Genomic DNA, 72,089 nt, shown 5'->3' on the forward strand with positions numbered 1-72,089 from the left:
ATTATGGTTCATAAAATTCATGTTTCTGAATGTGACAGAAGGGAGTAACAAACGAAGAGGGAAAGGCTAGAACTTTCCCTGCAAAGAGGGACGGCTAGAACTCTATGATTTTTAATTGGAATAGGAGGCATCAGCATAAACTCAAGGCTTTCAAGATAGACAAATGACAGAGGGAAGGACGGATGGGTAGATATGTAGATAAATAATTCCCTGCCTCTTTCTGCTGAAGGAACCAAGAAGCAACTACATCTCAGTTACATAGTTTACACTTATGCCCCAATTTCTAAATGCCATTCTCTACTAAAAAAGATTCAAGAATCCTTGGAGAAATGACGATTTCAGGATTAGAACAGGAAAAGTACCGTATAAGGCTGGAACATCTTATTGTGTTGATGGGATAAGCTAAAAGAACATAAGAGGCAACTTGATGTGCTCCCAGTGGCCAAATTTGGGGCAGCTGAACATCAAAACAGACCACAATAACAACACATTAAATTCAATAGCTAAAATAAGACTCCATAGTCCAGGCATGCTAAGTTGCTTCAGTTGTGTCCAACTCTTTTCAACCCTTTGGACTGTAGCCACCAGGCTCCTCTATCCATGGAATTCTCCAGGCAAGAATACTGGAGTGGGTAGTCATTGCCTTCTCCAGGAGATCTTCCCAACCCAGGTATTGAACCCACGTCTCTTACATCCCCTGCATCGGCAGGAAGGTTCTTTACCATTAGCACCACCCGGGAAACCCATAGCCCATATACTGCTATATAAATGAATGAGTGAAGAAACAAAAAAGACCAAGTTCTTCCTTAATACAAAATTCCAACTAAAAAATATACAAAGAATGGTGAGAAAATTACTATCTGGCAACCACCATAGTAATCATTGTTGCAGGCAAGAATATTACTACTATGAGAACAAGTGAATATACAGGAGAATACTTTGTACTCGTTGTACAATTTTTTATAAATCTGAAATTATTTCAAAATAATAAGTTTTTAAGGAATGGCCTGGTTGGACATTTTTTCATCTAATTGACAAAGTATTTTTTAATTAGTTGCTTGCTCAAAATTTTTTCTAGAGGGTTATTTTCTATGTCTATTTCACTAATACACTGCTTGATCTTAAAGGTCTTGTGGTGGTCCCCAGTCTCTTAACAGACTGACTCTGTCTAGTTATGAACCTGATCTTCTCCTCACTCTTTCTCTTTCCTCTCTCCCTAGGTGATTTCACCTAGTCTCATGACCATAAATATAAGTTATATATGTTGATGTGTTTTAAATCTTTGTCTCTAGAACTCAGTTCTTTCTGAAATATTCAGCATAATCAAAAGACATCCCTTGATCTCCTAGTTTCTAATCAGATTAGAAAATAGATCAGAAACTCAGTTTTCTGACCTGAGTCTCAGCCATCTCAATAAATAGCACCAATTACCCCATAATATATATATATATATATATATATATATATATATATATATATATATACACATATATTTGACGCTTACAACTGGAATATACATTCTTCCTTCAGCAAAGAGATACCGATTTTTCTAAGTGAAACCAAACCACATGCTTCAAAATGTCTTTTGAAAACTTCCTACTTTAGGTCCCCACTATAATCTCTTCATACTTCTGTTACAATATTTGTTGTATTTAACTGAATATAATTATTTACATTTTTTAATTCAACAAGCATTTATTGAGTATCCACTATTGGTACTCAATAACATAGTTGTTAAAGACACAAAGATGTTCAAGCAGAAGCAATTCCTAGCCTCAAAACTAGAAAATAGAGCACTGTAATGCATAAAAAGATCAAGGGAATATCTAAAACAATGCGCTAAGTAAAATAATAAAAATAAGCAGTGTATTAACATAATAGGAGCAAATAAGTCATCTATCCAAACCCATTGGAATAGGGTAGACTTCCTGGAGATGATAACTGAGCTGAAGTAGAGACAGCCAGGTAAAAGGCAGCATGGATGGTGAGAGGATGTGCCAGGCAAAAGCAGTGTGGTGAGAAATGATATATTTCCCCAAGGATGAATAAGCCAGTCCGTGTTGGTGAAGCATAGGACATGATAGAGAGCGTGGCAAGAGGAGAGCCAAGAGAATAGGTGGGAGTCACATTACAGAAAGGTTTGCATGCAAATTAATTCTATACGTTACGGGAAGCCATTGATGGCTGCTATAGTCAAGGCAAAAGATGGAGGCCCAATCTAAGGCTAGGGCAAGAAGAGGACTAATTGGAAAAAATATTCATAGCATTCAGAGACTAATTATATGGCAGGTGGGCAGTGGGAAAGGTGGAAAAAGAAGTTAAGACACTGGTGCTTCAAGCATGAGTGACTGGATAAATAGTGATAATTAGAATAAAGAATAAAGAGGAATCAGTTTCTTCTAAGAAACTGATTAGTTCATTTTTTCTGACATGTTGAATTTGAGGTATTTGTGCATCAAAATCTATGGGAGTCATCAAAATAAAAAAGGTACTTGAAATCAGAAAAGAAGAGAATCATCGAGGAAGATTCAAGGAAAGAATAGCAAGCCACAGTCAGACAAGGAAGAGAAACCCATGAAGATGACAGAGAAACAATATTTAGAGAACCAGAAAAATAAGTATAAGGGCATTTTAAAGAAACAAATATTGAGCAGTGTCAAAAGTCAGCTAGAATTGTCACTATTTCTTTTTTAGCCATTCTAATGGGTATGTAGTGATTAACTTGTCATAATTTTAATTTACATTTCCCTAATAGTTAATGCTATTGAGCATTTGGTGTGCTTATTTGCCATCCATATATCCTCTTTGGTAAAATGTCTATCCATGTCTTTTATTCATTTTCTAATTGGATTATTTTTATACTGTTGAGTTTTGAGAGTTCTTAAATATTTTAAATTCAAATCCTTTGTTGGATATGTGATTTGTCAAAAAGTTACTGCAGTATGTAGCATGTTTTTTTCATCTTCTTAACAGTCTTTCACGTAGAATAGTTTTTAATTTTGATGACAGATGTTGATGTTGTTTTAGTCACTAAGCCGTGTTCAGCTCTGCAACCCCATGGACTGTAGCCCGCCAGGTTCCTCTGTCCATGGAATTCTCCAGGCAAGAACACTGGAGTGGGTTGCCATTTTCTTCTCCATGATGACATATAATTTAGTGGTTTTTCCATGGATTGTGCTATTTAAAACTGAGGTATAGTTGATTTACAATATATATTAATTTCAGATGTACAACATAATGATTAAAATTTTTATAGATTACACTCCATTTAAAGTTTTTAACAAAATATTAGCAATATTCCCTGTGCTGTACAATGTATCCTTATAGCTTTTTTATACACAGTACTTTGTACATCTTACCTTATCTACCCTTATCTACCCCTATCTTGCTCCTCCTCCCTTTCCTTTCCCCACTGGCAACCACTAGTTTGTTCTCTGTATCTGTTTCTGTTTTGTTATGTTCCTTCATTTGTTTTATTTCTTTAGATTGCACATGTAAGTGAAAACATACAATATTTATCTTTCTCTGCTTGACTTATTTCACTTGGTGTTGTAAAAGGAAATTTTTCATTCTTTTACATGGCTATCATAAATAATACTATTGTGAACATTAGAGTGCATTTATCTTTTTGACTTAGTGTTTTGTTTTCTCTACCTATATACTCAGAAATGGAATTGCTGGGTCATATGGTAGTTCTATTTTTAGTTTTTTGAAGAACCGTCACAGTTTCCCATAGTGGCCACACCAATTTATGTTCCTACCAGCAGTGTACAAATGTTCCCTTTTCTCTACATCCTCACCAACATTGGTTGGTTGTGGTCTTTTTAATGACAGCCATTCTGACAGGTATGATGTGATATCTCATTGTGGTTTTCATTTATATTTCTCTGATGAGTGAATAATGAACAAATGTTGAGCATGTTTTCATGTGCCTATTGGCCATCTGTATCTCTTCTTTGGAAAAAAACATCTATTCAGGTCTTCTGCCCATTTTTTAATCAGGTTTTTTAAAATATTTGTTTATTTGGTGGCATCAGGTCTTAGCTGTGGCATGCGGGCTTAGTTGCCCCACTGCATGTGGGAGTTAGTTCTTGGCCCTGGGATTGAACTCATGTTCCCTGCATTGGAAAGCAGATTCTTAACCACTGGACCAGCAGGGAAGTCCCAGGCTGTTTGTTTTTTTGATATCGAGTTGTATGAGCTGTTTATATACATTATCAGTCATATAATTTGCAAATATTTTATCCCATTCAGTAGGAATATTTCATTTTGTTGATGGTTTTGCTGTGTAAAAGTTTTTAAGTTTAATTAGGACCTATTTGTTAATTTTTGCTTTTGCTTTCTTTGCCTTAAAAGATAGATCCTAAACATCCTATTGATGTTATTTATGTTAATGAGTGTTCTGCCTATATTATCTTCTAGGAGTTTTATGGTTTCCAGTCTTACATTTAGGTCCTTAATATGAACTGTGTTTTTGATGTCATGTCTAAGAATTCTTTGCCTACTCCTAGATATTCTTCTAAAAGTTTTCTTAATAGTTCTGTTTTACATTTAAATCTATGATCAATTTTTAGTTAATTTTTGTTCAAGGTGCAAAGTTTAGGCTGAGGTTTGAAGGTTTTTGTCGTTTATTTCTGTTATTGTTTTTTTTAATGAGTGTCCAATTGCTCCACTCCATTTGTTGAAAAGATTATCCTTTTTCCATTGAACTGATTTTTTGCACTTGTGTCAGAAACAATTGTTTATAGCTGTGTGTGTCTATTTCTGAGTCATCTATTCTGTTACACTGATAACAGGTATTCAATTATGTAAAAATAAAAGGTTTTAACAAGTTACCTGGAGGTCTAGGGAGAGAAATATTGGAAAAACATCCTTTCGTTTGGCAACTAGTGGTCATTAGTGAAATCAGTGATGAAGTGGTGAAGTTCCTAGAAGCCAGATTGCCAAGAGCAGTGGCGTTAAGCGTGAATGATTATTTTATACCCAGCTACCTACTTTGGATTGTAAGTCAGTAAAGGCAAAAACTGTAGAGGAAAAAATGAGGATGCTAAACACATACACCCAAAAATAACTTGTCATTCACCCAGCCTCACATTAAATATTTATAAATGTTTTGGGGTTGTTTTTACTAGAGTTCTTAAACCTAGTAAAGGGACAGATCCACAGCCAAAGTCTCTAGAAAAGTTGGGAGGCACAGGGAGGAGAAGAAAACTTTAAAAGACAGAAAAACTTGGAATAGCTAAAATGAGGTTCTTCCAAAGATATGCAGTTGGTAGAAAAGTACCCTTAGTCCTCTATCCCAAGAGGGAAATTTAAGGGATTTAGAAAGCCTGCAGCCACATTTTGGAATATGCTTCATATATTCCTCTTTTGTGTAACCAGCTCCATAACTTTCCATATCCTTTACTGCTAAATAAATTTTACTTGTTATCACCTTTCCAACAAGCACATCACGGTTCCACTTTGTCACCCATGCAGTCAGTGTCTTTTTTTTTTAATTTCTATCATCTAGCATATGTAGCACACAACAGATTCTAAATAAGCAGACATCCTTACATCAGTATCAGCACGATAAAAATGGAAATGCATTTCCTTTATTACTACCACTTTGAATATTTTTTTCTTTGGGATAAGAACAAAAAAAATATTTACAATTAATCCTCAAATAATGAATGGCAACAGGAATGTAACTTGTAAAACCTGCATTGTCTCATGACATGCTTGTTCTCCTAGGCAGAGGAAATAATCTGCTTCTAAATTTCTTCTCTAGGATGGAATATAGCAGGTGGTCTTAGAAGGAACTACTTTGTAACAGTTTGAACATTTTCAAAACAAGAAATATAAAAAATTCAACTCACTCCTTTCTTTTTAATTTCACTGGTCATCTGTCAAAAGCAAACAAATAAGATATAATTAAATCAAGAAAGTTTTTAAAATAATTTTACTATTTTTAATAAAAGTATAAAGTTTTAAATATATGCATTATTCTTTAAAAACACTAGTTATATTGAGATCGACTTAAAACAATAGTTAAAATAGTATATCATTACAGTTTTTAAAGAGAAAATATAAACCTACAGTTGGAGGATAATCTGGCTCTGGTGATGGAGATGTTCTTTTACCCAGTGTTCTGTCTAAACTCCTTTTGGCTCCTTCAATTCTGAAATTTACAGTTAGAAAAATGTATGACTCTCTTGAATATAACATTAAGATATATTAAAACATTATTATTTGAATATTTTTTCAATTATACTTGAGAGATATTCAAGAGTTCTTTATCTTACTTAAATTTCTATAAAAAATAAATCTTAATTACCATTATCAATGAGTCCTTAATTTTCATATTATTCATGTGTAATATAAAAGGAGACTATAAATAATAGCCCATAATTTTCATTTATAACATCACAATTTTTAAGTTAATCTGATATGGGCCCTTATATGTATTATCTCTATTCAAACGTCACCCTGTCAGAGATTTCCCTTACCCTTTATACTAAGTAGCACGTCCTTCACTATCCATCCCTTTTATCCTCACTTTCCCTGCTTCATACTACTTAGCACCATTTGATGTATTATGTGTTTTATTGTTATGTGTACTATTCATTCCCTTATCCTCAATACCCAGAATAGTATTTGCACATAATCAGTCAGTTCAGTCGCTCAGTCATGTCCGACTCTCTGCGATCCCATGGAATGCAGCACGTCAGGCCTCCCTGTCCCATCACCAACTCCTGGAGTTTACTCAAACTCATGTCCGTTGAATCGGTGATGCCTTCCAACCATCTCATCCTCTGTCATCCCCTTCTCCTCCTGCCTTCAATCTTTCCCAGCATCAGGGTCTTTTCAAATGAGTCAGTTCTTTGCATCAGGTGGTCAAAATATTGGAGTTTCAGCTTCAGCATCAGTCCTTCCAGTGAATATTCAGGACTGATTTCCTTTAGATTTGACTGGTTGGATCTCCTTGCAGTCCAAGGGACTCTCAAGAGTCTTCTCTAACACTACAGTTCAAAAGCATCAATTCTTCGGTGCTCAGCTTTCTTTATAATCCAGTCTCACATCCATAGATGATTACTGGAAAAACTAGAGCATTGACTAGACAGACCTTTGTTGGCAAAGTAATGTCTCTGCTTTTTAATATGCTGTCTAGGTTGGTCATAACTTTTCTTCCAAGGAACAAGCATCTTTTAATTTCATGGCTGTGGTCTAACCATCTGCAGTGATTTGGGAGCCCCCAAAAATAGTCTGTAGCTATTTCCCCATCTATTTGCCATGAAGTGATGGAACCAGATGCCATGATCTTAGTTTTCTGAATGTTGAGCTTTAAGCCAACTTTTTCACTCTCCCCTTTCACTTTCATCAAGAGGCTCTTTAGTTCTTCCTTGCTTTCTGCCATGAGGGTGGTGTCATCTGCATATCTGAGGTTATTGATATTTCTCCTGGCAACCTTGATTCCAGTTTGTGCTTCATCCAGCCTGGCTTTTTGCGTGATATACTCTGCATGTAAGTTAAATATGCAGGGTGACAATATACAGCCTTGACGTACTCCTTTCCCTATTTGGAACTAGTCTGTTGCTTCATGTCCAGTTCTAACTGTTGCTTCCTGACCTGCATACAGATTCCTCAGGAAGCAGGTCTGGTATTCCCATCTCTTGAAGAATTTTCCACAGTTTATTGTGATCCACACAGTCAAAGGCTTTGGCAGAGTCAACAAAACAGAAGTAGATGTTTTTCTGGAACTCTCTTGCTTTTTCAATGATTCAATGGATGTCGGCAATTTGATCTCTGATTCCTCTGCCTTTTCTAAATCCAGCTTGAATATCTGGAAGTTCACAGTTCGTGAACTGCTGAAGCCTGGCTTGGAGAATTTTGAGCAATACTTTGCTAGCATGTGAGGTGAGTGCAATTGTGCAGTAGTTTGAACATTCTCTGGCATTGCCTTTCTTTGGGATTGGAATGAAAACTGACTTTTTCCAGTCCGGTGGCCATTGCTGAGTTTTCCAAATTTGCTGGCATATTGAGTGTAACACTTTCACAACATCATCTTTTAGGATTTGAAATAGCTCAACTGGAATTCCATCACCTCCACTAGCTTTGTTTGGAGTGATGCTTCCTAAGGCCTACTTGACTTCGCATTCCAGGATGTCTTGTTCTAAGTGAGTGATCATACCATCGTGATTATCTGGGTCATTAAGATCTTTTTTGTATAGATCTTTTGTGTATTCTTACCACCTTTTCTTAATATCTTCTGCTTCTGTTAGGTCCCTACCATTTCTGTCCTTCATTGTGCCCATCTTTGCATGGAACATTCCCTTTGTAGTTCTAATTTTCTTGAAGAGAGCTCTCGTCTTTCCCATTCTATTGTCTTCCTCTATTTCTTTGCACTGATCACTGAGGAAGGCTTTCTTATCTCTCCTTGCTATTCTTTGGAACTCTGCATTCAAATGGACATATCTTTCCTTTTCTCCTTTGCCTTTTGCTTCTCTTCTTTTCACAGCTATTTGTAAGGCCTCTCAGACAACCGTTTTTTTTTTTTTTTTTTTTTTTTTTTTTTTTTTTTATATGGAACGCTTCACGAATTTGCGTGTCATCCTTGCGCAGGGGCCATGCTAATCTTCTCTGCATCGCTCCAACTTTAGTATATGTGCTGCCGAAGCGAGCACTATGTGCTGCCGAAGCGAGCACCCGTTTTGCCTTTTTGCATTTCTTTTTCTTGGAGATGGTCTTGATCCCTGGCACATAATAGGTGCTCAATAAACAGTTTTGAATGTAATAATTTATTATTCATAAAATATAACTTCTTTAAATGAAATTATATTATCATATAATCCATTCATCTGTCACCAAATAGATACTTACTGAATGTTTATATATGCAAGATATCCTACTAGGCCTTATTAAAATATTGCAGTGAGAAATTTCAAGAAATTTACAAGCTGAAAGGGTGGGAGGATAAAATCAGGACACCATATAAAAAGTATGGGCGGGGGGGGAGGTATGAGACACTGATGGTTCAGAGGAGGGACAAGTTCACTCTACCAGAAGGCATCTCTGAGGGTTATGTGAACCAGTTAGCATTTGCTATAAGCTTGAAATGAAGAAGAGGATCATAGGTGATGCAGTTTTCTTGGGCAGGTAGATCTGAGCAGACAAAGACCCTAAGAAACAGGGAGACAAGGCATCAATCAAAGGCAAAAGCTGAGAATAAGGAGTTGTCCAATCTGCCCAGAAGTTATGGAACAGATGAAGATAAGTTTGCAGAAGTGGATTGGAATATCTAGCTAAGAGTATCAAATAGCAAGCTTTTTAATTTAGTAGGCAATGGGGAGTTACTGAGATTTTCTTTTAAAGCATCAGAACATATTTAGGAAGACAAATCTGCCAGTTTATAAAGGCTAAATACACTAGAAGAGAGGGCCAAAGCAGAAAGTATACGAGGAAAAGAAAAGAGACCCAAGTAAGAAGACTGGGGGATGTCAAGCATGACAGGGATGATGAAGAACAATTCAAGATGGCAGAGCAGTCATGGTCAGAGGCAAAAGGAGAACCAGAAATTGAAGGAAAGGGTGACCACCAGAACCACATAAGCCGAAACTAGTAAACGCCATAGACAAATATCTGTTCTGTTCACGGCTCTATCCACACCACTTAGTGTCCATCAAGGTCAATAAATACCTGTTGAATGGATGATCAGAATAGTGGATTTGGGAAAGATTCCACATGTCTAGTTCAGTACCTTATTTGCTGTGTGAATACTCTCAAAAATATCAAACTGTACCCCAGGATGATTGAAGGGAGATGATATTCATCATTTTCTAAGGTAGCCCAACTTATTGCCATATTCTTAGAAACAAATTTCTTGTATTTAGCTGTATGCTTTTAACTTCTATACTCTGGAGCTATATATACAAAAAAAAAATCACATTCCTCTTCTATATTACCCCTCCCAAACTTAGCGATACCTATTCAGTTCCTTTGACCATTCCTGTCAATAAGTTACCATTTATGATGAGTTTATCACATCCTAGGCATTGGCTTCATTGACTGTGCTAAAGACTTTAACTGTGTGGATCACCACTAACTATGGAAAATTCTTAAAGAGATGGGAATACCAGACCACCATACCTGCCTCCTGAGAAACCTGTATACAGATCAAGAAGCAACAGTTAAAACCAGACATGGAACAAAGGACTGGGTCAAAACTGGGAAAGGAGTACATCAAGGCTGTATATCGTCACCCTGATTATTTAACTTATATACAGAGTATATCATGTGAAATGCCAGGTTGGATAAATCACAAGCTGGAACCAAGACTTCTGAGAGAAATATCAACAACCTCAGATACGCAGATGATACTACTCTCATGGCAGAAAGTGAAGAGGAACTAAAGAGTGTCTTGATGAGGGTGAAAGAGGTGAGTGAAAAAGATGGCTTAAAACTCAACACATTAAGAAAACTAATATCATGGCATCCAGTCCCATCACTTCATGGCAAATAGATGGGGAAAAAGTAGAAACAGTGACAGATTTCATTTTCTTGGGCTCCAAAATCACTGCAGACAGTGACTGCAGCCATGAAATTAAAAGACGCTTGCTCCTTGGAAAAAGAGCTATGACAAACCTAGACAGCATATTAAATAGCAGAGGCATCACTTTGCTGACAGAGGTCTGTATAGTCAAAGCTATGGTTTTTCCAGTAGTCATGTACAGATGTGACAGTTGGACCATAAAGAAGTCTGTGTGCTGAAGAATTGATGCTTTCAAATTTTGGTGCTGGAGAAGACTCCTGAGAGTTCCTAGGACAGAAAGGAGATCAAACCAGTCAATCCTAAATGCAATCAACCCTGATTATTCACTGGAAGGACTGATGCTGAAGCTGAAGCTCCAATACTTTGGTCACCTGATGTGAAGAGCCGACTCACTGGAAAAGACTCTGATGCTGGGAAAGATTGAAGGCAAAAGAAGAAGGTGGCAGAGGATGAGATGGTTAGACAGCATCACCGACTCATGAATTTGAGCAAACTTGGAGGCAGTGAAGGACAGGGAAGCCTGGCGTGCTGCAGTCTGTGGGGCCGCAAAAAGTCGGACACAACCTAACGACTGAACAACAACAGACCCTGATTTAAGATCTTTATAAGAGTGGATTTCATTTAACTCTCACAGAAACCCTATAAGACAACCACTATATTCCCATCTTACAGATAGGGAGAATAAGAAAAGTAAAGTTACTGACTTGCCAAATTTACATTGCTAATAAGCTGCGGAGATGGGATATGAATTCAGGCCTGTCTAATGCCAGAGTCTATACTCTTCCCCACTAAACAAGTCAGTTCCCTTCAAATTAGGCAGTTTCAAGACTTCTCACTCTCCTCAGTAGCTATGATGGTTTATCAATGTCCCTCTTAAAATATAAGCCAAGAATTCAAGATGTTGCTTGACCAGTGCAGAGTGAAAATTTTTCTCTTCCACATTCTAGACATTCTTCATTTATTAAAACAGTGTAAGACTGAATTAGATTTCTTGAGTAGCTTCATTTCCCTGTTGAGTCTTATGAAGCCTGACTAAATTAAATTCCAAAGGCTTTCTCACATGGAGTAGAAAACATACTTGGAATATCCTTCTTCCTATTTTCTTTGTTAATTGTCAAGGCCCAGGCCAGACTTCCCTTTATCTGTCACTATCTCCCTGAGCAGCCTTGCTCTCAGTAATCAATACTTTCAAGGAATTTGCCTTATCCTTTGATATGCCAGTTGGCACTAGCTACCTTGCACTGTAACAATCTCAACATAAATATGTCTAACTTCCTTGAGCTCTTTATATATAAATACCACTCTTTAATATAGCAATAATTTTCTGGAGTATGTTTTCTCCTTCTGCTATAAATAATCAATAAAAAAGAGCTGAGAAGAATACAAGAAGGAGCCTTTTCACTCCCTGTTTTTCCTTTTTGTGTTAACAATCAAGAGCAGATAAATAAAACTGGATTATTTCAAAGGACTGTGTGAGAGACTACGTGTGGTAAAGAAGAGAAAGGTTGGTCTGAATCAAGAGGGAGGCGGTGGCCAAGGAAGAAGTGGCTCATCCCTGGGAAATCTGGAAAGCTACAAAATAATTTTCTATCTTTGCTCAGTCAAGTGTTCCCAGGACCTGCTCCCAGCAGGGGACCCAGTTTTGCCCAGGTCTCCGTATATCCCATTTTATCCTGGAACTCTATCCACAGACCTCACCTGATTTCTACTCTCCCCAGGTCCCTGATACTCTAGTGCCACTGACAATCTGTCAGTTCCTAAAACACACTGCAATCATTCCCATTTCAGGGCTTTCATGCTTGCTATCCCCTTTGCTGGAGTGGTGTTCCCATGTTTATTTAAATGACAAGCTTCTTACTCTTAAAATCTCTAAATATCATGCCCACAGGAGTTACCTGCAATGTTCCTAGAAACACCTTCTCTATCCCACTGTTTTATTTCTTCACAGTATCTATCACCATCTAAAGGATTAATATAATCTTTTTATTTTTTGCTTTTATTGTGTTTACTATCTGCCGCCTCCCACCAGAATATAAGCTTCTGAAAAGACTACAGTCCTTTATGTTGTGTTCTCGATGGTCTTTCTAGTAACAAGCACAGTGTCTGTGAAACAGTAAATACTTAATATCTGTTAAACATATGTAAGAGAAATATGTATTATAGAAAGGGTTAAAGCTGCACAAAAAGGATTAGGAGAAGGATTTCCAGAGAAGGTAATTCAAAACCTAAGCCTTGAATAAACAGTATAAGTATTCAGGCAGAAAAATAATCTTCAGTGAATAAAATGTGAGGAAGCAACTGTGAAATTCTTTTTTCACTAAATGTAAAAAATATAATATATTTATGGAACTTCAAGTGGTTCAATATGACACTCTCGAGATTATGGAAGGTTCTGGAGCAAGAACAACATGTAACTCCTAAGGAACTCCTTTTTTCTCTAGTCTAAGTCTACTGAAACATTGATCAGAGTCTTAGACATGAAAGGGGTAAAAGGTATCTAACAAATCTATACTACCATTAATATACCTTATACATTTGGATTTAAATATGATTAGAAGGTTGACTGACTAATAAAAATGTAATTCTAAAGAAGTTATATGACTAATGCAGTGGTGGTTTAGTTGCTAAGTTGTGTTCAACTCTAGTACCATCGACTGTAGCCCACTCTTGCACCATGGACTGTAACCCACCAGGCTCCTCTGTCCGTGGGATTTTCCCGGCAAGAATACTGGAGTGAGTTGCCATGCCCTCCTCCAGGGGATCTTCCAGACCCAGGGATCAAACTTGAGCCTTCTGTGTCTCCTGTGCTGCAGGCAGATTCTTTATCTGTTGAACCATCAGGGAAGCCCCTAACTTATTTTAACTAGCAACAAAATGATCATAACAATAACAGAGAGAAAAACGTAGTCAGTTGTGAAAATATATATAAAGGAGGCAGACCAAAAAGGGAAAGAGAATTCAGAAGGATAAGCAGAAATCCACCAGAGAGAAATTCCCTGTTTTATATTTCAGTGTTAAGCTTAAATCTGACAGGTGAGTTCAACGACTTTTTCTTATTTATTCCCAGAGCCCAGCAGAGTCAGGTACCTAGGGAATTCTCAGTAAACGCTGAATTGACTCAACCATCCTTATCACAGCCTTTGGTAGCTGGTGCCTACATTAGATGTGTTTTTTGTTAGTTTGTTTTTTGGCTGCGCTGGGTCTTCGTTGCCATGCCCAAGTTTTCTCTAGTTGTGGTACGTGAGCTTCTAGTTGTGGTGGCTTCTCTTGTTAAAGAGAAGAGCTCGTGAGCTTCACTAGTTTTGGTGAGTGGGCTTAGTACTTGTGGCACACAGGCCTAGTTGCCCTGCAACATGTGAAATCTTCCCAGACGAGGGATCAAACCCATGTCCCCTGCATTGGCAGGCGAATTCTCAACCACTGGAAGACCAGGGAAATCCCTAAATTAGTTTTAATTTCCACTAAATTGGAGGGGAAAGGGCAGGATTTTAGACTCTATTTTCTTCTGTATAGAAAAAAATGTTAAGTACAAGTAGTTTCAACATTTTTTACTAAGTGTTTGCTCAAGGGCAATGCTATTTGTAGAGGCCCAGTTACTTGTTTTTACTTTCAGGGACCAATATGGTTATCATATATCATGAGGAGGAATAGTGTGGTGTTCAAAGTATGTGAACTCTAGGACTAGACTGTCTGGGTCCAAACCCAAGTTGTGAGGCCTTCGGGCAAGTTACTTCTCTGCGCCTCGGTTCACTCATCTACAAATAGCGGTAACAACAGTACCCATCTTATAGGGCTGTTGTGAGAAGTATAAGTAAAACAATAAAAACAATGCTTAGAATAAACACTGTAAGCGCTGTACAACATTCATGCTCATTACTATTACTTTTTCAATTGTTTTCCTAATTGAATTTGATGACGGTATTTTGCTCATGAACAACTGAAATAGTTAAGACGTTTTATGAGTGTGCACACACTGATTATTTCACTCAAATTCCAAACAAGGATTATTTACTAATATGCTACTTACACTAACTGATTAATTGTCTTCTGCTGCTCCTTGGATCTTCTGTAACTCAGCAACTTACTTTGTGCTGGTGTGTCAACACCTATGTCTTCAGAGGGACGAACAATGGGAGGTAACTTCAAGTTCAGAGCCTCTTTTTCTGCTGCAATGGCAGCTTTGTTTGGATCTGACATCTTGGTCCCCTAAAGATTAAAATACTCTGTACTGTGAAGAGAAAAAGTCCATAAAGTCATTATTGTAAAAGCTAGTCTTGATCTATTTATTACATATCTTACATATCACTATCAAAAGTTCTAGGTCTCTTTATATCTTCCTCCCAAGAATGGCAGCTGAGATAAATGGGTAGAGATTCCTGTTAGAGTCCCACCATTCCCTGCTGTAAAGAAATGAAGCTGTCACTTGCTGTGAGTGAGGGCTTCCTCATGGATGAAATTAGGGAACTGGATTAGATGCTCTCTAAATACCCTTACAGTTCTGAAATTTTGAGTTCAAATTTTCCCTAAAATGCAAATCACAACAACAAAATCCAGCAGTCGAGGTATAATCCCTTTCCCCCAAAAGCTGACACTTTACATCGTTAATATTTTTAAACATCAGTATTTTATCTTAGCTTTTCCTCCTTCCTAGAAAGCAACACTATGATCAAGCAAAACATAGGCATACTAAATGCCTAAGAAATCAGAAATGTCATATAAGTGCTGAACAATGAACTGTGATAGCAACTATATTTGCCGAGGATGCCCACAAAACTCGGGGAATCCTGCCTTGAAAAAGAGACGATTTGGGCGGGTATCCAATTCAAAATCTCCTGCCCTGGGAGGAGGGTGAAGAGAAAAGTTGAGGACAAGAAAGTACCTGTCTGATTGCTTTCACTTCTTCCGGCTGTTCGGGTAAGAGGGAAACGTTCAGAGAATTTCTCCAATGGTGAAAGGAAAAAAGAAAACGATGAGTGAAACGTCTGGAACCCCACAGGCTCCTGCCGAGCTGGGCAGTCGCCGCGTAGAAACAAAGTTGTCGCCATGGAAACCGTCGCGGTCGCAACTGGATAGAAGGGTAAATGTTGCCTGGAGAGGCAGTTGCTGAGCTGCGACAGATTAGGATTATCATAACAATAATTCATTACTCGAGTAAATGGAAGGTGGGTGAATGAGATTTTTTACTTAACTGCCTTCCCTTGGAAGGGGCGGTGGAATTGCTGGAAAACAGATTTATGTAAAACACTCACTGTCAAGGAGGAGCAAGTCTTCAAGTGTCCCATAGCGACTTCCCTGTAAATATTATAACTAATCAAGAATTTAATTTATCTTCTTTCTCTATTTGCTATTTGTTTAGACCGCACTTTTCCTTCAGGAAATTCTTGGCAGAAAAAGTGTGCACATTATTTGAATATGCGTGGAGAGAGAAACGTGAAACGTTGCTATTTGAGACTGCACAATGGATATTCCATCTAAGTGATGATAGCCTACACAAATACCATGAGGATAAATAAAATCGGTAGATGAATAAAATCTAGTGGTGTATTGATGGCATAGTCATTCAATAAATATTTGAGCATCTTCTATGTGCCAGTGAGCATGTAAAGAATTTCATTTTTTAAATGAGAGTACAGCCTATACTGGCACACAATAGTTCCTCTAAAAAGCATCATTTAAGTCAGTGAATGAACAAATTGAAATTCCTCAGACCTTGTAAAAGCAGCCTATCTTTTTGTAGAAAACAAAACACTTGGGTTTTTCTTGTCACAGTCTTTTTAAAAATTTTATAATGAAATATAGTTGATTTACAATGTTGTGTTAGTTTCAAGTGTACAGCAAACTGATTCAGTTATATATCTGTATATAGTCTTTTTTTAGATATTTTTCCATTATAGGTTATTAAAAGATAATGAGTACAGTTTCCTGTGCTATACAATAGGTCCTTGTTGGTTGTCTATTTTATATATAGTAAATGTGTATATTTTCATCAGACTCCTAATTCATCCTACCTCTTTACCTTTTGGTAAGCGTAAGTTTGTTTTCTGTATGTGAGAGTCTATTTCTATTTTGTTAAGTTCATTTGTATCATCTTTCAGATTCCACATACAAGCACTATCATATGATATATGTATTTTTTTTTTAACAAAAACTTGGTTAATTTCATGTGGTTTTTTAGTTGGGAAAGACTTTTTCTTTTTATCAGTATTGGTTTTATAATTATTCTTATTTATTTTGCTGCTCAGGGTTTTAGTTGGGGCATGCAGGATTTTTAGTTGCAGCATGCAGGATCCAGTTCTCTGACCAGGGATCAAACCCACTCCCTCTGCATTGGGAGCACAGAGTCTTAGCCACTAGACCATCAGGGAAGTCCCCTCTGTGATGGTTTTTTGACATGTCATCTGGTTAGGGTAAACTACAAGGACCGAAAGGAGGACAGTAGCCTTTTATATTCTGCACACACCTTCGTCCAGTTATTCAAACACTAATCTACTGCTGTGATGCAGAGATTTTCCAGATGTGATTCAAGTCCCTGACGTTACACGAGGGAGATTATGAGGGCCTCACTCAATCAGTGGAAGTTCTTTTAAAAACATTTAGACATGCCCTGAGTTAGACTCCAAACAGCAGCTTGGTCTACAATCACTCTCCCCTCTCTGGCTCTCCTCTTCCTGACAGCCTATCCCTACAGATCTTGGACTTGCTTCACTAGCCCCCAAAGTTGCATAAGCCAGTTAGTTTCCTGTAATAAACCACATATATAAACATACAAATACTGGATATGTATAAGGCATATATATAATCTACTTGTTCTGCCTCCCTCATTAAATCTTGACTAATACAATGCATATCTTTTTTCAAACAGCTTCTTATAGGTATAATTTAAATACTATAAAATTCACCACTTTAAAGTATATAATTCAATGGATATTTTTAGTGTATTTATAGTTGTGAAACCATTAACAGGATCCAGTTCTAGAACATTTCTATCACTGCAAAAAGTTCCCTTCAGCTCATATGCAGTCAATTCTCACTCCCACCTCCAGTCTTAGGCAACCACTGATTTGCTTTTGGTTTCTATCGGTTTACAATTTCTGAAAAATTTCATATATATGGAATCTTATATTATGTGTTTTTTTGTGTCTGGCTTTTTTCACTTAATGATGTGCTTGAGGTTCATCCATATGTAGTATGTGACAGAAATTCACTCCTTTTTATCGCTGAATAGTCTTCCATTACCTGGAGGAGGAAATGGCAACCCACTCCAGGATTCTTGCCTGGGAAATCCCATGGACACAGGAGCCTGGTGGGCTATAGTCCATGGAGTCAAAAAAGAGTCGGACACAACTTAGCAACTAGCCAAACAACAACAGTCTTCCATTAAATGAGGATATCACATTTGGTTTATTCATTCAGAAGCTGATGGACATTTGGATGGTTTCCTCTTTAGGGCTACTATGAATAATCCTCCCATGAACATTTGTGAACAAATCTTTGGATGAAATACACTTTTATTTCTCATTGGTAGGAATTCCTGGGATAAATAATAAGCCTATTTGATCTTTTAAGAAAATGTCCAACTGTTTTCCAAAGTGGCTGAAAGATTTTACTTATCAAAAAAAAAAAACAAACCCAATGATTCTAATTCCTCCACTTTCCTTGTCAACATTTGATATTGTCTGTCTATTTTATTACAAATATTGGAATGGGCATACAGTGATATCTCATTATGGCTTTAATTTACATTTCCCTAAACACAAATAATGTTGAATATCTTTTCATGTGCTTATTATCCATTAACATATTTTTTTGTGAAATGTCTATTTAAATCTTTTATCCATTTTTAAGTTGGGCTATTTAGCTTTTCATCATGAAACTTTAAGAGCTCTTTATATTCTGGATACACATTATCAGATATTTTGCAAATATATTCTCTCGGTCTGTAGCTTGTCTTTTCATTTTCTTAATTGTCTTTTTTTTTTTTAATTTTTATTTATTTATTTATTTTTTTGTCATACATTGATATGAATCAGCCATATATTTACACGTATTCCCCATCCCGATCCCCCCTGCCACCTCCCTCTCCACCCGATTCCTCTGGGTCTTCCCAGTGCACCAGGCCCGAGCACTTGTCTCATGCATCCCACCTGGGCTGGTGATCTGTTTCACCATAGATAGTATACATGCTGTTCTTTTGAAACATCCCACCCTCACCTTCTCCCACAGAGTTCAAAAGTCTGTTCTGTATGTCTGTGTCTCTTTTTCTGTTTTGCTTATAGGGTTATCGTTACCATCTTTCTAAATTCCATATATATGTGTTAGTATGCTGTAATGTTCTTTATCTTTCTGGCTTACTTCACTCTGTATAAGGGGCTCCAGTTTCATCCATCTCATTAGGACTGATTCAAATGAATTCTTTTTAACGGCTGAGTAATAGTCCATGGTGTATATGTACCACAGCTTCCTTATCCACTCATCTGCTGATGGGCATCTAGGTTGCTTCCATGTCCTGGCTATTATAAACAGTGCTGCGATGAATATTGGGGTGCACGTGTCTCTTTCAGATCTGGTTTCCTCAGTGTGTATGCCCAGAAGTGGGATGCTGGGTCATATGGCAGTTCTATTTCCAGTTTTTTAAGAAATCTCCACACTGTTTTCCATAGCGGCTGTACTAGTTTGCATTCCCACCAACAGTGTAAGAGGGTTCCCTTTTCTCCACACCTCTCCAGCATTTATTGCTTGTAGACTTTTGGATAGCATCCATTCTGACTGGCGTGTAATGGTACCCCATTGTGGTTTTGATTTGCATTTCTCTGATAATGAGTGATGTTGAGCATCTTTTCATGTGTTTGTTAGCCATCTGTATGTCTTCTTTGGAGAAATGTCTGTTTAGTTCTTTGGCCCATTTTTTGATTGGTCATTTATTTTTCTGGAATTGAGCTGCAGGAGTTGCTTGTATATTTTTGAGATTAATCCTTTGTCTGTTTCTTCATTTGCTATTATTTTCTCCCAATCTGAGGGCTGTCTTTTCACCTTACTTATAGTTTCCTTTGTAGTTCAAAAGCTTTTAAGTTTCATTAGGTCCCATTTGTTTAGTTTTGCTTTTATTTCCAATATTCTGGGAGGTGGGTCATAGAGCATCTTGCTGTGATTTATGTCGGAGAGTGTTTTGCCTATGTTCTCCTCTAGGAGTTTTATAGTTTCTGGTCTTACATTTAGATCTTTAATCCATTTTGAGTTTATTTTTGTGTATGGTGTTAGAAAGTGTTCTAGTTTCATTCTTTTACAAGTGGTTGACCAGTTTTCCCAGCACCACTTGTTAAAGAGGTTGTCTTTTTTCCATTGTATATCCTTGCCTCCTTTGTCAAAGATAAGGTGTCCATAGGTCCGTGGATTTATCTCTGGGCTTTCTATTCTGTTCCATTGATCTATATTTCTGTCTTTGTGCCAGTGCCATACTGTTTTGATGACTGTGGCTTTGTAGTAGAGTCTGAAGTCAGGCAGGTTGATTCCTCCAGTTCCATTCTTCTTTCTCAAGATTACTTTGGCTATTCGAGGTTTTTTGTATTTCCATACAAATTGTGAAATTCTTTGGTCTAGTTTTGTGAAAAATACCGTTGGTAACTTGATGGGGATTGCATTGAATCTATAGATTGCTTTAGTTAGAATAGCCATTTTGACAATATTGATTCTTCCAATCCATGAACACGGTATGTTTCTCCATCTGTTTGTGTCCTCTTTGATTTCTTTCATCAGTGTTTTATAGTTTTCTATGTATAGGTCTTTTGTTTCTTTTAGGTAGATATACTCCTAAGTATTTTATTCTTTTTGTTGCAATGGTGAATGGTATTGTTTCTTTAATTTCTCTTTCTGTTTTTTCATTGTTAGTATATAGGAATGCAAGGGATTTCTGTGTGTTAATTTTATATCCTGCAACTTTACTATATTCATTGATTAGCTCTAGTAATTTTCTGGTAGAGTCTTTAGGGTTTTCTATGTAGAGGATCATGTCATCTGCAAACAGTGAGAGTTTCACTTCTTCTTTTCCTATCTGGATTCCTTTTGCTTCTTTTTCTGCTCTGATTGCTGTGGCCAAAACTTCCAACACTATGTTGAATAGTAGTGGTGAGAGTGGGCACCCTTGTCTTGTTCCTGATTTCAGGGGAAATACTTTCAACTTTTCACCATTGAGGGTGATGCTTGCTGTGGGTTTGTCATATATAGCTTTTATTATGTTGAGGTATGTTCCTTCTATTCCTGCTTTTTGGAGAGTTTTAATCATAAATGGATGTTGAATTTTGTCAAAGGCTTTCTCTGCATCTATTGAGATAATCATATGATTTTTATCTTTCAATTTGTTAATGTGGTGTATTACATTGATTGATTTGCGGATATTAAAGAATCCTTGCATTCCTGGGATAAAGCCCACTTGGTCATGGTGTATGATTTTTTTAATATGTTGTTCTTAATTGTCTTTTGAAGAGTAAAATTTTTTCATTTGTATAAAGTCAAACAAGATATTTTTTCTTTAACAGATTATGACTTTTAGGTTGTTATCTATGAAAGATAGGTAAGATCATGAGGATTTTCTGTGTCTTCTAGTTTTTGGTTTTACATTTAGGTCTATGATACATTTAGAGTCAATTTCTGTATGTGGTAAGAGATGCAGATTCAAGGTTTTTTTTTGCATATAGATATACAGTTGTTCCAGTACCCTTTGTTGAAAACGCTGTCCTTTTCTTACTGAATCGCCTTGACATCTTTATTGAAAAATCAATTTACCATAATGTAAAGGTTTATTTCTGGACAATCAATTCTGTTCCTTTGATCTATGTGTCTATCTTTATTTCAGTACTACAATGTCTTGGAAAAATGGTTATACAGTTGACTCTTAAACAAGACAGTTTTGAACTAGCCAGTTATATACAGATTTTTTTCACTAAATGTATGTTACAGTACTATGCACAATCATTGGTTGACTGAATCAGCAGATGCTAAACAGGATCTGGAGAACTGACTATAAAGTTATACACGGATTTTCATCTGTAACAGGGTATGGAATTAACGGTGCCCTTAATTCCACATGTTGTTCAGGGGTCAACTATAGTTTTAAATTTGAATAGTGTTAGTCTTCCAACTTTGTTCTTCTTTTACAAAAAGTAGTAATTTGGACTATTCTAGATACTTTGTATTTCCATATAAAATTTAAGATGAGCCTATCAATTTCTGCAAAAGGTAAATCTGGAATTTTATTACATATTTTGCTTTGAAAGAAAGGAAAAAACATGTTCATTATCTAAACATATTTAATTTGCAGCTTAAAATGCTTCCTTTAAAGGCTCTACTTCTGAGTCTAAGGCTTAGAACTATTATTTATAACCAGATAATTATATTTCACAAAACCTTAATTATTTAAAAGCACCAATGTAATGACACTAAAATGTGATTCTCCAATACTACACAAAAAAATTTTTTTCTATTTCTTAATAGAAATGTTGGCGATGCTAAGAGAACTTATGAAACTTACTATGAGTCTAACTTATGAGACTTACTTATGAGACTAACTTACTTTAACCTATGTATTGTTCATTTCAAAATTTAAAATGGGTGTGCAGGAAAAAGAAAAGAGTCTATATGCTGAAGAGTTCTTTATGGAGCTAAACTGTGTTGTTTTACATAAGTTCTTTGATTTTTCCCTTCAAAATAAGTTTTTCTTTACTGTTACATTAAGATTAGTTATACTTATATTAGGGGCTTCCCTGGTGGCTCAGACAGTAAAGAATCTGCCTGCAACGTGGAAGACCCAGGTTTGATCCCTGAGTTGGGAAGATCCCCTGGGGAAGGGAATGACTACCCATCCTAATATTCTTGCCTGGAGAATTCCATGAACAGAGGAATCTGGCGGACTATAGTCTGTGGCGTCTCAAAGAGTCAGGCACAACTGAATGACTATCACTTTCACTTTTACTATACTTACATTAATTGATATAGCTGCATCTCAATTTTAAAAATGAAAAAAGATACAACTGTATTATGTATTATACATACTATGCTGTATAGTATTATTAATATATAATATAATCATTATAAGTTACACTAAATATTTTTAAAAAATAGCATTGTTGGTGGGAATGTAAAGTGATACAGCCACTCTGGAAAACAGTACAGAAATAAAAGTTACTCCAAAAATTAAAAGAACTACCGATTCAGCATTCTACTTCCAGGTATATATACCCACAAAGGAAACAAAATCAAGATCCTAAAAAGGTATCTGCATGTTTAGTGTCTAGTGCAGCATTATTTGGGCTTACCAGGTGGCGCTAGTAGTAAAGAACCCACCTGCCAATGCAGGAGACATGAGAGACCCTAGGTCAATCCCTAGGTCAGGAAGATCCTCTGGAGGAGAGTGTGGCAACCCGCTCCAGTATTCTTGCCTGGGGAATTCCCATGGACAGAGGAGTCTGGCAAGCTACAGTCCACAGAGTCGAAAAGAGTTGGACATGACTTGAATCAACTTAGCATATATGCCCGCAGCATTATTTACAATAGCCAACACATGGAAACAACCTAAATGTTAAGTGTCCATCAATGGATGAGTGGGTAAAGGAAATGCCAGATATATAGATATGATATGGATGTATAGATATATTTAACAGATATATAATATAATATTATTTTTCAACCATAAAAAAGGAAATCCTGCCATTGTGACAACAAAGGATAGACTTCGAGGGCATTATGCTGAGTGAAATAAGTCAAACAAAGACAAATACTATATGACTTCAATTATATGTGGGCTCTAAAAAAATTTGATTCACAGATACAGAGAACAGATGGAGGGGGATGGGTGAAGAAAATGGGTGAAGGTGATCAAAAAGGTAAAAAGTTCCAGTTGTAAGATAAGCAAGTTCTGGGATGGAATGAACTGTACAGCATGGTGACTACAGAATATGTGAAAATTATAAAAGGATAGACCTTAAAAATTCTCGTTACAAGAAAAAGTTGTAACTACTGAGGTAATGAATGTTAATTAAACTTACTGTGGTAATCATTTGGCAATATACACATATGTCAAATCATTATGTTGTACATCTTGGACTAATACCATCTTATATATCAATTATATCTCAAAACTCAAAAAAATTTTAAAAGAAACAAGTAGAAATTGACCCATTAGAAAGCAAATAGAAACTATTAAATTTTGAATATATAAGAAAATAGATTATCATGTAGTGATTATCACCAAGTACTACTCAAAATTTCTGAGTGCTATCACTCAAAACTACAGTTTCATGTTGACCTTAAGTTTCTAAAAAATAGAAATATATTAATGATTTATGCCAATTTATTAACTGAAGGTAATGACAAGAAACTGTCTTCACATGCTAATCTCTGCAGATATATTTATAAGTAACAAAAATAATTCCATCAACCATAGCTTTTGATTAGTAAAAGTTAGCTTGGTATGTTTCTTGGTATGAATTGAGAATGTATGAATAAAATGTTATTTTTTACACTTTTTTGGTATCAGGGAAAACATACTGGTTCAGTCTTCCCATCTCAAATTTCAATTATGTAATTATAACTACGCTACTATTTAGCCTCATAAAAATTTAGCTTCAAACACACCACTTATTACTTTTAAGTCTTTTGAGTTCAAATTAAACTTTCTATGTGAATTCGAGACACTTACAGGAAACTTGCAGAAACTTTCTCTTGAAAGAAATAACAGCAGATAATGAAAAGCGAAGATACTGAACGATGGGTACACTACATTCCTTTTGTGTAAAAAAATTGGGGGAAAGGCTATAAATTCATAAATGTTTGCATATGTATAGGAGTCAGAGTGGGAATATTACCATTTTTCACTGCGGATATGTTTTTACTCTATGAAAAATGTTTTTTAACTCAAAAAACAAACAAAAAAAACCCTGAAAGTATGACACTTCAAAATATCTGTCTCAAACTGGGATTAAGACTCTGCTACAGAGTTAAAATAGATCAGATTACTCTAAGGAAAGTCACATTTTCAAATAGGGTTTTTGTTTCGGGGTTATTTTTGTTGTTGTTTTTGGCGCACCTCACAGCTAGCAAGACCTTAGTTCCTTCATCAGGGATTGAATTCAGGCCCTCAGCCCTTAAGGACTTCCCTGGTGGCTCAGACGGTAAAGCGTCTGCTTACAATGCGGGTTCAATCCCTGGGTCGGGAAGATCTCCTGGAGAAGGAAATGGCAACCCACTCCAGTATTCTTGCATGGAAAATCCCATGGACGGAGGAGCCTGGTAGGCTACAGCCCATGAGGTCGCAAAAAGTCGGAAAGGACTGAGCGACTTCACTTTCAGCAGTTAAAGCGTGGACTCCTAACCACTGGACTGTCAGGGAATTCCCACATTTTCTAACAGGGCTCTTATCTTTCTTTAAATAGACTTGATATTCTTTAAATGTCTTTCTTTAAGGTTGACTGAGTTCTGCAAAGTTGCATGAATAACAATGCCAGTTCGAAGTTTGTATTTGCTAATGTGGGTGCTACGAACTGGAGTACTGAGACTTTCTTCAGGTAGTCAGCTGATATAATGTAATGACTTTTATCCTTTCAGTGTAGCTCCACATTACATACCATCAGGTATCCAGTCACCTTGGCAAATGCTTGCTGCCTTGGGAGAGGGGAGGACCAGAATATAAATTTCAAACTACTGCAAAATTCATACTTCTTTTAGAAAAAAGGCTTATTTTCCTCACTGTAAGCCAGGGGAAAAAGAGTATGGCTTATTATTAGACACTCAATAAACATTCTAGTGGTAGGAGACGGGAAAGTGGATGCAAACAAATCCTTTGCCGTGACGAGAGAACTCTCAATTTCTTCTTTGAATCATGAGGGGTTTTTCCCCCCCCCCCCCCCTTCAGTTCATCACTTAATTATACTTAACACAAAATTTGTCCCTTGAAATACTTTTTTCATGTGGTTTTCAAAGAAACTGCATATTTCTCATTTCCTTTTACTCACTGGCTATTCTGTCTCCTGTCATTCATTCAACAACGCCTCTTTGGCCTTGAGCATGTAACTTAATCTCTTTGGACTTCCTATCTGTATGTTTTTCAGCACAGTCACTGCTCCCTAATTGGGAGCTATTATGTATCGTTCGTAGTTACTACCACAAAAGCTCTGCTTCGCGCGTCGGCGCTGGCTCGGTCAGAGGCGAAGCCACCACACCTCAGAAGAGAGTGAGCAACGTTGGGAATGTTGCTGAGAACTAAGCAACACTTTCCACACCTGAACACACGCTGGCAATGGGTAGAGTTCCCTACGCCCTAGCACAAGGCAGCACCAGAGAGCACCAGAAGACAAGCGGTTAAAACCCAGGGACCACGCCTATCTCCTCCCGGGAAGCGAAACCCGTGACATCACCCCCACCACTTCCGGTTTGAGCGCGCCTTCTCTTCTGCCTGCCAACTGCACTTTCGATAAAATCGTGGAGTCTAATATTTCCTTCTGGAACCTCTATATTTTCTTCTTTTTTTCCATCCTTATGACTCTAGTTAAAGATAAAATTAAGCCAGATGGATTCGAAAAAAGCGTGGCTGTGGAGAAAAGGAGCAGGTGAGCTGCCCTGGCGAAAGTGCGTGGCGGGAGCTCAGTGGGCCTTCTCTTCGCTGGCCGGAAGTTGAGGCACTGAATGGATCCCGGAACCGGTGGCTGCGGCTTCTCCGTCTTTACTTGACACTTGGCGGTTGCTTAGCCGCAGGTCTTGACAGCCGCTGGGCCGCCAGGTTCATGTGGAGGCTCCCAGGCGTCCGCGCCGCGCTTCGTGGGGTCCGCACGGCGGTGGAGCGGCGCAGTCGGACCGAGGCGGCGTCTGAGACCTCGGTGGGCGCGATGGAGCGCGCTGTGGTGCGCTGTGTGCCTTCCGAGCCTAAGCTAAGCCTGTCATTCGCGCTGGCCGACGGCAGCCACAAGAACATGCAGCGCGACCAGAGCGAGCCGCTGGGTCGGGCTCTCAGCCGGATTGCTACCAATGCCCTTAAAGGCCACGCTAAGGCAGCCGCCGCCAAGAAGATCAGGAAGAACCGGGCAAACGCAAGCAGTGGCGTGGCCTGTGCTGGGCCTGGGCCTGAGCCGGCTGCAGCCTGCGAGCCCGTGGTGAAGCTGTACTACCGGGAGGAGGCAGTAGCTGAAGACGTGCTCAATGTGGACGCCTGGCAGGACGGTGCGGTGCTGCAGATTGGTGATGTCAAGTACAAGGTGGAGCGCAACCCACCCACCTTCACCGAGCTACAGTTGCCGCGCTACATCATGGCCGGCTTCCCGGTATGCCCCAAGCTCGGCGTCGAATTTGGGGATCCCACCGGCTCCCTCTTTCGCTGGTACAAGGAAACCAAACCCAGAGCGGCGGAGCCTGAGGGCGGAGGCCCCTCGTCATCGTCTCCCTCTTCGCTCTCTCCTGGTTGGACCGAGACGGGTGTAGACGAGCGCGTCTACACCCCGTCTAATGCCGACATCGGGTTACGGCTCAAGCTTCATTGCACTCCGGGCAATGGGCAGCGCTTCGGGCCAAGCCGGGAGTTGGAAAGTGTGTGTCCAGTGGAGGCTGGGCCCGGCACCTGCACCTTTGACCACCGGCATCTCTACACAAAGAAGGTGACGGACGACGCTCTCATCCGCACAGTCTCCTACAACATTCTGGCTGACACATACGCCCAGACTGAGTTCTCGCGGACGGTCCTGTACCCATACTGTGCCCCTTACGCTCTGGAACTCGACTACCGCCAGAATCTTATCCAAAAGGAGCTCACGGGCTACAACGCCGACCTCATCTGTTTGCAGGAAGTTGACCGCTGCGTGTTTACAGACAGCTTGGTGCCGGCCCTCGAGGCCTTTGGGCTGGAGGGCGTGTTCCGAATCAAGCAGCATGAAGGCCTGGCTACTTTCTACCGAAAGTCCAAGTTCAGCCTCCTTAGCCAGCATGACATTGCTTTCCATGAAGCCCTGCAGTCCGACCCACTTCACAAAGAACTGCTGGAGAAACTAGCTTTGTATCCAGCAGCGCAAGAAAGGGTGCTCCAGAGGTCTTCTGTCGTTCAGGTAAAGTGACTCCGCCAGTCTCTGTACATACTCGTTCTGGAAGGGGTGCCGGGGTGGGGGTGCTTATAATAGAGATGAAACTAGACCAGACTACTGAAAAGTGTTTGCTCTTGAATCTTAAGCACGTCATTTAGCCTTCATTCATTCATTGAGCAAATACTGAGTACTTGAAATGCGCCCTGCACACTTCAGGTTACCTGGAAAAAAGACGTGCTTACGATTTCTTGTATCTAGCTAAATAAGACAATTTGGTAGCTAATATTTTCTTATTGGAGAAGGCAATGGTAACCCACTCCAGTGTTCTTGCCTGGAGAATCCCAGAGACGGAGGAGCCTGGTAGGCTGCCGTCTATGGGGTCGCACAGTCGGACACGACTGAAGCGACTTAGCAGCAGCAGCATTTTCTTATTACTTACCAAACACTGTGGTGACACATTTTGAAGAACTTTAAATTTAAGTCTCCAGCATCTTTTACGAAGAGCTCCATAAATATTAGCTTTTAATTTTGGCTCATAGTAATCGTGCTGTTCCCGTTTTATAGATGTTACTCTACAACTCTGTCCATTTTTTAGGTAACTGGTTTTGTTCATATTAAGAAGAGTAGCTTCCATTTTTTGAGCACCTACTGTGTACCATGCACCTCTGAGTAAGCTCATTTAACTGAATTCACACAATGAAGTGTTCTCTTTGAAGTGGGTGATATTGCTTCTTTTTCACTCATGATGAAGCTGGTTTAGGAAAAAGAAATGTCACTTTCCAGGTCACACTGCTATAAATGGTACAGTGGGTATTCAAAGCTACTTCTGCCTGACTCCTATGCCTACACTTACCACTTAAAAACATCGTCTCCAACCTTAGGGTTACCATCTGAACTGTATTCATGCTACCTCTATATGCTGGGTTGTTATTAAAATATTATAATATTATATAATATCAATATATAAAAATATGAATCCCATTCATGTATATTCCAAAATTTTAAAGTTAAGTTTCATAATTTCGATCATACTTCATCAGCAGGGAAGGATTTGGAATAAAATGTCAGTTCATCATATAGTCTTAGATTAAAAAAAAAAAAATTTCAGAACAGGAAACAGAAACTGAAGTCAGCATTTTCTGTTTATCTTAGGTTTCTGTTCTTCAGTCTACAACAGACTCTTCTAGAAAGATATGTGTTGCTAATACCCATCTCTACTGGCACCCCAAAGGTAGGTTTTGTTGATTTTCACAAGTGGCTTGAACATGATAACTTAAAGTTGGTAAAAGCTGTTTTACACAAATACATCTTTTTTTTCTTTGTTTTGTCAAAATATAGTTTACACACAGTGCTGTACAATTTCAGGTATATGGCATAATGACTTATGTGTATTGCAAAATGATTATCACAATAAGTTAACATCCATAATCTCATATAAACACCCCAAAAAAGTTGTTTTTCCTTGTGATGAGAACTTCCGGGATTTACTCCCTTAGTAGCTTTCAAATATACCATACAGTGGTATTAACTATAGCCATCATGTTGTGTATTAATTACCCAATATCATTAATCTTGAAACTTGAAATTTTACATTTAACCACCTTCCTCCAGTTCCTCCCCAGACATACAAATAAATATCCTGAATGTTACCCAGATATTTGTGGGGTTTTAATTTTTTTTAAAGGCAGGTTAACATTAATGTTTTTTATATTCCTAGGTGGGTACATTCGTCTCATTCAAATGGCAGTAGCCTTGGCTCACATTAGACATGTCTCTTGTGATCTGTATCCTGGCATACCAGTTATATTTTGTGGGGACTTTAATAGTACCCCATCAACAGGAATGTATCACTTTGTCATCAATGGCAGCATTGCAGAGGATCATGAAGACTGGACTTCCAATGGGGAAGAGGAACGATGCAACATGTCTCTTAGCCATTTCTTCAAACTGAAAAGTGCTTGTGGTGAACCTGCTTACACAAATTATGTTGGTGGCTTTCATGGATGTCTGGATTATATTTTCATTGACTTAAATGCTTTAGAGGTTGAACAGGTGATTCCATTACCTAGTCATGAAGAAGTTACCACCCACCAAGCCTTACCTAGTGTTTCCCATCCCTCTGATCACATAGCACTTGTATGTGATTTAAAATGGAAATAGATTTGTGTCTAATAGAATTTAAATCTGCTTTAGTAGGAGATTTAATATGAATCAGAGTTTATGTATAACTTTCAAAGAGGAAAATTAGACACTAAGGTACAATATTCTTATCCTATTAGTTATGTTCTAGTGTCTTCATTACATGACTATCATAATGTTTGCATAATAGTTTCTCTACCCTTTTTTCCTACACTTGGAGGAAAAACAAAAATATTTATGGCTAGTAGGAAGAACACTGTGTACATTTTATAAGTACTTTTTTTTTTTGCTAATTAAGAATTTTGTAAAGAAAAAAAATACCTGAATAATCTTGTAATTTTTCTATCATAACACACTTCAGATTAAATGATGTATATATAATTAGGGGGAGAGCACATACAAGTTGAAGTGAGAGGACTAAGTTCTAACACAAGGAAGGAATAACATTAGGGCCTATCTCTACCTCAGTTTGGATGGCAATTTCATACAACTTCAGAGCTTTAACAAAAAAGTACACCATAACCAATTCCTATTGGTTTTCATCTTTTGTTTTTCAATTAACATAAGGTATTTTCACTGTCTTATTTTTAGGATTTAGTTTTTAGTGTATGGCATAAATGGACATACTTATGGTCCCATCCTTACTGCAGCTTATCTTAACTTTTAGGATGCAAGCACAGTTAGTATTCAAAGTGAACAGTAACATTATCAACTTGATCGTATTGTCTGTAACACTCTTACCCATGGAAAATGTTCATAAATCAACAGGGTATTTGACCCTATCATATTAGGTATTAGGAGAATAGCACAATGCATTATGTTTGAAGAACTGCCTACTGATATGGGCTTGAAATAGTGGATGAACCATGGAGTATTTCTGTGCTGCAAGTATTATTGAAATTCTTGGTTTTTCTAAATAGGAGAAGGGAGAGTAGTAATGGGGTTTTTGAGCATCTCTGGAATAAACTTATAGACTTGAACATTATATTATAGCTTGAGTTACAGGAAAACATTGTATATGTAATTTATATACTGTAAAATTTTTTAAAAATATGAAGCCAAATTCTTGAAAATTACAAATTATAGTTTTACTGATTAGAGTCTAGCTGATTAGTAACTAAGTTTTTCTAACTCAGTTATCACCATACTTTATTTGTAATGCTTTAGCTGCAGCCTCATGTTCAGGATAACCATAATGTCATCTTGTATTTCTGCGTTTAACTTAGACAGCTAGAGCTCACTTCAACCAGAGCTCTGATTTTCCAGTCATGAAGCCCTTTGTTCCACCTTCTTTAATCTCTAAGCCTGTAAGAACTTTCCTCTTTTGATGAAGTAGCCTGCATTTTCATATTCTGCTCACTGTCCAGTGTATTGTTTACTCTTAGTAATTTTGAAAATGAGAGGGTTTTACCTGCACTTCAGATTGAACCTTGAAGTGCTTAAAAGTACTTGAAGCAAAAAGTTAAGGTGGCAGTTTTTGGGGATCTTGTTTAGAAAAAGCTATAAATGAGAAATTGAAGCTACCAAATTGTGCCTTCCTAAATAGCATTTTAAAAGCATTTTAACATCAGTTTACAGATACACAATATATTGAAGCCAGAATCTGATTTTTTTGCAATTTTTTTTTCCGTTTAAAATTTGGTTTTGCTTTCGTTTCAAACAAACGTATTGACAGGACTTTGACAGTAAGCTGAGAAAACAAAAAGCTGAGAAACATAAAGTGTAATATGACGTCCTCATGCCCATGAGAGAAACATACAAGTCCTGTATTATTAATAACACTACAGCTAGCTATATTGAACTCTGGTCACAAAAATTCTACATACTATTAAACATCCACATCCTGATTCTTCAAATTTGGTATTTGCTGACTAGACAATGATCATGCAGGCATTTCAGAATATTAGAATATAGAGTATTATTTTGAAGTGCCATATACTCTGTTCAAGTCTCTAGTACACAGCTACGTTCATACGGTTACTCCAAAGTTGTGCTGTCACGGTGGTGTCCCACTCTGACCCCCATGGACAGGCTCCTCTGTCCGTGGAATTTTCCAGGCACTACTACTGGATTGGATTGCCATTTCCTTTTCCACGGTATCTTCCTGGCCCAGGGATCAAACCTGCATCTCCTTCATTGGCAGGTGGATTCTTTACCACTGTGCCACCTGGGAAGCCCAAAGTTAGGGAATGCTAAGAAAACTGTATAAATAGCATACCAAAATGTCCTTGTATATGAGTTAGAATAAAGTGTTATTTCAGAAATTTTTTAAGTGTTTAAAGCCATCTCTGTGATTGAATTTTTCTATTACATTTGGGTTTTTTAGTACATGTAATTAAATATGAAAAGTTGAGCGATTCTGGTGAATCAGATTGTACTATGTAACCAGCAAGGTACAGTGTACTAGCAAGAACTTGTTTTTGCTATAGGAATTAATGTTTTGAAATTTTATATTATTGATTACAAACTATAATACTTAAGAACACTATAGAATACATTATTCCTGTTAAATGAATTCGTAAACAGTTGCCACTCAGACATACAAACTGGTAGTTTATAATTTGTTAGCAAACAAACCATTTCTGACTATAATGTGATGTTCTTTAAATTCTAGAAACTAAAATCAGTTGTTAAAAATTTTCAAGAGTTTTACTCATTGGTGACTTTTTTGAGTCATCAAAATGTGGTTTCAGCTCAAGGTGGATCTCTGAGGAATAGAACTCAATTTAGAGAAGTCCAAAGAACGCTACTGTGGGGAAATCTCCCTGGGGGAAACTGATAGCTTTAGATCTCGTATTTTCCAGCTATGAAATGCAGGCAGAAATTTCTTACAAACTAGTCTGAGACAAAACCAAAACCCATATATAATGAAAAACAGAAGTTTGCACTATTAGTTTATTGTTAAGACCCACATGACAACTGAATAGGGAAAATCTTTTCTCTAAAAAAGAGCCAACTAGTTTTCCAAACGTAATACAAAATTTAAATCCCCACCTTTAAGTGTGGGAATTTGCTGGTGGTCCAGTGGTTAGGACTCTGGGTTTTCACTGCTGAGGGCCTGGGTTCTAGCCCTGGTCAGGGAACTAAAATCTTGCAAGCCAGGCAATAAAAAGAAAAAAAATGGAAAGTTTCAAAAATTTTAACATTTTGCTCAGTATAATACTATGGAAATGCAATTTAGATTTCATTTTGGAAAGGGAAACAATATTAAGAGGTTTAACTGATTTTGGTAATATTCAAATTCTGTTGTCCCACTTTATGAGAAAGTACATGCTTTAACATTGAAGGTTTAAGAGCTATTATTAACTTGGGTGATTTTTTTAGACACTAACTTCAAAATAACAGTACTACATTCTGAGATGATAATACCAGAACATTCTTTAAACTGAGGTGAAATTCATGTAAGACTAACCATTTTAAAGTATATAATTCCATTGTATTGAGTACATTCACGATGTTGTGTGGCTACCATCTGTTAACTACTTTCAAAACATTTTCATCACCCCCAAAAGAAATCCCATACCCATTAATTTATCCTTACCCTCTAACCCCTGGCACATACTAATCTGCTTCCTGCCTCACTGGACTTCCCTATTCTGGATATTTCATATAAATGGAATCATATGTTACATGACTTTTTGTCTGGCTTCTTTCGGTTAGCCTGTGTTCATCCATGTTGTATGCATCAGCATTTCATTCCTTTGTATGGTGGAATATTTCATTGTATGGGTACACCATATTTTGTCTGTACAAATGGACATTTTGGTTGTTTCTACATTTTGGCTATTGTGAATAAGGCTTATAAACATTTGTGTACAAGTTTTGTTTCAACAGCTATTTCAGTTCTTTTGGTTATATTCCTACCGAGTAGATTGCTGGTTCATATGGCGGTTCTACTTAGAAACTTTCTGAGAAAATGCCAAAATGACTTCCAGAGCAGCTGCAACGTTTTTTACATTCCCACCAGCAAGCAATCCACAAGTTTCAGTTTCTCCACATTCTCATCAACCCATTTCACTTTTTAGTCATGCAAGTGGATGTGAATTGGTATCTCTACCATTTTTAACTTGTTTAGTCTAATGATGTTGCTTCAGTCATAAACTAATCACAAGTGTATCACCCAATCTGTAATTTTTTCCCAGAGGACTCATCTTGAACTTTTAAAACTTTGTCAAGCAAGCAAGATCAATCTCATTCTTTCTTTTGAAGAAATTTGGAAAAACATTTAAAAAAAGTCTGGAATATATATAAATTAGAAAAAAGCAGCCTAAGATAACCAAAAAAAAAAAAAAAATCACTTGAAAAATGTGAGTCTACTTCAGTAAGTTCAGAGAATGAACTTGCTTTCTCATGTTGTCTTTTAAACGGTTTAGCCTTGCTCCACTCTTACCTACTGCTTTTTAAACCCCAGTTTTGGTTCACAGTAGTAGATAGTAAATGTCTAAATATCAGTTCCTGAGAAACTGAGATGGCCATTGCTGAATGTAATTTACCAAGTTTATAATACATAATCATTAAAAAAAAAAAGCCTAAACTCTGCTTATTAAAAAAAATCTCAAGTTTTGAAAAGAAAATCTTAAATTCAAGGTAAGCTTTAAACACACATTAAAAATAAAACACTGAACTAATATGACACTGAAAATTATATGCAAAAAACTATTTTGCAAGTTGGCCATCTTCAGTGTATTGAATCACTGAAGCCAGATGATAAAATAGTATTTTACATATAAATAATAATTTAAAAAATGTAGGCCTTAAAAATACTAAATCAGCTTATTGGCTGATGCCACCCTCAACAGCAACTGCCAGCTGAATTCATTCTATGATAAGACTCAAGGTCATTCAAAATTGCTGTTAACATTGTGTTAAGCTTTTACTCACAATTTTCAGTTTGCTTAAGAAACTTCACTAGAAAACAAGCTTAATCACTAATCTCCATCTTCTGCCCATTTTGTGTTGATTGTAGGTCACAGGTTTCATATAATGTAATCCATTCTTTGCCCAGTAACTCACTTTAATGATGTTACACTAGTGTTGTGTATCTCCCTAAGGTACTTATTTCTAGTTGGCATTTTTGCTGGTTTCACTTCATTTGTATTCTTTTATAACAGAACATGGTTCAACAGGGAATTGGATAGGATTTAGTTGGCTTTCTTGTACTGAATGAACAATATACATACTTCTAAAATAATATGTTGCATTTAAACTTTATTTTTCTTATAGAGTAATTTGAAGAAATAGTGTATCTATCCAGGGATAAAATCATTTAGAAATAACCCCACTTTTTGGAAGAAAACCAGCTTTAAGTGTGGTGTTTTAAATAATTAAGGCAAAGAATATTTATGCTAAAGCTGTAGAATTTTTCTTTTCTTTTTTTTTTTTTTAAAGATTTATTAAAGTATGAAAGAGAGAGAGACAGCTTCTGACACAGACATCGGAAGGGGGCAGAAAGAGGGCCCCCCTGCTGCTGCTGCTGCTGCTGCTAAGTCGCTTCAGTCGTGTCTGACTCTGTGCGACCCCATAGACGGCAGCCCACCAGGCTCCCCTGTCCCTGGGAGTCTCCAGGCAAGAACACTGGAGTGGGTTGCCATTTCCTTCTCCGATGCATGAAAGTGAAGCCGCTCAGTCGTGTCCGACTCTTAGCGACCCCATGGACTGCAGCCCAGCAGGCTCCTCCGTCCATGGGGTTCTCCAGGCAAGAGTACTGGAGTGGGTTGCCATTGCCTTCTCCTGTAGAATTTTTAAGTACTGTAAATAATTATGTTATCCCTTTTCATATCCTTTCATTACATACCTAAAGAAATCTGGCTTTTTACATCCTGGCTTGGGTCCCTTTTTTTCATCCTAAAGAATCCCACAATGCTTTGCTCTTCCAATACAAAACTGATCTTTTTCTCTTGAAGAATTTTTTGTCACTGCATGTCAAGTCAATTGACAAGGACTGGCTACGAAAAGAAACCCCATACTCATCAGCAGACACTCCCCAAGCCCCATCCCAGGTCCTGGCAAGCACTTAGCTTTCTGTCTCTTCGGATTTGCCTATTCTATACATCCCACATAGATGAAATAACAGGTGTCTTTTTTAACTGGCTTCACTTATTTTTAAGGTTCTTTCAAATTGTAATATTTATCAGTACTTCACTACTTTTTATGAGGAATAATATTCTTTGAATGGACATAACCACATTTAATCTATTCATCAGCTGATGGATAGTTGGATTGCTTCTACATCTTGGCTTCTATGAGTAATACTGTACATTTGTATTCAAGTTTCTGAATGGACATGTTTTCATTTCTCTTGGACATATATCTAGGAGTGGATCTGCTGGATCATATTAAGTGTTTTAACATTTTGAAGAACTGTCAGACTGCTATCCAAAGCAGTTGCAGCATTTTGTATTTTCACTAGCAATGCAAGAGGGTTTCAATTTTTCCACATCACTGGTATTTTACTGTCTTTTAATTACAGCTATCCTAGTGAGTGGCATGTTACTGTGATTTTGATTTGTGTTGCACTAATGGCTAATAATGTTGAGCATCATTTTATGTGTTTACTGGCCATTTTGTCTGTCTTTGGAGCCCATTTTCAAGAATTGATTTTCTACTGCTGATCATCCTTCTTTAAAAAAAATCATATTTCGAGAGTTCAACGGCAGATTCTGGAAATGCCGCCGAAAGGAAAAAGCGGTTCTGGAAAAGGGGGAAAAGGAAAAGCAGCCTCTGGGAGTGAGAGTTCTGAGAAGAAGGCTCAGGGTCCCCAAAGGTGGTGGCAATGCAGTAAAGGTTAGACACATTCTGTGTGAAAAACATGGAAAAATCTTGGAAGCCATGGAAAAGTTAAAGTCTGGAATGAAATTCAATGAAGTGGCTGCACAATATAGTGAAGATAAAGCCAGGCAAGGGGGTGACTTGGGTTGGATGACCAGAGGGTCCATGGTAGGACCATTTCAAGAAGCAGCATTCGCCTTGCCTATAAGTGTGCTGGATAAGCCTGTGTTTACAGACCCTCCAGTAAAGACAAAATTTGGGTATCATATTATAATGGTTGAAGGGAGAAAATAAAATTGTATGAAAGACAAAAAAAAAAAAAAAATCATATTTCACCTCTCAAGGCCTATACAGAAGAAGGCAAACCTTGCTCAGTCTGTGCTTAATATATCCCTGTTAGTAGAATGGCACTCAACTCAGCTTAAAGAGAAATACTGCCATCAAAGTACTTGGTCAGTTCCTGAGAGCCAGCTCCCTGCCTGCAGATGGAAGTGCTAAGCCCCACACCACCAGTCCATTGTTAACAGGAAAAGCATACCAGGAGCACAGCACAGAAATCCCTGACTACCAGAATATAACATTTTAAATAGTTTGTGGAAATAACTAAGATAAAGGGATATTTGTCCAAGAGTAACACAGTGAGAAACAAAAGCAGCCAAATAACTTTCCATAGCAGTAAGTTCTGTACCTAAATACAATGTCACAATGTATATGCTAGAAGGAATTTATCAAATGTATGTCTGAGCTTAAATAATTCTCAGGGTAAATGTTAACACTAAGTCCTAATCAATTATTAATGTTCATATTACTGTAGCCTTTAAAGTAAAATATTTAATTACTTTAATGAGATTAAAAATGTAAAGCTAGGGAATTCCCTGGAGATTCAGTGGTTAGGACTCCTTGCTTCCTCTGCAAGGGGCATGGCTTCATCTCTGACTGGACACCTAGGATCCCACATGACTTACATGGTGCAGCCAAAAACAAAACAGAAACCAGTGACATTAAAAACAAGAAGTCAGCAGACAAAACCAACTACACCAAAAGCTGGTTCTTTGAAAACATGAATAAAATTGTTAATTTTCTAGCCAGACTGAGAGGGACACATTACCTATCAGAAGTGAAGAAATTAAAGTGCGATCATCACTTCCCAGCAAGTATCTGGAAATAATTATTACTACATATGAGTAATTCTGTATACACACTAAAGAAAATGAAGTCTCAGTAAATGAGACACTGATAATCTGGAAAATTAAAATGTTCACTGAATTATTTTCAATGACTACCTAAGGTAAAGGGGGAAATCCATGGAAATAAATCTGCAACAAAATAACAATATCACCACAGAAAAGCAAGTGAATGATAGGGTAAGATAAAAGACAATGGGGAATATCACTGACAGAAAATGGTTCTATCCTCAACTAATGCTGCTAGCCAGCTTTTAAAGGAACCACAATTCCTCTTGTTTCTGTTAACATACTTAACAATTACTAGATAGAATATAATCTATGGGTATAATCAACTGTTCTGTATAAGACGAGGGTCACAAAGACCTCTTTTTGATTGATTAACACTAAGTTTAAAATCTATGTAAACAGTAAGCACTGAATATAGGTACTGATGATGTCAGTAAACCACGACAGTGAAAAGTGATTTTGTAAGCCTGCATTGTTTTAAAAAAATGTTAGCACAGTGAAAGGCATTTTAGGGATTCTTTCAATTTACACTTCTTCCCAATTATTTACTCACTTCTAATGGAAAAAAAAAAAAAAAAAAGAACTCAATTTAAAAACAAAACCAAGAAACTACCACCAAGACTGAAGAAAAACATATTTCTTAGGGTAAAAATATGCGAAGTTGGCAAGTTAATGTTTTCTTTGAAAAGCAAAAAGGGGACTTCCAACTTTGGTTGGTCCACACTTCCAACACAGGGGGTACAGGTTCATATTCAGGGAGCTGTGATCCCACACGCTAAGCAGCACAGTCAAAAAGTAAAATAAGTAAGAATAAGCAATCACACAAATCTTTATAAAACCCATTTAGTGAAAACTAGGCAATTTTAGATTCCTAGTGCAGTCCTTTTCAACAATGGTGTAGTAAGAGCTGCCATATGCCGAAAGATTATATGGATTCTCTTTATTCTGTCTTCAGAGTTCATTAAAGCACCCATATGCCGAAAGATTATATGGATTCTCTTTATTCTGTCTTCAGAGTTCATTAAAGCACCCTTGACTTAACTTGGTTTAGTTTTTAATTAATACAAGTGTTAATTTAACTATGATCCCATCACTGAACCTACTGTAGTTTTGCATCTCCTAGTTGAGCCCCATAAAACCACTCACACTATTTACCCTGTCCAAGTTTTATTCAAGAAATAAGACCTTTCTTATTCAGAAGGAAGAAGTTAGAGAAGTTAAACTTACAACAAATGACACAAGTTTAGCATACATTTTTCCTCCCAGCAACCCGTTTGACAATCACCAACTACTTTTTTCTAATTTTCTTTCACTTTGTCCAGTTTTTTTTTTTAATGACTCAAAAATAGGCATTATTTTACAAGCATGTATTTGGTTTTGAAAATAAGATTCCAATACATAACTTTAAGCCATTAATAATCATACAAATGCAAGCTCTATAAAATATATAAATTATAGTAAAAAACCCAGTTACTCATTGGGTTACCAAGTTGAGTTCTTAGTAACTTCATAGATTAAGTTCATGAGGTATATACCTTATGACAGAATTAGTCACTTTCTGCAGAAGTTCTGAAATTTGTGATGCTAAAAAAGAAAGTGCTTGTGAACTCTGTTCTCCTACATAGGAGAGCAGCATCACTAACAACCTATGTATTATGCCATGCAAACAACACTTGGATGTTTTTTAACTAATGTGAGCTGTGAAACAAATACATGCATATATACTTTGGGGGTAGTTCATTTTATTACAGGTTTTTACTCTTGATCTGACTTTAGAAATGTACAGCATCAAAATGGTATTTTATCAAAGAACACTAAATTTTTGAAGTTGCTCCCCACTCTGTTATACACATGATTAGCAACCTGTATTTTACTTCCAATTCAAACAATAAACTCAGTGGGATCTGTATGATTGTTCACAGTATGTAATAAATGCAAATGAACTCTGCTAAATAAGAAAAATCCATTTCAAACATCTTCAAGACTCAAGAAAAACAAACACCATTACATGTTTTTATCATTTTATTAGGAATAATTCCAAATGGGTTATGAAGAAAACTTATTCATTGAGTTTGATGAGTTTTCCAAAAACTCTTAATGAAGATATGTTCACCAATAAACAATAAAACATCAGCAGAACTATCATATACTGGGCAAAGAGTCAGGCTGATACCAAAAGCAACATGCAACATAAAAAAGATACAATATAAAGGAAGACAATCTGCTGAGGATTAAAAATCATCTCCATATGCACTCTTTGCATCTAGCACAGAACTAATTATCAAATCCAAACCACACCAAGGTAAGCTTGGCTGATGAAAGCCAGGAGTCAATAACAATGGGGGAAGAAATAGAAGTTCCTCAGTGCAAGATCTGAATAGTGTTTTGGAGCATTTCCCTGGCTGGTACAAGCAGTACTAAAAAATCTTTTTGGCAAGGGGGGGAAATAAATACAAATGGAATGCTACATTTTTTTAAATCAGCAGACTGTCCCAGGAATGATAAAGGTATCATTAAAGTAGCAAGGGGTAACTTTAAAACATTATTTCTTGTGGGCTCAAAAACAAAAAAAAAACCAAACATTCAAAATGGATTTATTTAAAGGTGTCACATTAGCTAAGTCCAGGCATTTAGGCTTAAGGGAAGTAAAATTAAAAGAGGACACTTTTTTTTTCCCAAGTTAAGGAGAATCTCTTTAAAACCAAGCATATTGCTAAATGGCAACATTATACTTGGTAAACAATAATTGGCAACAAAATAAGTTTAAACACAGTAATATTCTGCCCAAACCAGTCCCAGATACTGTTTAATAACCAAGATGCAAACTAATTTTGTTGTAACAAGCCTAGACCAATTCTATCAAACATGTCCTTGGTTAGATATCCAGCTTCATTTAACGTTTTGAAAGCTCATTTGACAGCCAGTCAAGTCCCTCATACAGACCGGTTCCTTGTGTAGCACAAGTGGCTTGAACATACCACTGTAAAGAAAGGACAACAAAAAAATGCTTGATTAATATAATCAATGTTTAACATTTCTTATTCAGAAAATTATTTTCCAGGGGAATTAGGAGGTACCATAAATGTATAGAAAAAAGGAAAAAAATACATAAAGTCATAGAAACTAAAGTTGTCAGAGAGTTAAAGTATTATTATATCTCACAATGACTAATTTTATATCTAATAAAATATAAAAAGCATATAACTGCTGAGGATTAAAAATCATAAATCATCTGCATATGCACTCTTTACATCTAGCACAGAACTAATTAGCTATCATATCCAAACCCAACAAAGTAAGCTAGGCTGATGGAAGCCAGGAATCAATAATGGGCAGAGAAACAGAAGTTCTGCTACTCATTCATTACATTTAACCAACTACTACTTTATCTGAATGTTCACAGCAAGATTTGTATTAATAACTAATAATACCCACTTGGCCCTTGTTTCTCATAAAACTAAGTTCAAAGTAGAGGAAGCAAAATTTTCAAAGAGTAGGGATTGCTAATATTTCAGAGGCAAGCTTTTCCAAGAATTTCACTGTCTTTAGTCTCATGCACCCCAAAAGTTCCACTCTTTAAAATGTCTACAAATGTTATCTTCAGTATATCAAATGCCATGAAAATATACAAATACCAGGAAAAAGACCTAGAAAGTAATTTAATTATCTTTATGGGATGATTTATTAACTTTATTGACCAGTTTTATTTTGGTTAAAATAAATACTTTGTTTTAATGTTGCAAAGTCACTTCAAGTCTACCATATGCTGCCAATTATTACTTGAACACCAAAGACCCTAATAACCCAGAAGGCTGGGAAAAAGCATGAATTCATATCTCCTCAGCATGGAAAACTGGCATCGTTTAGTCTGTCTTATTTAAATTAGCCTGGGGCATGTTAAACAGTGAATACAGTTATTGTCATACCACAGTATTTGCCTTGTTGACAAGTTAATGAAAAACTATTGTAAAGCACAAGCTACAAAAACAGTTGTGACATTTTTATACATAAAATAGTATATTGTATTTTGCTAATACTTAAATAACTGATCTAAAATGATAAGCTATTGGAGAGAAAATAGATTTTTTATAATTCGAAACTCAAAACTTGTTTAATATCATAGGTATAGTCCCCACACAAGTTTAATGCTACCATGAAAACAGTACCAAATAGTATTTAAAATATAGCTGATAAATATTGGAGTTTTAAAAAGAAAATCTCACCACAAAATATGTGCTGCAGAGTTATATAAAAGATAGGTTTGAAATAAAGCCTAAAAAAAGATAGGTTTTTTTTATATATAAGCAAGAGTCTCTTATAGGTTTTTTTCGACTGCACTGCAAGGCACGAGGGATCTTAGTTTTCCCAACCGGGGCCTGAACCCATGCTCCGTGCAGTTAAGAGTGGAGTCTTAACCACTGGACCTCCAGGGAAGTCCCTGTAGCTTTTAAAAAGATGTGCTCACTACCTGTTTCAAAGAGGACAAGTAAGTTATAAATGTTTAAACTAAATACTAGCTTAAAAAAGTATCCTAATGATTGAAACTCCAAATACTTACTGTTCTGTTACGAAGGGACTGAAGACCTAATTTATCTGTCATTTCACTAATGGCCATAGCATTCGGCAAGTCCTGTTTGTTTGCAAAAAGCAGCAACACTGCATCTCGCAACTCATCTTCCTGAAGCTAAAAATAAAAACTAAGACTTTAATAACTATCAAATCAAAATTCAATTACTATAACAAACTAGGTAAAACACTGTCTTCCTACATATATACATCATTTATTCAACATTAAATACATTATCAAACATCAAACCAATAATCATACACCTACAAGGAAAACAAAACTATTAAGTAAATCACCCTACACTTTGTTAAGGTAAATCATTCATTCAGTCTTGACAGTCACCCACAGAGGATCAGGACTGGCAAGGACAAGAAACACACATACGAATAAACATTTATGGGAGAACTTTATGGTATTTAATTGTAAACTTATTTACATGGTGAGTCTTTCTGGACTTTTATACTTTCTAGTCAGCAGGATCAAACAATGGGAAAATGATATAGTGATTAGGGCATAGTATCATGAAAAATACAATAATAATACCAAAAGCTGAAGCTGGTAGGAATCAAACACCGATATGAGACAAAACTCGGAAACGTATGCTAAGTACAAAGCGACAGAACCTTTTAAAAGGTTAACAAAAAACCATATGTGTATACACGGGGGAGTGTGGGGTGGAGAGAAGGTATGGGGGACGAATACTACTGTTTATAGGATTTCTTTTGGAGATGATGAAAATGTTCTAAAATTCAACTGTGGTAATGATTATACAATTTTATATACTAGAAACCATTGACTTCCATATATCAAATGAGTGAAGTTATGGTATGTGAATTATATCAATAAAACTTTACCAAAAAAAGATGGAAAAAAAAAAAAAGGAAGAGTAGAAGGGGTAATATTTAACTGAGACATAAAAAGCACCAGTTAAAAAAAAAAAAAAAAAAAAGCACCACTTACACATATACCAGCACTATGGTTTTATAAACTTCACTCAACATTCTTAGGAGCAGTGAATGATAGTATTTCAGTAAATATTTCACAGCTATAAGTCTGAAACCATGGCAAAGTTCCTCAACAATCCCCCCCCCAAGATTTTTAGTAATATGAATATATGAAAATATTAATCTAATATATGGCAAGGCCAAAATGCCACCATCAACCAAAATGCTATATCCTTTGGGTGGATTTTTTTTTTTATCATAGTTGACATTACAAAACATTTTGAAGTTATATATTATAGGTACAGTATAGAGAAAACTAAACCCAATGACCTTGGGAACAAGGATTCCAAGGTCATAAACACTTCAAAACTGGAGATTCACCCACACAGCATTCTACAAACTGGGCTTTCCTCCCAACTTGCTGAAGCAGTCACTCATTCATGAGTATAAATTTTCACGTGCAGTCCTAACAATCTGTGAATACAGTTCCTCAAGGTTCTTTCTAAGCTCACTGATGTAATCAGATTACAGTTAAAACGTACTGACCACTAATATCACCACTGTCACCCAGAAAATAACGTATCTTGGAAATAATAAATTTAAAAAATATTCTCACCATTTTCTGCAGCTCTTCTGCTCCTTCCTGAATTCTTTCACGATCATTGCTATCTACCACAAAAATAAGACCCTGAAAAAAATTGTTTAAATAAATTATAAGTTAAATTTAAAACACACAATAAACATGAACCCTAGCCCGCCCCCGCCCGCTGTGCGCGCGCTGGCCGGGCAGCATGGCGGCGGCGGCAGGCGCAAAAAAAAAAAAAGAAAAAAAAAACAAAAACAAAAACATGAACCCTAAATATACAGGCAGCAAAACCATATTAAGAGTTAAGTGCTAGGAAGAAAGTTTCCTTACTTTAAAAAAAAAAAAGAAAAGAGAGCAATAAAAACTAAAAACAGATTTGAGCACTATTTGTGATTTTTAACTTATCAATGCTATTTCCAAAAAAAAAAAAAAAAAAACACAACTCTTACTCTTTTTTCAACCACACTAAAGAATAAACTTTATCCCTTTCCCCTGCCCTTGCAAGTTTAAGTGCAGGTGAGTATTAGTAACAAAATGGCCACAAAGTGGGCACAGAAGTAGTATAAAGGAAGGACAATCCAATTTAGATCAAAGGACAATCCTAAAGATTCAATTTACTAACTGAATTAGCTTACTCGAAGGCATGCACAAAATGAAACTAAAAAAAGAGGAAGGAGGGCACTTCAGGAGTTTTTATATGGTTCATATAAAAAGAAAGTCTTACTCTAGAATGCTGCCTGCCAGTTTCAGAATCAGGGCCAGAAAGTTTTAAGCCAAATATATCAAGAAAAATTCAAGAATGACTTGATCAAGTAAGAAATTCTTAACAAAAAAGAAGATAGTAACCATTCTTAAAGATATTCATATATTAGAATTTTATACAACAAAAGAATTAGAATTTTATACTAATTGGGAAGGAAGTAGTTGAATTAAGATTCTTCCAAAAACTTTCAAATGAAAAAGTATACAATTTTAAGTTAGAGACAGGGCAAATTTGTCAAAATCTATCCCTATTGTACCAAGTATTATTATTCTCCCCACAACCTGACCCAAGTATTTTTAATCTTCTGTCACTTTATCACAAACTGTCTCGTGCTACTATTTGTGTAAGTCACCACATTAAACCCACTGAGGGATTAATCCTCTCAGTATTATCATAGAGCTTGCTAGGTACTATGCCAATAAGTATTTCAGGCTACGGACATTAAGTGTCATATACTTTCTTTTGGTCTAGAAAACTTCAAGCCCATTTCCTTTATCTCTGCAGGAAATCACTTTAAACAGCCTACCCTTTGAAAAAAATTTTGATGCTTTGAGAGCCATTATATTATAATGGGTAGATTTTGTTTTCTTGGGCTCCAAAATCTCTGTGGTGACTGCAGCCAAAAATTAAGATGCTTGCTCTTTGGAAGAAAAGCTATGATAAACCTAGACAGCATATTAAAAACCGGCAACATCACTTTAGCCGACAAAGGTCCATATATAGTCAAAGCTATGGTTTCTCCAGTAGTCATGTACGGATGTGAGAGGTGAACCACGAAGGAGCTGAGCACCGAAGAACTAGTGCTTTTGAACTGTGGTGCCGGAGGAGACTCTTGAGAGCCCCTTGGACTGCAAGGAGATCCAACCAGTCCATCCTAAAGAAGAGCAACCCTGAATATTCACTGAAGGACCGATGCTAAAGCTGAAGCTCCAGCTCCAATATTTTGGCCATCTGATGTGAGGAGCGGGCTCAGTGGAAAAGGCCCTGATGCCGAGAAAGACTGAGGACAGGAGGAAAAGGGGGCAAAAGAAAATGAGATGGTTGGATGGCATCATAGACTCAATGGACCTAAGTCTGAGCAAACTATAGGAGATAGTGAAGGACAGGGAAGCCTGGTGTGCTGCAGTCCATGGGGTCACCAAGACCCGGACACGGCTTAGCAACTGAAACAACAATGGCATAGTGGAAAAACAACAAATTCAAATCTAAGCACTGGTTATTAATTATATAAATTACCTAATCTTTGAACATGCCTCCTAGTCTATAAAATAAAATACTAACAACTTTTTAAGCCTATTAAAGATTAAACATAATCACACAGGTATAAAAGAATCTAACATTTGTATTTGGAATATCACAGGCATTTAGTAACTGTCTCCTTTTCCTCCTATCCCGAAAGTTAGTCCTTTTTAGAACCTACTTCTCTAGAAGAGGTAATGCCTCTAAAACGGATCTAATTTTATCTGGACTACTAACAATCTATTTTTATTGTTTAAAATGCAAACAACACTGTCAGTCCCAACATAACATTGAGAGGAAAGGTTATTTTAGAATTAAGTTTAAGTTATTCACTTCCTGAGACAGCATAGAACCCAGAGGGTAGAAAAGTTAGGATTCTAAAAATGGCTAGTCTAAGAAAAGACTACTTAAAAAGCTAAATATTTACTTTTTTGTTTAGAATAGGAAAATAATTTCAATTATACAGAGAAGAGGAATTTACTGCAATAAACAATGTGTCATGGACTGTTAATGTAAGTTAGAGAAAGTATGGTTAAATAGAATAATTAGCTTCTAAAAGAACTGATCATGAATGTTGCAAAAGAGAGCTTTAAGAGGTTAGTGGTGATTACATCTGGTAATCATAAAGTTTTCTCCAGCAGCCTTGAGGTCCCTGGGAAGAATACCTGAACTTTCAATTCTAGGGTGGTCCACAGAGGCCAGGAATAAGTCTAATTACAAGTTAAAAGTAAATTAAATAGCAGTCTAAACAAGTCAAGGAATACGACCAGGGTTACCTTTGGTCAAGAGTGAAAGGCTTAAAAACATGGATACATCTCTACGTCCATCAACAGATGAAAAGATTAAAGAAGATGTAGCACATATATACAACAGAATATTACTCAGCTGTAAAAAAAGAATAAAATAATGCCATTTGCAGCAACATGGATGGACCTACAGGTCATCATATTAAGTGAAGAAAGTCAGAAAAAGAAAGACAAATACCATATGACACCACTTTATGTGGAATCTAAAATACAACATAAATAAACATATCTACAGAACAGAAAGAGGCTCACAGACACAGAGAACAGACTTGTGGCTGACAGGTGGGGGTGATGAGGGGGGACTGGGAGCCTGGAATTAACAGATGCAAACTAGTATATATAGGATGGATAAACAAGGTCTTACTGTATAGCATAGGTAACTACATTCAATGTCTCGTGGTAAACCACAATGAAAAGAACATGGAAAAGAATATATGTCTATATAACTAAGTCACTTTGCTGTACAGCAGAAATTAAAACACTATAAATCAATTATACTTCAATAAAATTATAAAAATTAAATAAATTATAAAGAATTAAAGGTTTAGGATTACCAGTTTTATTTCATACCAAATTTATTTCAAACGTGTGTTGTCTACAAAACTGCCTATGACTTACTTTAAAACAATCCAAAAGGCAAAATATATAATTAAGGAGTATCAATTAAACAATACTGTCCATATCCTAATAACTGAAGTTGAGTGATAGATATGTGGGAGTTTATTATGCTATTCTTTACATTTGTATATATTTGAAAACTTTCACAACAAAGTTTTAAAATATAACTCATATTAAAACATGTTCTAACCACAGCTATGTTAATGCAAAGGCTTCCTGTGGCTCAGATGGTAAAGAATCAGCGTGCAATGCGCGAGAACCAGGTTTGATCCCTGGGTCACAAAGATTCCCCCTGGAGAAGGGACTGACAACCCACTCCAGTATTCTTACTTGGAGATGCTCATGGACAGAGGAGCCTGGTAGGCTACAGTGCCCGGGGTCAGAAAGAGTCAGACACGACAGGGTGACTGATACTTTCACTTTTATGTTAATGAACAGAAACACTTATTTTTTAATAAAAAGTATGTCACTTACTTAACATGACATGCTACTTAAACCTGGTTGTTTCAGCCACTCACTTAAGAGTATTCACTGCTACCTGGTGGCAATAAACCTCACTTGTATACAATGTTCTAAGAAGGGGAATCAAGAATGACATCTGCACCTCTTAAACATAGGAAGTGCTTGTAACATCACACATTACTTTTTTTTTTACAAACCTTTATCAACTCCAGTAGTAAACAAAAACTAACAAGAAACCCCTCATGTGGTAGAAATCACCAGAGTTGGGACCTACTTAACTGAAAATGTAAAATAAGAACCAGCTCTCCAGTCTTAATTAAATCATTCCAAGCTTCAGTTTCCTCATATATAAGAGTTAGACTACCACAGTGGTTCTTAAGAGTGAGCAATTTTGTCTCCAGGAAATATTCTGCGATACATGGAGACATTTTCGGTTGTTGCAACTGGCCTGGGTAGGGGAGACTGTGACTGGGTAGATTACGACTAGTGGATAAAGGCCAATGCTGCTGCCAAGCGCTCTACAATGAACGCAAAGAGCCCTCTCCATAGTCACTAACAAAGAATTAACCACCCTGAAATGTCAGAGATGCTACTGCTGGAAAACCCAGTAATGGAGCCGAAGGTCCCAAACCAGCAGTATTAGCACCATCACCTGAGAATTTGCTAGGAATGAAGAATCTCAAGCCTTAGTCAGGTCCCACTGAACTGACCTGTATTTTAACAAATACCCAAGTGATTCATATGCAGATTAAAGTCTGAGAAACACTACTGGTTTATGTTGTCTGGTTTATGTTGCCAGAGATTCTGATTCAAGTGGTCAGGTGTTATGCTCAGGTTTTTGAGGCTTTTAATACTCTCCAGATGACTTTAATACACAGTCAAATTGGAGAATTTCTGCTCCACAGGATCACTAAAGTCTCTTCCACGTCAGTATTATACATACTACATAATACAAAAATACCTCACAAATCAACAGAGAAGCTCTAACTTAATATATTTTTTCCTCACGTATTTTAATAAACTCTTAACTGAGTTAAATGAAGAACTACTAATTGCAGTACATTCATTAAAAACAACAATGACAGAAAGCTATACTTTTAGAAGAAAGATCTTACTTCTAAGATTCTACACTAAGAATGAAACCAACGGAACTACTGATGACATCTAATTCAATCTTGAGAGCCACCCCAATCCACCTTCCAAAATATTACTATGATAATTATGTAACTTTTCTACCCTAGGTAATTTAGTCTGTAAAGGTACGAAGGAGAGAGTCCACTGAAGAACATGGAAGTACTGATAAGAAGAATGCCAACTCACAAAATGAACATGAATATCCAAGTAAACAGTATATATTCAACTTTACAGCATGAAACATATAAAGAGAAGTTATAAAATGTATAGCATTCCTTACTTACCTGGGTATTCTGAAAGTAATGCCTCCAGAGAGGCCTAATTTTATCTTGACCACCAACATCCCATACTGTGAAACAAATGTTCTTATATTCTACTGTTTCCACATTAAAACCTACATAGGAAAAAGAAAAAAAGAAAAGACCACTGAGCACAATGTCATTCAGAAAACAACCCTTTGATTGTGGAATTCCCCCAGAATTGGTTTTTTGTTTTTTTTTTTAAGTCCTAATACATAATCAACAAAGATAAAAACCCAAGACAGTTACAATAATGCATACATGTTATTAATGGTATTTGTCCAAACCCACACAATGTACCAAACCTTAAGTATATGGACTTCGGATGATTACCATGTGTCAATGTATGTTTATTAATTGATAAAATAAGTGATATTGATGATGGAGAGGGCTATGCATGTGTAGGGGAAGAGTACATATGGGAAATCTCTGTAGTTTTCAATTTTTCTGTGAACCAAAAACTACTCTAAAAAAAAGTCAAAATTAAACTGTATTCTATTTCACTTTATAATACATTATTATTATATAAATAAAAGTCACTGTAAACCTTCTTACCAATGGTAGGAATGGTGGTGACTATCTCCCCTAACTTCAGTTTATACAGAATGGTCGTCTTGCCAGCAGCATCCAATCCAACTAGAAAAAGACATTACAGATTTTAAATCTAGACCAAAAGGACACACTAAGAAACAATTGTACAACAAATTTTTAGTTTGAAAGCAAAAGTTGACTGGTCAAGGCACTAATGAGTTAGAAATGAAATCACCTCATTTCTAACTCCCGAAGACTACACTTCTTAAAAATGCCATTTCCATTTTCCTTTCTAGACCTAGAGAGATAGCATGGGGTCACTTAAGCAAAGAGGTCAGAGAAATTAGCTATAAAATAAAGGGACCTGATCAAGTAATCTGAGATCTCTTCCAAGTCCTCATTAATTCCATGAAATACTACCATTTTAAAAAACACAAATTAGAAATGGGATCAGAGAACACATAAGAACAAATTAAGAGGCATCTTTAAGATTGACAAAGTCAATTCCCTTTAATATAAGAAGAAAATTTTAAGTAAAGGTCTTAATGCTGGAGGAAAAACAGTATATAACTATGACCTCCTTAAATCATAAAGATGAGGCCAGCTTTACCTGTATCTTAATCCATTTCAACATCAAATGTGCAGAAGTGATACAAAAGACTAGTTAATTTGGGTTGTGAAAACTGCCCTGTCATACTCATCTCCAATGTAATGCCTAAATTCTTAAAATTCCTTTGAGGCAGGTGGATATAAGTAGGGAGGAATGTACCTGCTTCTGAGAAAAATCCATGCTACAACAAAAATACACAGAAGAGAGTGAAAGGCAAATTAAATGTTTAAGTATGAATCTTTGAAAATCTGCACATACTACATTATCTGCTAAAGCCTTCAAAAATGGGAGACCAATATCTAATAACCTCATTGAATGGATTATTCATCTAAGGAATCACATTTGGTCACCTACATTAACACTATCACAGATTTTAAAATCAATTCAACTGAGTATTGACTTAAGCAAGGATATTTACTTCGGAGTATGACTTAACAAAGGAAACCCATGCTGATTAAAAGAAAAGAAAAAACTGAAATCACCTCACTTATCTAACTTACATTCCTGTGCAAGTAGTTTAACTTTTATCAGTTAGTCCAAAATGAAATCAAAGACTAGAGCAGGCTACTCAAATTCCTTCTACCTATATAACAATCCTTTCTGCTCTGTATCCTACAATGGGGAGAGCTTTAAGATCTCCCTAGAATTGCAAGGCAATTATACTCCCCTAAAATTAATAAAATATAATATTTTATTATTTTATTAATAAAATATAATAAAATTTTAAAAAGAAAAAAGAGGAAAGTATGAGAAGGTATCTCATCAAAGAGAGATATGAAAACTATTAAAAACAGTCAAACTGAAACTCTGGAGTTAAAAAGTACAATATTGAAATGGAAAAAAACCACTAGAAGAGTTCAGCAGCATATCTGAGCTGGTAGAAAAAGGAATCAGTGAGCTTTGAGATAGGTCAACTGAGACTATTCACATTGAGGAAAAGGAAAAAAAATAATGAAGTAAACAGAGTATCAGAGACCAGAGGGACACCATCAGGGATGCCAAAATGTGCATAATGAGAGCCCCAGAAAAGGAAAGAGACAGAAAGAATATCTGAAGAAACAGTGACTGAAAACTTCCCAAAGTTGATGAGAAACACTAATCTACACACCCCAAAAGCTGAAAAACTCGAAGTAGGATGAACTACAAAAAAATTAACACTTAGATTGTAAACAAAGTGCTGAAAGCTAGAGAAAGAAAGAATCTTGAAAGCAGCAAGAGAGAAATGATTCATCATGTACAGAAGACTCTCAATAAGAGTAAATGCTGATTTCTCATCAGAAACTATGGAAGCCAGAAGGCAGCAGGATGTTATATTCAAAGTTATGGAAGAAAGAACATCCATCAGACTCCTACGTCCAGCAAAACTATCCTTCAAAAATGAGAAAGTAAGACATTTCCCAAATAAAAACTAAGAGAATTTGTTACTAGCAAACCCATCCTACAAAAAAACACTAAAAGGAGTTTCAAACTTAAGTAAAAGGACTCTAGATAATAATGTGAATCCATATGGAGAAATAAAGAGCACTGGTAAAAGATAAAAAAAAAAAAAAAGGGGTTGAACCGGGGTCTCCCGCATTGCAGATAAGATTCTTTACCATCTGAGCCACCAGGGAAGCCAGGTAAAAGATAACTACATATTAAATAAAAGGCAGTTAAAAAAACAATCTCCATGGAGACTCAGGCATTTTATGCTCTTTTCCTCCTGTATCTTCTAATCACTCTGTTCCCCATTTCTTCATACTGAAACTGTTTATTCTGTCCAAAATATCATGACACTTAAAGTGAATACCCACACTCTAAGCCCTCACTTATGGGCATAAGAAAAACAAACCATTAACAGGAACTGCTTTATCCTCAACTAGGGATGGATCGAACCTGTGTTACTCCGCAGAGCAATGCGGAGTCTTAATCACTGGACTACCAGGGAAGCCCCTGTTTTCTTTTTCAACTATGGAACAGTAGCAAACATATCAGAAAACATAACTTTAAAAGATACACAAGGAAACAAAAGCAGCTACCTTAGAGTTTAGCATTTTCAATAAAAATACAGAGAACGAAGGGGTGAACAACAGGATCTTTTCATTGTTGGAAAAAGCTAAGTATGCTGAATCTAAATCCTTTTCAGGCAGTTTTTATCAAATTTTCAAATAAAGCAAAATTCACCTTTGGCTAAGTCCAAATACCATTAGCCCAAGTCAGAAGAACTAAAACTGAAATGATTAGGAAAAAAACTTGTGGGGACTCCCTGATGGTCCAGTGGTTAAGAATCCTCCTCCCAACCCAGGGTACACAGGTTTGATCCCTGGTGCAGGAACTAAGATCCCACATGCCAGAGGGCAACTAAAACTGTGCGCCACAACTACTGAGCCCAAGTGCCAAGAGCCCGTGCTCTGCAATGAGAAGCCACTGCAATGAAACGCCTGTACACCGCAACTAGAGCAGCCCCCACTCACAACTAGAGAAAGCCCGTGGGCAGCGATGAATACCCAGCACAGCCAAAAATTAATTAATTAAAAAATAAGTTTTTAATTTGTGTTTAGTTTGGAGAACTCATGTATACACCTGTCCTCACTGGAGGTCCAACTAGACCTCAAATCTTAGTTTAAAAACAGTGTAAGTCCAAAAATATTGACAAGGAATGAAAGAAATCCGGGACAAATAATGATTACATTACATAACTACTTTAGGTTATACAAAAGCATGCAGGTAATTAACTTTTCTTTAAATGACAATTTATACCTGTTTGTATGCATAATTAATATTTTTCTACTCTAAATACTTAGAACTTTTTTATACAATAAACATGTATTGATTTCATTAAAAAGAAAATATTTCCCAAGTAATGTCTTTCCTTTATTAAAAACCATTGGGACTAGTGAAAACTCATCAGGATGACTGCTGAAGAGACTTAATATTTTATATGCTTATTTAAATTGAAAAAAGAGGAGAACATTTACAAAAATAGTGCACCCATAAAGTTTTTTTAAGCACCTGTAAGCTATTTTAAAAATTTTAAGACAAGAGTTAAGTGGCTCACAGCCACATACAAGACTCTAAAATCACAAAGATTATCTTTTTTGAGTTGCATCTAAAATAAGTGTTGTATAAATGCAAGCCCTAAGTTTTGAGGTATTTTTATCATGAAGTTTAAGATGCACAAATTAATGCATATCATCACTCATTATATAGTTCCTTACTCAAAAAATGTTGGTCTAACAATTCTGTGCCACTTTAGTGATTTCTTAAGTATGTATTTTCTTACTGTTGCAATATTTGGCAATGAGATTTCTCCATGAAATGAAGCTATAACCAATCCTCAACTAGCCAAGATAAGACTAATCTGTACAGTCCAGTAATGTCCTCCCCCTCCCTCTCACCCTCATAAACAAGTCACTGTTTTGAAAGATATACTGGAATTACTTATTCTCCTTGACTGGACATACACTTCGATCGAACAGTCAAAAGCAGCAAAACTGTCCCCCAAATCTTTTGGCAATCATTAGAAATACTCTTATTTTAAGTTAAAGAAAATAGATTACAATTACCTCAACTTGGGAAAAAACCAAATGCAAAAAAGAAAAAAGACTGAAAAGAAGCAAGTATATTTTCAGTAAGTAAAGTTTCAGTTAGGATATTTTTCTTCATGTTTTGTTTATCTTTCAAATTTTCTACAAGGAAGATAGAAATAAAACTTCAGAATAATTTTTAAATAATTAAAAATCAAGTCCTTATTGTGTTCCAAACACAATACCAGGTAATTCCATACATTTTGTAATTTAACCCTCACAATAACTCTCCATTTTTTAGATGCAAAATATGAAATCCAGAAATGTTCTCAGAATCACAGGAGTAGTAAGAAACACAAGATCTTTTCGAGAAACTAGATCCATACATAGCTGCAGGAATGTGAAAAGGTGTAGCTGCTTTGAAAAAGTTTGTCAGTTCCTCAACATGTAAAACATAATTAAGAATGACCCAACAATCCCATTCCTAGCTAATTTACCCACGAGAATTAAAAATATATGCCTCCACAAAAACTGCATGAATGTTCACAGCAGCATAATTTGTAAGAACCAAAATGTGAAAACAACTACATTTCCATCAACTGAAGAATGATAAACTATGGAATATATCCATACAGTGGAATTACTACTTGGCCATAAAAAGGAATGGAGTACTGATACATGCTATAATGTGTCAGTATAATGAACCTTGAAAACATGTTAAGTGAAAGAAGTTAGACACTAAAGGCCACATATATCCTGAACAAACAAGACCATAGCAACAGAAAGCAGAAAAGTGGTTTGCTGCAAGAGGGAGGGGTGAGGAGCAGGAGTGACTGCTAAAGTGGTGGGGTTTCTTTCTGGGCTGATGAAATGTTCTAGAACTAACACAGTGGTAGGAGTTCCCTGGTGGCCTAACGGTTAGGATTTTGGGCTTTCACTGCAATGGTCCAGGTTAGATCCCCTCTCAGAGAACTAAGATCCCACAGCCACCAAAAAAAAAAAAAAGATGGTGGTAATGGTTATACAACTTTGTGAATATATTAAAAATCACTGAATTATACACTTTAAATGAATGAGTATTATGTGAATTACATCTCAATTTTTTAAAAATTAAAAACAATGTTAGGTCTGATGCCAGAGTATTCATATGTCAACATTCTTCCCTCAGGTTTTATTGGTGGACCCAGAGTACATTAATATTTTATCGAATTCCTCAGAGGTTCAGTTATCAAAACTGACACTGATGCTAACAGGTGTATAGGAAAATTATAATGAGCTTGGGTTTTGCTTCTACCCAACAGCTCAGGGATGTCAGCACTTTGATTACTGTGGTATTAATTAGTAGCAAATTATCAGTCTCTGATAGAAATACTTCATAATAACGCATGAGGGTGCACCTAAGCATGGCTGCATCAACTTCTAATGGCATGCTGCTGCTGCTGCTAAGTCGCTTCAGTTATGTCCGACTCTGTGAGACCCCATAGACGGCAGCCCACCAGGCTCCTCCGTCGCTGGGATTCTCCAGGCAAAAATACTGGAGTGGGTTGCCATTTCCTTCTCCAATGCATGCATGCATGCACGCTAAGTCACCTCAGTCATGTCCAACTCTGTGCGACCCTATGGACAACAGCCTACCAGGCTCCTCCAGGCAAGAATACTGGAGTGGGCTGCCATTTCCTTCTCCATCTAAGGGCATAAAGCTAAGGATTTTTGCCTCTTCTATCATTTCCCTCTATCATATAACTAATCAGAAGACCTCCCCCCTTTTTTAAAGGCTGGCAATTATGTTTTCAGTTAACGACCTAAGAAAAAGGTCATAATAAACCAAGTCAAAAAGAACAGAAAGCTATATACCACAACTACAATTCCAGAGAAACAAAAACTTCCTCTTAAAGGCTAAAAGTAAATATAACAAATAATAATAGTGAAATGGTGGAATTATAAGGTATCAATTATTCTTTTTCACATCTTCTAAATTTAACAAAAAGGACATTATTTTTAGAATCAGGACCAAAAAGTTTTAAATTACATAGTAAATATATTTATAAAATATGCTAGGGGAAAGTGTGAAAGATCACGCTCTTTAAAGTAGTATTTCTCAAATTGGCGAAAGATCTTTCCTCCTGAATCTCTCTGGTCCAAAAAAGCCAATCACATGTAAAATAACAAATCTACACTTGATTAGCAATTTTTTTGAAAGCCAACACATTTTCAGCTTTTCAACAGGCAAGAAATTGCAAGTTTAAGAGAGCAGAATTAATAATTCCTCTACATAACATAGTTTTCAAATATAAACAACATTTAGGGAGTCATTTACCAAAATTACATCTCACCACAAATTAAAATATGGAGGTCATACTGAAAAGAGGATAATAAAGGAACTACATGAAAAATCTAAGGTGGTAACTAGCTGACTTTGAATTTAAGCTCAATAATAATCATTCACATGTGATTTTCCCTTTGGAGAAAAATTAAATAATTTCTATGTAGCTAACTGCTATCTTTCAATAATACTTTAAAATGGTAAAATCTGAAAAAATCACTGACTCAAGAAAGCATGAATTCTACCTAAGCCATATAAAGGAAAAGGAAGAACACATGCCTGTCAGAGAACATTAATAATGGAAAAATAATCTTTAATTAGTAATTCTAAACTTGGATGGGGCAGACACATTAAGATTATTTATGCTATCCCTCATTAAGCTAGATATAAAAATCTAAGAGTGACCAAACTCTCTAATCACCTATTTCACTATCCATACACATACCCCGCATATGGTTAATGCTTCATTTGATGAGTTACCATAAAAGGTGACCTTGTGATTTCACTCTATGCAATCAAGGAAACCTAATTATCCTGAATTAAACTGTAAAACAAGAATAGCAAACCTGACTAATAGAAAATTTAACATGAAATGACTTAAATAATTTAAAATCATGACTTCTACTCCCTGCACAAATGCACAAAGTTACTTTTCTTCTTCCACTTTCTTTCAATCATTTCTGGGGAGTAAGGGCGAGAAATGTTCCCCTAACACATATCAAAATTTTAAAGTGCTTAGACCATACATAATTCTACGTTTCTTTTCTGAAACTTTCAGCCATTACAAAAGACTAATGAAATGAAAAACAATTTATTTACAAGAAATCTTAAGTAAAATATTATATACTCCATTTCAAATATAACACACTACATTTCCCAAGAACAGAAACACACACTAGGTAATCTCTTTAAAGAACACGCTGGAAATTCATTTATGACAGTCCAAAGGTCTCCCATTGACTTCAAATACTTCAGACTGTCGATTTTCAGGTACTTTTAAAAGCGCAAACATTATGCTTACTCTCCTAAAAATAATTCTTTTTATAACTGAAATCTGATAAACTTTGAAAGAGAAAACACTTTCATTTATCTCTGCGAATGAATTATCAACAACTGTTTCAGGGATTGTGAGTAAGCTGGAATTAGTGTTAAGTGAAAAAAGAACCAAATGGGCATACCCTTAACCGTCCTGTATCTTGAACCTTGCTTCGGGGAATTTTCAAATAAAACCTCCCCCTACTCCACTTCTCTAGAGAACAAGCTAATGAAACAACAAAACTCAATGTTTAAATTTATTGTGGCTCCTCGTAGTATTATTTAGGTTCACAGACCTAAGTTATGATGTAAAAACTACTCACAGTACCATCGGGAAGGCGCTGCTTACATCACTCAACTGACAAGCCCCTTCTCCATCAGAAGAGCAAAACACCGATCCTAAAGAGCAATTTTTTAAAAGCCCGCCTTCCATAAGAATTTTTTAAAACACTCGTGTAATTACTACTTAACAGGGTCTCCCTAAAATTCTGAGTCATGATGTTCACTTACTGAAAACTTGTCACTAGCTTTAAAAAAAAAGTTTCTAAGCCTTCTCCTCCCTCACCCCCCGCCACCTCATTAAACTTTAGCCAGCTGAATAGAAATTACTTTGAAAACTCTCTGGTAACCAAATATATTTAGCCCTTGAGACTGGCCAAAAGAAACATTCATGATAATCTCAAGTTTTCAAGGACATGAATAAAGAAAAGAATATGTGTGTGTGTATATATATATATATATATATGAGGCGGAATCCAGAGCGAAGCAAAGTTTAGCGAAGAGACAGCGCGCTGAGGACTCCGGACTCCACGGAAAGCTAGGTGCTCCGGGCCACCGCACTGGGCCTGGTCACTTCCTGCCCGGGCCGGCTCAGGGCAGTCGGCGACTGCTCGCTCACAGCACTGGGAGTGTGCAGAGTGTGTACACGGGGCGGAAAGGGGGAGGAGGAAGGTTGGAGTCGCCGGGCCTTCCCCTCCCTCCCGACCGCTGCCCACACCCGGGGAAGAAGGGAGCCAGATCGCTCTCTCAGAATGGGCCTCGCCAGCCTCTTCCGGACTCGCAAGATCCGAGAGTTCGCTACCCTCACATCTCCCCCAGTTGTGTCCGGCTTTCAATAAGACGAGGAGAAAAACGCCAAACTCGGAGGAAACCTTGCCCGCGGCCCACTTCCAACCTCTTCAACACATCTGCGGCGACCGCCCACCCTTCACCCCATTGTTCCCCTTTAGGAATTCCTCCCGACCCCCAGCCCGCCGCCCCTCCCCCACCACAGCGGACAGGGGGAAAAAAAACCCAAAAAACAGGCCCCGAGGCCACCCCGAGCTTAGAGACCCGTCCGCCCCACCCGGGCCTGGTCTCCTTTCTCAGGCCCTTACTCACCCATCAAAATGCGCATCTGCTTCTTGCCGAAGAGGCGGGAGAAGAGGGAGGAGATGGTGAGGCCCATGGCGGTAGTGGCACTTGCAATGGGCACGAGCAAAAGGGGTCTGGGGCGTCCCCGGGCCTTCTCCTTATACGCTCCCAGAAAACTCAGCGAGGAAAGAGCTGCTGAGGAAGAAAGACGGCTGCGGGGACGGTTCGCTAGCCGGCGTGTCCGAAGCAGCTCCGGGACAGTGGGGTGAGGACCTGCTCCACGACTGGCGGGGCAGCTCCGGCTCCGGCGTTAAAGCTTCGGCTGTGCCACGTCACGAGGCAGCCGCGGCGACTACGGCAGCGGCCCGGCCCCTCCAACGCGGACAGATTCGCGTCACCGCCGCCCCATCCCCCTGCGCTTCCGGCGCTTCGCGAACCACTGCGCCTGCGCAGGAGAGAGATTGGCCATCTTCGCTGACGTGCGCCTCTGGCCGGCGTAGTCCCCCGGACGTGGCTGGGCGAGGCCAGTTAGCCTCCGTGTACTGGACGGCGGACGCAGTCCCACAATGCCTTGCTTCGTCAGGTCCAATCGGACTCAAGGAGAGACGTTTCGGCCCAGAGAGATGCATCCTGGTGGTTGTATTCCTTCCTTCCGTAAAGGCGGGCTGTGCAGTACGGGTTAGGTAGTGAACATCGTTCTTCCGTGCGTTGCGTGTCCTCTTCCACGCAACGCGCGTTGGAGATTTCCTGGTCTCCGAAGGTACACGTTTCACCCGGCGAATCAGACACTTGCCCTAATGGAGGCGTGAAGATAAACCTTGCTTTCTCAGGAGATAAGTTGTTCAAAACCCAGTGCGCAGAGAACGAGGCTGTAGCAACCCGTTATGAAGCGAGGCCTAAACGCTTCGAACCCGCCAACGCCAGGTCATAGTAAAGATCCCTAATTGTCTGTCAAGACAAAGAGCTCCAAGACATTTACATCCTCTATTGCAGGTTTTTAAGAGAAGCCAACGGGGAAGGCTTATTTTTCTTCTCTTCTCTCCAAAAAGTAGCATGGAAGATTTATTCCCGATGTTGAAGTGGAAAGCCTCATTTCAAAAATATGATCTTAATGATTTCCTGTCTACAAAATAAAGTATATATCTTGTTAAAAATAAAGTTCCCCACAATCTTCTCCACCTCCCATGTATTTCCGCCATACCACTGGTGCAATTTAGGGTTAGCTGCACCCCCCCCTCCCCACCTCTACACTTATGCTGGCTAAAACGTGCTCACTCACCTTTCAGATCTGTTTAACTCCCTTGGAACATTCTTGACCTCCTGACTAGACAAATGACTCAAACCATCTGCTCTTCATAGTTATGATTCCACGTTTGATATTACTATTGATAACCCTCTTCCCCTCTCCCGCTTGTGTAAAAACTCTAGAGAACTGGACCCTAGTCTGTTTTTATATTACTTTGTAATCACTCAAATATAGTTGAATGACTGAGGGACAGCTGAATAAATTATGGTATATCCATACTATTTCTGAGAATACTCTCCGTATTTAGAATGAAAGATGTGGAGACAGTGGAAACAGTGTCAGACTTTATTTTTTGGGCTCCAAAATCACTGCAGATGGTGACTGCAGCCATGAAATTAAAAGACGCTTACTCCTTGGAAGGAAAGTTATGACCAACCTAGATAGCATATTAAAAAGCAGAGACGTTACTTTGCTAACAAAGGTCCGTCTGGTCAGGCTATGGTTTTCCCAGTGGTCATGTATGGATGTGAGAGTTGGACTGTGAAGAAAGCTGACCGTGAAAAATTGATGCTTTTGAAGTGGTGTGTTGGAGAAGACTCTTGAGAGTCCCTTGGACTGCGAGGAGATCCAACCAGTCCATCCTAAAGGAGGTCAGTCCTGGGTGTTCACTGGAAGGACTGATGCTGAAGATGAAACTCCAGTACTTTGGCCACCTCATGCAAAGAGTTGACTCGTTGGAAAAGACCCTGATGCTGGGAGGGATTGGGGGCAGGAGGAGAAGGGGACGACAGAGGATAGATGGCTGGATGGCATCACTGACTCGATGGGCATGAGTTTGAGTGAACTCCGGGAGTTGGTGATGGACAGGGAGGCCTGGCGTCCTGCGATTCATGGGGTCGCAAAGAGTCGGACACGACTGAGCGACTGAACGGAACTGAACAACTATAAATTCTAATGAAAAGGTCTCCAAAGTACAGTTACTGTAAAACACCAAATAATTACTAAGTACAGTAAAGTGACATCTGCTCTGCTGCTCAGGCAATCTGTGACTCTCTGAGGCCCCATGCACTGTAACCTGCTAGTTTCCTCTGTCCATGGAATTTTCCAGGCAAGGATACTGGAGTGGGTTGCCATTCCCTACTCCAGGGGATCCTCTCCATCCAGGATGAAACCAGAGTCTTGCATCTCCTGCATTGGCAGGTGGATCCTTTACTACTAGCACCACCTGGGAAGCCCCACAGTAAAGTAACATAAAAATATGTGTGTGTGTGTGTATGTAAATGCAGAACAATAACTTTGAAAAAGAATCTGCAGTAATGACATTTAGTGGTTACCTGTCTAACTAGTGGTTACAGTGGTTACAGTTAGTAAGGGGGGAGGGCACCTTCCTAGAGTGTGAGGGAACCAACTTTGGGGGTGACAATTAAAAGAGAGTTTTATCTATAAAAATTCACTTTATTGAGATATAATTTACATGCAACAAAATTCTAAGTGTACAGTTCTATGAATTTTAACAAGTGCATACAGTACTGTAGACAATACCATAATCATGATATTAATTGTTTACATTACCCCCCCCCCCCAAATTTCTCATGCTCATTTGTAGTCATCCTCTTCCCTCACTTCAAGCCACTGGCCAAACACTGATGCTGTCATAACAGATTGCCCTTTTCCAAAATTTCATGTAAATTTTACAAAGTAATACAGAACGGTCAGACTCTTGTGTATGAACTCTTTCTCCTAGCAAAATGATTTTGAGATTAATTCATGTTACAGCCTGTACCAATACTTTGTTCTCTTTAATTGCCAAGTAATATTCCATTGTGGATATACTACAGTTTCTTTATCCATTCATCAGTTGATAGCCCATTTGGGTTGTTTTGAAGTTTTGGACTTTTATGAATAAAACTGAACATTTGAATATAAGTATCTGTGAATCTGTATTAATTTTAATTTATTTTTACAATATGAATTTATTCATGCACCATTTAGATTTTTTTTTAAAAAAACTTGAATTTGATGAATAAGTTCATCATTGCTTAAAATTTATTCTTCCAGATTTTACTCTATGAAAACTAACTTTTCTATATAAATGTTAATGGGATTTTACACTGCTAAGCAACTTCTTTTTCTATTTAATAATATACTGTGACCATTTTAAAATATCAGTATAGATTTAACTCATTCTTTTTAAGGGTTGCATTTCATTGTATGCATGTAAGATAACTTATTTAACTAACCTACCAAATTGTAAAACTTCCAATAATTTATGTTGCCAAAATTTCCCTCAAGTTTCCAAATGATACTCGTAAGATATTCATTATTCATTACAGCATTATAATGGAGAAAACTGAAAACATCAACTTTTTAAAAGAAGTATTTTTTTGGCACATGGTTTGTGGGATCTTAATTCCCCAACCAGGGATTAAACCCACACCTTGAGTGCAGAGTCCTAACCACTGGACTGCCAGGGACTTCCCAAAAGAAATACTTAAATGCCCCTTTCTTTCTTTTTCTCTGGTTACAAGTCCAGCTATTCTGATTTTTCTATTGCAGGTTTAGCTGCAATTTTACAAACTTACAACAATGATAAATTAATATTTATTAGACACATTACCAGGATATTTAATTTCTTTTCCTAATTGTGCTGTCCTAGGTGGTTCTGTAGTTGTTTATTCCAGCTGGTGCATTCTGCAGGATGGGGCTGAATAAGAAACACCTGCAAAGTTTCACAACGAGTAAGCTTTATGTTGTTGAAGACCTATTGAGTAAAACCCCATCTGGTAGAACTACCCTTTAGAAACTAATATTTTAGGAGTGACCCTGGGCAATCAAAACCTAAAACTTCTTTATTCCGGTGGATATGGTAAAGCCACTTCATAGATTACAGTGGGTTTATTCGGTTCCTCCTGTTTAAATTCTCAAATGTTCCAATAATAAATTCTTAAGCAAGGTGAAAATAAATGTGATTATATATACATTTGAAGAAAACAAGGGAAATGCAAAGGGGAAACAATTGATTTAATATAATCAGATTTTTAAACTCTTTAAAAGCAATTTAATAGACATGCTTATTAATGTCTAGTGTGCAACAAAATACTATTTAATTTTTTAGTAACTGCAAGTCTATGCAATTACCTCAGAGATCCACATATTTACCTAGAATTTAACTTAAAAGGAATTATAGACTGTCTTCAAGAAGAAAACTTCCTCTTCACTGGAAAGACATGTAAAGAATTGCTTAGCAGTTGAAGAAATAAAAATTGCATTTTGGAAGCTTGCTAGATTAAAAAAAATTGTATCCTTTAAGTAGCTTTTATGAGCTTCCCTTGTGTCTCAGCTGGTAAAGAATCTGCCTGTAATGCAGGAGACCTGGGTTCAATCCCTGGGTCAGGAAGATCCCTGGAGGATGAAATGGCAACCCACTCCAGTATTCTTGTCTGGGAAATCCCATGCACAGAGGAGCCCGGCGGGGCCATGGGGTTGCAAAGAGCTGGACAGCACCCAGTGACTAAGCATGCCTGTCTGCTTTGAGGTTTATAGAGAATTCCTTCAAACAGTGTTCACCTGGAACTCCCCTGGCAGTCCAGTGTTAAGACTTCACCTTCCAATGCAGGTGCTGCAGGTTTGATTCCTGAATAGGAAGCTAAGATCCTATATGTCTTGTTATCAAAAAACCAAAACATAAAAAACAGAAGCAATATTGTAATAAATAAAGATTTTAAAAATTTATATATACAATTAAATAATGTTCACCTGATTCCACCAGTCTTCTTAAATTGATTTTCTAAACTTCTCAAGACAAATGAAATGGGTCTCCTTCCTCACAACTTCTTCCAAAATGTAATCCACATTTTGGTTAGTTAAGCAAGACAGCTGAAGAGAATTCTGATTTCCATCACTAGCCTCTAAAACATTAACCAGAACATCAAATGAAGATGTCAGAGTAGATTTTTCAGATTTCCACTTAAGATTTGCTAAACATCAAGAAGCTAATGGAAATTACAAAACAGGATGTTAAATGATCCGCTGAAATGTCTCCATTGTAAAGATAAGGATAATCAGGGTCAGAGAAGATAAGTAACCTGCCCAAGGTATCACAGCTAATAACTGGGACAAGAAACCATTTCTTCTCATGTCAACACCTTATTTTTAAAAGTGAGGAAGTTGAGCCCCAGAGGAAAAACTTGCTATCATTTACTGATCACTTACCATGTACCAAGTGCTATATACTTCATTTAAAATCCTAACAACTTTGAGGATTGTATTATAAGGTTGCTCCAACTCTAAAGCTTATGCTTATGCTTTTAAACAGCACACTACACTAAGTATTGCTTTCCTCATCTTTGATTTTAGAATGAGAGCTTTCCAGTCTCACATGTGTTTATTTATGTTCTAGTCTGTTAGATTTAATAATGTAATTATTTTTGCTGGTTATTTATGTCCCACTAGAATGCAAGCTTAAAGAAACCATTTCACCTCCTCTGAAATTTTCAAAGAGTATGTATTCTATAAATAGTGCTAATATTCTCTCTTTTCCGGTTATCGCAGTGTGGGGAACCATGAGCAGCAAAGTCTCCCGCGACACCCTCTACTAGGTGGTGCGGGAAGTCCTGCACCGGAACCAGCGCAAGCGCATGAAGTTTTTGGAGACTGTGGAGCTTCAGATCAGCCTGAAGAACTATGACCCTCAGAAGGACAAACGCTTCTCGGGCACCATCAGGCTTAAGTCCACTCCCTGCCCCAAGTTCTCCGTGTGTGTCTTGGGGGACCAGCAGCATTGTGAGCATTGTGATGAGGCCAAGGCTGTGGATATCCCCCACATGGACATTGAGGCGCTGAAGAAACTCAACAAGAATAAGAAACTGGTCAAGAAGCTGGCCAAGAAACACGATGCCTTTTTGGCTTCAGAGTCTCTGATCAAGCAGATCCCCTGAATCCTGGGCCCAGGCCTGAACAAGGCTGGCAAGTTCCCTTCTTTGCTGACCCACAATGAGAACATGGTGGCCAAAGTTGATGAAGTGAAGTCCACGATCAAGTTCCAGATGAAGAAGGTGCTGTGTCTGGCAGTGGCTGTTGGCCACGTGGAGATGACAGATGATGAGCTTGTGTACAACATCCACTTAGCTGTCAACTTCCTGGTGTCATTGCTCAAGAAAAATTGGCAGAACATCAGGGCCTTGTACATTAAGAGCACCATGGGCAAGCCCCAGCGTCTGTACTAAGGCATAGCTTAATAAACCATACTAAACCATCAAAAAAAAAAATGGTGCTAATATTCTAATATTTAATTGCAACAGTGAATGTTACTGAGCACTTACTATAGCTAAGCATTGTAACATGCTTATCCCATTATCCCATTTAATCCTCTCAACAATTTAATCCATGTCACTCACTTTGTTCAATAATGACTCAGCTCTAAAAAAAAACAACAAACTCAGCTCTGCTTCTAGTACACCTGTTAGTCGTACAATAATATAATTTTTTGCCTTCATTTCTCAACCTCTATAAACTCCATTTTTATCTCATTCTCTGATTATAATCCATTACTTATCTTGTTAAAAGTTTGTGTCCTCTGAATATTGTTATTTGTCTGCAATAGTGGAAGACTATCCATGCTTCTACAAAGAATCGAGTCCATCACCTACTTTCTCTTCCAAAAGGGGAACAGTATGTGAATTCCCAGAATCTTTGGATAGTTTGGCCAAACACGTCACCTCAGTGCCTTTTAGACTGTTAAGTCTTCTTTAAAAAAATTTTTTTTAATTTATTCCATTTGTATGTGGTGGGAGGCTCTGTTTATTTGAATCTATACCCTCATCTTACCTAGGAGTCAGTGTTTTGTTTTTTAATTTTGGTAGACACTGCTGACTTGGAAGAATATAGAGTCCGCCTGACTTTATTTAGTCAACAATCACCTACTTCTCCAATTTAAAACAATTCTCCTGCTTTATTTGCTTCTTAAAAGGAAGTGCAGTCACTCATTGGTGTCTGACTCTTTGCAACCCCATGGTCTGTAGCTGCCAGGCTCCTCTGTTCATGGAGATTCTCCAGGCAAGAATACTGGAGTGAGTCGCCATTTTCTTCTCCAGGAAATCTTTCTAAGCAGGGGTCGAACCCAGGTCTCCGGCATTGCAGACAGATTCTTTACCATCTGAGCCAAGGGAAGCCCCTGCTTCTTAGAGGTGATATTCGTTGTATACATAAGTCAAATTCATTTAAGGTTTCTTACTGGAAACTTTAAAAACAGGGAATGCCAAGGACTTGACTAGCTTCCTTCGAAGTATTTATTGCAGTCACATTCCTGACTTCCAGAAGAACTAATGCTGTGGTTTTCTAGAAACTTTAAAGCTGAGTGATTTTTTGGCAGGACTATCTTGAGACTGTTGCAGGAAGGGAGACCCCTTGCAGGACCCAATAAAGGCCCCCTCTCAGGCCCTTGAAATGGTCCCCCTTCCTACAACAAGACCACTAATTCTACTAAGATTTGTATTTAACATCTAACATTTATAGAAGTTTCACTCAGTTGTGTCTCACTCTTTGCAAGCCCACGGACTGAAGCCCACCAGGCTTCTCTGTCCATGGAATTCTCCAGGCAGGAATACTGGAGTGGTTAGCTATTCTGTTCTCCAGGGGATTTTCCTGACCCAGGGATGAAACTCTGATCTCATGCACGGCAGGCAGACTCTTTAACGCCTGAGCCATCAGGGAAGCCCAAAGAAGAAGCAAAAGGGTCAAAATGAAATCATTTGTGTGCTCACAGAACCCACATTCCACTACAACAAACTTAAGACTGAATTGCAGTTTCAACCCCTCCCAGAAATGTGACCTTTAAAATAACCAATCTAAAATGTACTCATCAACAGTAGCGAGGTAATCTGCATGATAAAGACCCCTGCCAGTCCTTTTCTTCCCCAAAAGAAGGTGGCCTAAAACTATCCTTTCTTTTCTTTGGCTAATACCTCCTTGGCTCACCCTCCTTCTGCCTATAAAAACCTTCCATTTTGTACAGCCCTTCAGACTGTCCTTCTGTTTACCAGTTGGGATGCTGCCAGATTCAAGTCATGGAATTGTCAATTAGATCTTTTACAAAGCTCAGCTGAATTTTAGTTTTTTTTTTTAACAGATTGGTGGCAAGACTGGATCTGAAGTGAACTTCCAAAGACAGTAAGAAACAGAGGTGCACCTCTGCAACTCTTTTGAGTTTGTGGTCTTTCTTGCCCTTTCCAGTGACCATCAGTCAGTTCCTCCCCATTGAGCTGCACTCTTGTTTTTTGCGTTCCTACTCCAGATCTCATTAGCTTTCCTTTACAGAACAGGTCAAGCTGGTAGAGGCTTCTGCCCTAGGCCAACCAAGCCTGTGGCCTTTCAGACAAAACTTCCCCAGGAAAACCCCAGCCCATAGATCCTTCCCCCAACTTAACATTGGGGACTTCTGATGGCAGCTGAGTTTTCCAGTTATTTGGAATCAATTCATAGCCCCCATTCCTTGAGGTCTGTTCGTTTGTTGCTTTCCCCAAACCAGACTTCCAAGGGAATTTTTGCTGGTTACTGGCCAGAGTCGGATTCGGTCCAGTGGAAGGCCTCAAGTAGCTGTTAAATAAAGGCTGGTTGCCAGTGGGAGTCTTGGAAGTACTCAGAAGCTGATTAGTTGGACTCTGAAACACCCAAACACAGGGCTAAATGAAATGTGGTCCTTTATAGACAAAGAAAAGACCCTGATGCGGGGGAAGATTGAGGGCAGGAGGAGAAGGGGACGACAGAGGATGAGATGGTTGGATGGCATCACCGACTCAATGGACATGGGTTTGGGTGGACTCCGGGAGTTGGTGATGGACAGGGAGGCCTGGCGTGCTGCGGTTCATGGCGTCGCAAGGCGTCAGACACGACTGAGCGACTGAACGGAGCGATAGTCAAAGAGTTGAATGAGCCACCTTCCAGGATACTTGCTTATCTTATGTTTAAGAACTATGCTCCTGGAAGGTGCAGATATTTATCAAAGTTTTACTAAAAATAACCTATAATTGCAATGACCATTATGAGGAATGTTCCAAATACATAAAATCATTTAAAAATAGCCTCATTGAAATATTTGTTGCAAAAGGCTAGTGCAAAATTAAACACCAAAGGTATCTAAAAACACCACCTAGGCCACACCCATTATAACCTCAGAGGGCTTCATCATCAAAACAATGGCCCCCAAATTTTCAATTGTAATCAACTAGAACACTGGGAAAAACTGTCCTCAAAAGCCCTATGTAAATTCTTTAGGATCAATTGAAAAGGCCCTATATGGGTCCCTTTCAGAACCGATGAAACTCATTAAAAAACTTCTGGCAAGCTGGTATGTATTTTCTCAAACAGCTGAGGGGAAACAAAATTAAAATGGATGAGGTTATTCAATACCACCAGAAATATTTGTCCTGGATGAAGCCTGAGAATATACTTGAAAGGACTTGATAACTTTAGTATTAAAAATTTGGCCAAATGGGAGAAGCTGATGTTCGGGCCCTGCTAGGCATTTTATTTGGCCTTCTCTTCTAAGGTAACTGTACCCAAAGGGAAAAAGCCATTCCAACTATAGGTGAATGGGTGTGTCAGTCCTTTCTGGTAATCCTAAACGCACCGCACACCCCTGCCCCCCCCCCCCCCCCCCCCCCCCCCCCCCCCCCCCCCCCCCCCCCCCCCCCCCCCCGCCCCGGCCCCAACTCATCTTAAAATGCTTGTAGACATTGTGACATTGTCCTATAGATAGGCCCAAACTCCACCTTGTAGGATACTTAGATACTTTGTGTCTTTGCGATATAGATTTTAGGTCCCATTTTTCCTTAGGACCTAAAAACCATACTTTGTGATGCAAATGTCAGGGAGGTAATTCTCATCAAAAGGGAGAAAGGTCATTTTACAAAAAACTTGTGACTTTTACACAAAAACTATGAGGTCTCTGTGACCATGGGTATTTATGTTTATACATGTCATAAATGTGTGACATTCTCTACATCTGGATGGTATTACCAAAATTAATTTGTAAAGTGCTCTATTTGACTATTTGATTGGCTTAAAAATAAGTGTGTATACATGTATGTATATATCAGTCAGTCAGTTCAGTCGCTTAGTCGTGTCTGACTCTTTGCGACCCCATGAATCGCAGCGTGCCAGGCTTCCCTGTCCATCACCAACTCCTGGAGTTCACTCAAACCCATTTCCATTGAGTCGGTGATGCCATCCAGCCATCTCATCTTCTGTCGTCACTTTCTCCTCCTGCCCCCAATCCCTCCCAGCATCAGGGTCTTTTCCAATGACTCAACTCTTCACATGAGGTGGCCAAAGTACTGGAGTTTCATCTTCAGCATCAGTTCTTCCAGTAAACACCCAGGACTGATCTCCTTTAGGATGGACTGGTTGGATCTCCTTGCAGTCCAAGGGACTCTCAAGAGTCTTCTCCAACACCACACTTCCAAAGCATCAATTTTTCGGTGCTCAGCTTTCTTCACAGTCCAACTCTCACATCCATACATGACTACTGGAAAAACCATAGCCTTGACTAGGCGGACCTTTATAGACAAATTAATGTCTCTGTTTTTTAATATGCTATCTAGGTTGGTCACAACTTTCCTTCCAAGGAGTAAGAGTCTTTTAATTTCATAGCTGCAATCACCATCTGCAGTGATTTTGGAGTCCAAAAAAATAGAGTCTGACACTGTTTCCACTGTCTCCCCATCTATTTCCCAAGAAGTGATGGGACCAGATGCCATGATCTTTCTAATGTTGAGCTATAAGCCAACTTTTTCACTCTCCTTTCACTTTCATCAAGAGGCTTTTTAGTTCCTCTTCACTTTCTGCCGTAAGGGTGGTGTCATCTGCATATCTGAGTTTATTGATATTTCTCCCGGCAATCTTGATTCCAGCTTGTGCTTCTTCCAGCCCAGCGTTTCTCATGATGTACTCTGCATATAAGTTAAATAAGCAGGGTGACAATATACAGCCTTGATGTACTCCTTTTCCTATTTGGAACCAGTCTGTTGTTCCATGTCCAGTTCTAACTGTTGCTTCCTGACCTGCACATAGGTTTCTGGAGAGACAGGTCAGGTGGTCTGGTATTCCCATCTCCTTCAGAATTTTCCAGTTTATTGTGAGTATGTATATATACATATGTATAATAATATATAATTTACATATAGCTAAAATAAAGATTGGATAATCGAAAACTCAGAAATATATTAATAAAAACTAACCCTAGGTGCTTTCCAGGTTTGTGTGATCTAAGATAAATAAAAGCTAGTTTAAATTCACTGGTGTAATTAAAACAGGCATGTTTGTAGAGTAAGCAGCATCAAGTATAAAACTTTTTATTTTACCTGGAGTAACTGATCAGGTAGGTTCATGTTGTCTCTGTTAAAATTTTGTCAACAGGAAAGTAATTGAAGTATGACTGTTGGGAGCAAGTAATAGACGTAAGATTAAAAGGTTTTAGGTGAACTCTTTAGCAGTAATTATACTTTACGTGTCCTTAAAATATTTTCCCAAATCTCTTTGGTAACTAGAAACTTTAAGGATTTTATAGGTTAAATAACAGAGGTTTACTGAATATCTGGATCATTTCCAAATGGAATAAAATACTGATACTTTAATTACAAAATACACGTTCAACTACTTTCGGCTACCTACTACAGAAAATCTAAAGAAAAAGAAGCACATGATTCTAAAAATTAAAGTTTCCAAGTGTTAAAAATTATATAAAAAATTATAATTAATGCATGTAATTAAGACAACTAGAAGAGTTCAGCTCTGTATGTAAGGACACTATGATGTATTTTTGTTTAAGGATAAGTTTGAGGAATAAAGATGCATCTTTGTTGAAGGAAATGAGAGTAATTTTGTCTAAATTAGATCTTCTGATTATTTCAGAAGAGAGTAAGAGAGAATCTTCCCTTGTATAAACAAATTGGCTAAAACTGAACTATAAAGGTTTTTAAATTATGCTCAATATTAGTAGTATAGTTACATAAAACTAAACTTGATTTCATCTGATAAAAGGATGTTTTATTACTACTTTGGCCAAATAGATAATTAAGTATTGTTTCACAATGATCTGTGGTTCTATTTAGTCAAGTGTACAAACTTTTGTTAATCAGACAGCTTCCCCAAATCAAATGCTATATATAGTTCTTTTAATCTCTAGTTATATTTGAGATTTCTCAGGGGGCCCCTGAAAAAGCTCCTATAATTTATTCTCTCACCTCATAAAAAGGGAGATGTTATACTAATTCAGGCTTACATGAAATGTTAAATTACATAGCTAAGTAACATTAAGCCTTCTTTATGTTATATCTGTATAGATATGGTACAGTTCAGTCACTCAGTCGTGTCTGACTCTGTGACCCCATGGACTGCAGCACACCAGACTTCCCTGTCCATCACCAACTCCTGGAGCTTGCTTAAACTCATGTCCATTGAGTCAGTGATGCCATCCAACCATCTCATCCTGTTGTCCCCTTCTCCTCCTGCCTTCAATCTTACTCAGCATCAGGGTTTTTCAAATGAGTCAGTTCTTCGCATCAGGTGGCCAAAGTACTGGAGTTTCAGCTTCAGCATCAGTCCTTCCAATAAACACCCAGGACTGATCTCCTTTAGGATGGACTGGTTGGATGTCCTTGCAGTCCAAGGGACTCTCAAGAGTCTTCTCTAACCACAGTTCAACAGCATCAATTCTTCGGCACTCAGCTTTCTTTATAGTCTAACTCTCACATCCATACATGACTACTGGGAAAACCATAGCTATGACTAGATGGACCTTTGTTGGCAATTGATGTCTCTGTTTTTTAATATGCTGTCTAGGTTGGTCAGAAATTTTCTTCCAAGGAGCAAACGTTTTAATTTCATGGCTGCAGTCACCATCTGCAGTGATTTTGGAGCCCTCCAAAATAAAGTCTCTCAGTTTCCATTGTTTCCCTATCTACTGAAGTATTCCAGAAACTGAATGAAATTCCTGTAAAGTCTGACTATGTCCTGGCATGATGCTGTCTGCCCCCAAAATTGAGGCTCACACTAAAAGGACTGAACTTGAGTATCAGGGAAACGCCCTCGCTGCAAAGGCAGTAGCAACAGGGCCTGTCAAGATTGTGGCACATGTGGATGAGGTCCATTCTACTTCGGCATTAACAAGGGAGGCCAGTGATAGGGCCATAAAACCTGGATTACCGTTCTGGATTGTGTCCTGCCAGTATGGGTAACGTTATGAAGTACATTTTCTAAACTCTACTGCTTTTATGGCTGTGTTAGAATTCATGGAATCCTATGGAAAAGAGGGGGGAAAATAACAGGTTTTGTTTTCTTGAAGAGCAAAGGAAATTAAAAGAAAAATAATCTATTCTCCTTGTAAAAG

General features: G+C 37.6%; 4 protein-coding genes, 1 non-coding gene and 1 pseudogene across 7 annotated transcripts in view; 3 read left to right on the forward strand and 3 right to left on the reverse strand.

The window, feature by feature from the left end:
* DNAH12 (dynein axonemal heavy chain 12) overlaps window positions 1–15,511 on the reverse strand; it is a 177,223-nt gene extending 161,712 nt beyond the window's left edge. The window contains exons 1-4 of one of the 2 annotated variants that reach the window (XM_043443266.1): window positions 15,408–15,511; window positions 14,556–14,756; window positions 6,079–6,160; window positions 5,859–5,885 (exon numbers count right to left, since the gene is read on the reverse strand). In XM_043443266.1, the coding sequence (XP_043299201.1) occupies window positions 5,859–5,885; window positions 6,079–6,160; window positions 14,556–14,725 (279 nt within the window). In that variant the 5' untranslated portion in view covers window positions 14,726–14,756; window positions 15,408–15,511. Of the gene's footprint in view, window positions 1–5,858; window positions 5,886–6,078; window positions 6,161–14,555; window positions 14,759–15,407 lie in introns of those variants that run through there. The other variant, XM_043443267.1, reaches the window with a different exon arrangement.
* LOC122425193 lies at window positions 8,557–8,663 on the reverse strand. The gene has a single exon (XR_006264743.1). It is a non-coding gene; the product is annotated as a U6 spliceosomal RNA (small nuclear RNA).
* Window positions 15,512–26,163: 10,652 nt separating the features above from the next.
* PDE12 (phosphodiesterase 12) lies at window positions 26,164–33,904 on the forward strand. Its single transcript, XM_043441940.1, has 3 exons — window positions 26,164–27,606; window positions 28,735–28,813; window positions 29,300–33,904. Exons 1-3 carry the CDS (start codon window positions 26,299–26,301, stop codon window positions 29,740–29,742), a joined length of 1,830 nt encoding a protein of 609 aa, XP_043297875.1. The 5' UTR covers window positions 26,164–26,298; the 3' UTR covers window positions 29,743–33,904.
* Window positions 33,905–36,363: 2,459 nt separating this feature from the next.
* On the forward strand, window positions 36,364–36,798 carry LOC122424300 (peptidyl-prolyl cis-trans isomerase NIMA-interacting 4-like). The gene is given in 2 exon segments (XM_043441942.1): window positions 36,364–36,476; window positions 36,478–36,798. Coding segments are annotated over 2 exon segments (396 nt in total). The 5' UTR covers window positions 36,364–36,386; the 3' UTR covers window positions 36,784–36,798.
* Window positions 36,799–39,686: 2,888 nt separating this feature from the next.
* On the reverse strand, window positions 39,687–58,953 carry ARF4 (ADP ribosylation factor 4). The gene is made up of 6 exons (XM_043441941.1): window positions 58,486–58,953; window positions 49,656–49,736; window positions 49,086–49,195; window positions 43,810–43,881; window positions 42,241–42,366; window positions 39,687–40,662 (listed from the first exon to the last, which is right to left on the reverse strand). Exons 1-6 carry the CDS (start codon window positions 58,550–58,552, stop codon window positions 40,576–40,578), a joined length of 543 nt encoding a protein of 180 aa, XP_043297876.1. The 5' UTR covers window positions 58,553–58,953; the 3' UTR covers window positions 39,687–40,575.
* Window positions 58,954–64,266: 5,313 nt separating this feature from the next.
* On the forward strand, window positions 64,267–64,971 carry LOC122424298 (annotated as a pseudogene). The gene has a single exon (XR_006264375.1). The product of XR_006264375.1 is annotated as a 60S ribosomal protein L10a-like (transcript).
* Window positions 64,972–72,089: the final 7,118 nt, after the last annotated feature.

The sequence above is a fragment of the Cervus canadensis genome, chromosome 22 (genome assembly GCF_019320065.1).
Source record: "Cervus canadensis isolate Bull #8, Minnesota chromosome 22, ASM1932006v1, whole genome shotgun sequence".
Taxonomy (NCBI): Eukaryota; Metazoa; Chordata; class Mammalia; order Artiodactyla; family Cervidae; genus Cervus; species Cervus canadensis.

Bases quoted from the DNA above. Each gene is read 5' to 3' on its own strand.
- PDE12 (XM_043441940.1), top strand. From the start codon at position 26,299: ATGTGGAGGCTCCCAGGCGTCCGCGCCGCGCTTCGTGGGGTCCGCACG. The intron at 27,607-28,734 runs GTAAAGTGACTC...TGTTTATCTTAG, and splicing joins AGAGGTCTTCTGTCGTTCAG to GTTTCTGTTCTTCAGTCTAC. The intron at 28,814-29,299 runs GTAGGTTTTGTT...TTATATTCCTAG, and splicing joins TCTCTACTGGCACCCCAAAG to GTGGGTACATTCGTCTCATT.
- ARF4 (XM_043441941.1), bottom strand. From the start codon at position 58,552: ATGGGCCTCACCATCTCCTCCCTCTTCTCCCGCCTCTTCGGCAAGAAG. The intron at 49,196-49,655 runs GTAAGAAGGTTT...TTTCCTATGTAG, and splicing joins CACCACCATTCCTACCATTG to GTTTTAATGTGGAAACAGTA. The intron at 43,882-49,085 runs GTAAGTAAGGAA...AATTTTTTTCAG, and splicing joins ATTACTTTCAGAATACCCAG to GGTCTTATTTTTGTGGTAGA.